The sequence below is a fragment of the Eutrigla gurnardus genome (genome assembly GCF_963514095.1).
Source record: "Eutrigla gurnardus genome assembly, chromosome: 2".
NCBI lineage: Eukaryota > Metazoa > Chordata > Actinopteri > Perciformes > Triglidae > Eutrigla > Eutrigla gurnardus.
This window is the reverse complement of record NC_139916.1, coordinates 24,055,821-24,127,909: the sequence shown is the minus strand read 5'-3', so window position 1 is coordinate 24,127,909 and position 72,089 is coordinate 24,055,821. Positions and strand designations below refer to the sequence as shown.

The 72,089-nt window shown below is 41.4% G+C and overlaps 3 protein-coding genes across 4 annotated transcripts in view; 1 reads left to right on the top strand and 2 right to left on the bottom strand.

Annotated features, from left to right (window-relative positions):
• Positions 1-3,491, top strand: part of elk4 (ETS transcription factor ELK4) — a 14,264-nt gene extending 10,773 nt beyond the window's left edge. For both annotated transcript variants that reach the window (XM_084037039.1, XM_084037038.1), the window contains exon 6: positions 873-3,491. In XM_084037039.1, the coding sequence (XP_083893165.1) occupies positions 873-971 (99 nt within the window). In that variant the 3' untranslated portion in view covers positions 972-3,491. The remainder of the gene's footprint in view (positions 1-872) is intronic.
• Positions 3,492-3,656: 165 nt separating this feature from the next.
• Positions 3,657-15,178, bottom strand: mfsd4aa (major facilitator superfamily domain containing 4Aa; the record flags this gene model as incomplete). The annotated part of the gene is made up of 10 exons (XM_084029816.1): positions 3,657-6,070; positions 7,024-7,138; positions 7,419-7,489; positions 8,343-8,490; positions 9,728-9,901; positions 10,270-10,385; positions 10,466-10,595; positions 11,389-11,646; positions 12,510-12,708; positions 14,946-15,178. The coding sequence occupies 10 exons, from the start codon at positions 15,176-15,178 to the stop codon at positions 6,021-6,023; spliced, it is 1,494 nt and encodes a 497-aa protein (XP_083885942.1). The 3' UTR covers positions 3,657-6,020.
• A 5,406-nt stretch (positions 15,179-20,584) lies between these two features.
• Positions 20,585-69,377, bottom strand: cdk18 (cyclin dependent kinase 18). Its single transcript, XM_084023854.1, has 16 exons — positions 69,099-69,377; positions 48,299-48,431; positions 34,872-35,011; positions 32,588-32,719; positions 32,077-32,133; positions 30,970-31,084; positions 29,886-29,980; positions 29,717-29,779; positions 28,422-28,545; positions 27,519-27,639; positions 26,254-26,351; positions 26,035-26,140; positions 24,829-24,871; positions 24,634-24,724; positions 23,040-23,117; positions 20,585-22,550 (listed from the first exon to the last, which is right to left on the bottom strand). Exons 2-16 carry the CDS (start codon positions 48,414-48,416, stop codon positions 22,516-22,518), a joined length of 1,416 nt encoding a protein of 471 aa, XP_083879980.1. The 5' UTR covers positions 48,417-48,431; positions 69,099-69,377; the 3' UTR covers positions 20,585-22,515.
• Between the last annotated feature and the right edge of the window lie 2,712 nt (positions 69,378-72,089).

Here is a 72,089-nt window from a genome sequence, read left to right as displayed (position 1 = left end):
ACTCTAAGACGCGCCGCCTGAAATACTGCCCGTAGATAGGCAATCGAACCGGGCCAAACTGTCGGTACTTATACCCCCAAGGCTGTCTGAAAAGCCCTTGGTCCTCACTCAAACACCGGGCAGCCCACGGCCACGCAAACCCACAATTACGCACCGCGAACCCGGACCACTGCTCCGTCCGGAGAACCGTAAACCCTCGGACGCATCGCGGGGATTCCCTCCTGGCACCACCAGTCTCCGTTTGTTCGGTCCCGGTTCTCAGCTCCAGCTATCTCGGTCTCCACAGACGCTACTCATCAGAGTCTTCAAAAGTTTCAGTATATTCTCCAAAAGTGTCCATTTCTGTGAGATTGAAGAAACTAGCACTGCAGGCTACTCTGCGTCTGTAGCAATGACAGCAGGTAAACAAACTATTATAGAACCGGTAACTTATAAGTGCTAGGTGATATCACTCCGCTGCTGCCATAGCCTACTAGGAAGTATGACACGCTGCTGCTGCTGCTGAGACATAAATCCTTAAAAATGCAAGGTTGGTTTTATTTCAAACATTCTATCAACACAGATATGTACATCGACAGTCTAGTGTTTTAATTGATTTGCCTCGGGTGCACTGTGGAGTGAGCAAGACTGTTTTTAATGCCTGTCTAGCTAAGAACGATTGACTTGCGCTAGCCATAGCATAAGCAAACTCGGCAACTAGAAGAACTGAATGAAATTGTTTGAAAACGTCTCCTTACGTCTCAAACACACCGGCTCACTTGGAAAATAGGTCTTATGTCCAAAATTCCGAACTATCCCTTTAACATCCAATTACTGTCTATTTGTGCCTTTTATTTGTCTAAACCGTCCGAACACATTCTGCTCTGTTCCAGTTTCCATCGGTCCTCACCCCTCAGTTCCAGATCCCCATACACAGCTTGGATGGGACCAACACGCCCGGCCCCATTTCCCCAGATCCCCAGAAGACATAGGATTAACCCCAGCGCAGCGTCACTTTGCATTTGAACCCAGGCAGCCGGACCCTTTCCCCATCTCCTGCTCCCGCATCCAGGACAATTATGTGGGAGCTCAGTCATTGCCATTCCTCATCACTCTTGGTGCTTTTATAGTTCACTGCCACAGAATTCACACTACAATCAGACGTGTGGAGGGAGGGTCTAAAGAGATGTTGGCACTCCAGGTTTGATGGATGACAGTCACACGCTGATTCATTTCAGAACATTTGCGCCGAGAGGATGCCATCCTGTTTCCACTGATTCCATCGTGCCCCGTGATTCATTTTGTCTGGCTTTATTGGGAATCCGCAATCACAACAGTTCAGAGGGAAGAATTTCCATGGCAACAGTCGGTGCATGTGGATTGGACCCTTGGCAGCAACAAGCTGCTTCATACTTTGACACACAATACAGTGTAATTGCAGATATCTGAATCTTTCCTTTTTATAGAATTTCCTTCTTGTGCAACAGTGTTAAACCGCCCGACACTTTTTATGTTTCTAACCTGCTTTCCCTTCTGCTGACGATGCTTCTGTTCCTTTTTGTGCTCTGTCCTAAACGTTCACTCTCGATGAAGGTCAGTGCTTTAACCTGATAATGTGCATGTTTACCTGCAACTCTTTTATCTTTTAGCCAGCTTTCAACCTTGACTCACCTGCCTGAGTGTGTGCTGCTGAAATGTTGGCTCACTATAGCCATATCCAACAGGACTTTGACCTCGACTTTCTTATTGTGACATGACGTGGCCATAATTAGAGCGTGAACCTTTAATAATGCCTCTATGTAAATGTTCTAATGTGTATGTATATACATGGTAGAGTTGCCGTGAACGCCAGCGTGGCCTGGTCTGCCTCCAGCCACTAAGCTTGTAGGTTGGAGTAAGTGAACGTGAAGCCATAAATAACTCTTTCCGTGCGTCGACTCTGCAAGCAACAGTGCACAGATCCTGTAATTGTCACTCGTGTGAGGTTGCCTTTTTAAATGAACTCTACGTCGGCGGCCTCCATGTCAGAGACACCGATTTCTAACAATTCTATTTCATTTAACAAACTATTTAAATTGATTCCTTTATGGGGGATTATGTGCTCAACTATCACTTGGCTGGGACCAGTGACTTCCTGTAGTGTCCACTGGTTGCCTGGCAACTACTCTAGGCCAAGAAATAGTTCCAGCACACACAAAATGTGCGTTAATCAATCAATCAACCAAACCCGACCCGCAAACCACTTACTTTATGCATTGTCATAGCACAATTGTTAGGATTCAGGCCTGAGAGAAGGACGGAGACAAGCGGACTCTGTGTTTGAGAGAAGGAGGGTAAGAGAAGGTGGACTAATGAGCACTATGTTTCTGCAAGTTATTAATAACTTGGGCTGCTCTATCACTTTTTGACCTGCCTGCTTGAACTCGTGCTATTTTCTTTTAGTAAGCTCGGCCCAAACCAGCAGGAAGTGCTCCGCGCATCATTACGCACACCCATCAAACCACAACTGGTGTTTACATCTTATCACAGAGCCACGCTAGCTATTTTCCCCGTGCTAAATTAAGCTAACCCGGCTGCTAGCTCAAGCTACGTATTTACTATACGTATGAGAGTGGTGTCAATCTTCCCGTCTAACCTTTGGTCAGTGTATTTCCCTTTAAACCCTGTTAATTGTCCACAAGTTGCGTCCGTTTTCTTCGTTGTAAATGGGCTCTGATTAATGTTGCTTGCCGTGTCAGTGCAGTTCATTTTTCTTCTTGTTTTTTAATCCTCCAAACCTTCGTGGTTAGACCCATTAGTCTAGCCTTAACCTTTGCAAAGCCTTAGCCATCTGAAACACATCAACCTTTAACCCTGAGGACTGTAGAAACCTTCTGCAGCATTGAAGCACTTTCCTTGCCCTCGAACCCCTCCTCTAGATAATCAGCCATGAAAGGTTTACACCTGTTTTGTAAATGACTTTGAAGCCATATGTCTGAGACACAGACTCAATAGGTAGATCCCACATTTCTTTGATATTAAATGTGGAAATTGTGCATCGCACTTGTTTACATGATACTTGGAAAGAACACGCCTAAGTGTCGTCTTTGCCCAAGTGTCCCTTTCTAACCCAGGGATGGATGACCAGCGAATCTTGTAGGTCTCATTTTTACTCAACCAACAGACATTTACCCCCTTTCAGCCTGCAGTCTGTCACGTCAATATACGGTGCCTTACTACAGCCAAGCCCAAGTTCAGCTCCCAAACGTGGATGGAGCGCCATGATTGGAAAATTAGTAGAGATCTTAAGAGTACACGACAGCGTTCCTGTTTGTTTTTATGCCATATCTTTGCGCAGACCAAACGAGAGCCCCAGGTGTTTGGGGACGTTGTGTATGGGAGGACGCTGCACGTTCAATGTGCTGCAGTGTTCTTTGGCTGCATAAATGTACATACTGACAGCAACAAGGTTTACATGCAGAACAAATCTAATCTGACCATGTTTTAGAGTGGGCATCCATGTCTCTTTCTAACCTGCTTATAAATATATATATATATATTCATATTTTATTTATATTATATATATATATATATATATATATATATATATATATATATATATATATATATATATATATATATATATATATATATATATATATATATATATATATATATATCTTATAACATCTTTATTATTTTGTGTAGTCTTTAAGTTCCCTGTAACACCAATAGTATTTTGAGATTAATTTCTATTTTTGTAACAACCAGATAGTTAGAGATGCCAGCTTTTTGGGGTTTAATGTTCTCTCTGTGCATGTGTTGTTTTCCTCGGGTGTATTTGCGAGGCGACTGCCCCATGGTGGCGTTGGCTATTTTTGGGAATCAAAGCCTTATGGGGAGAAATCTAAATCTGTGTTTTATATGTAAAGTGTTTTGATAGTGTTGATATTGTACATGCAAATGTTGTGATGGGACGTTTGCACTTAAAACTTTGGGGTTCCTCTAGTATTGGATTCTGTCGCTTTTCTATGACTCAGATTTCCTCTTTGATGAAATGCTAGCGACGTTCGCTTGCTGAGAAATGTACATTTTCCCAAAGGGAGGATAAATTTATGCACTTCGTATTTTATACAGTAAATCTAATCTTTTACAATACATGTCAAAACGATTTACAAGCATTTGTGATTAGGCACTACACAATATTTATTTATTTGAATTTATTGTAAAGCCCAATAGAATTGGTAGCTTATGTTGCATTTTTGCAGTAACTTTGCTGAAAAACTATGAAATAGCTGGATAATAACCCCAAAGCCTGTTTGAAACTTCCCTCCATTAAGTCTTGTGGGACTTCATATTTGCATATTTCTTCATTTGTGTCTTCTGACGATGTTTTCCCTCCAACTAACCGTGAAACTTAAAATCTCCTTTTGAAAAGAAATGACACAGCGTTCTTGCTTTGTTCTGTCCAGTTTTCTCTTTGTTTGATGCTTTTACAAATGTTTACAAGCTACTTGCCTTTAAGTGGCATATTGATGTTTGAGAGGCGTAGAGGAAGTGTCTATATTGGAAGGTAGATGAGACCAATAAAAGATCTCTAACTAGTCATGTGTCTTGTATTTTTGTATGTTGTCAAATCGTACATCATACTGAAAAGACAATACTTGATTATGAAGTGAATCAAGCTGCAGCAGAGTTATGATGTGCTGCAAATAAGGGCCAAAATACATTTCTGATCTTTTGCTTAGCTACCAACCATCCAGACCTCTCAGATGGTCTGGGACAGGTCAGTGGTCTGTGTCCCCAGAGTCGGAACCAGACATGGAGAGGCAGCCTTCAGTTTTTACGCACCACATATCTGGCATAAACCTCCAGAAAGCTGCAGGTCTGCTGCAAATCTCAGCTCTTTTAAATCAAGACTGAAGACTTTTCTGTTTGCTGCTGTCTTCCAGTAAACAATACTATGAATATCTATAAACTTATACTGCACTGTGATTAATTTTTTTTAAATGATTTATTTTATTTTATTGGCTTTAATGCTTTTTCTCCAATGCGTTTAATGTTTTATGTAAAGCACTTTGAATTGCCCTGTTGTTGAAAGGTGCTATACAAATAAAATTGCCTTTCCTTGCCTTGCAAGAGAAGATTGTGCCAAAAATTAAATGGACCCTTGTGCCTCACTTCTCAGAAAAAGAAAGAAGTTGCTCTGATGTCCTCAGAGCACAAACATGTCTGTGTCCAAAACTCAAAATATTATTTTCCACTTTCACCGAGTTAAGTCTCGTCACCAGCGTCTGCCCTGATCATCACTAACAAGTAAGCATTACTTTACAGAAGTGTAACCTTTAAATGCCAGTTTGTTTACATAATGCCACTTTTTAAATTATGAATAAACACCAACATGTTCCACTTACTAAATGCTAGGCGGTTATTATTCTACAGAGTTTTAACCCTTTAAATGTTCATTTGCCAATGCTTTTTCATATATATATATTTTTTTTAAATCCCGTATGCTAAATTCTATATGAGGACAATGATTAGCAACAGCATTCATTTGTATGCATTTTTGGGAAGGGGTGGGGTCAGCTGTCTGCAGGAAACCAGGAAAATAGCAATATTTGCCACTTGGGGTCTGGTGGGAAATAGTAAGAAAAATAGAATTTTGAAGGCAGTCTATTTTGAAAGCTAATAGAATGCATGATTTTTTTGCTGTAATGGCTGTGTGATCATACTGTGGTTTTAATGGGTTTCACAGTGTGAAACTTTGTAGACTCTTCATACGAGCTGAGGTTGAACTTCCAAAATAAAACAAAAAAACACAACAGTCTGCCATATACATTAACACAGCCAAAATGCCCAAACGTTTGAAAAAGCCCCAAATGTCTCCAGTGAGGCAGAAGAGTTCAATCAAGTACTGGCCACCCATTGAGCTGCTCATTGATCATCAGGCTTGAGAGTAGATTTCTTAAAATGAAAACTGTTCTGTTAGAGGAGGAAGACGAAGCTCAAAGTCATTTGTGTCCTGTCGTCTCCCCTTCAGTCCCCCAGGGACCCTCTGGTTGCTAACCTCCGGTCTTCGGCACCCCTTTCATGTCCATGGTTTCAGACGATTCTGAGAGATAAACAGTGCTAATTAGTTAATGACTCAGCAGAGAAGTGACATCAAGCAGGCTTTTAATGGATGCTGACACATCACTTTTACATCACAGCACCTCACCCACACGGTGTGCGTTCCTCCTCTCTCTCATCCAGAGTGTGTGACATCACCGCAAATGAGACCATACGTGTGTGTGTGTGTGTGTGTGTGTGCGTGAGTATGTGTTTGTGTGTTTAAAGTATATGTATATTGTATTTGTATATTCTTTGAACTGTAGCTTGCAAGTTACTTGTTGAAGAGCTACAAGTAAAGGTCGTTATGTTGTCTGTATGCACACACACCTGCTGGCCAATACAGCAGTACTAATAGAGGAAGCACTCGGAATGTCTGAGTTACTCAACTTCATTACTAGTTACCGTATGAAAATTGGTTTGGGGAGGGGACGGAACTTTATGCATCAAGTGCTCATGTGACTTTCTTGATGTGTAGAATTATCTTTGGAATTGACAAACATTGTATGTGTAATTCATGGCACAATTCAAACAGGAACAGAATATCTGCCTCTTACTCTTGACTACCTTGTATATTTTTCCTGAAGAAGGGTTCGCCTGTCTCAAAGTGCAGCCTTTTCTTAAAGGTACATTGTGAAGCATTGATGGGCATCTATTGGAATATGGAATATGATATTACACATGTTTCCTTTATTGTACCCTCAGCTGAAAATAAGAATCCTTTCTTTCTAAGGTAAGAGTGTTTAGAATGCTTAGAATTAGCCCTTTATATCTGCTCTTCACGGGGCCGGCTGCATTCGCCATTTCTCTGTTGGTTGCAATCTCCAACCTCACCGTTCGATGCCACCAAACCCTACACACTTGCTACACAACTACACAGTTGCAAATACTTTTTTTTCAAATCCCAAACAACGACTGCTATTGACATCCTGAAGTGTGTACCTGATGTGTGTTTACCTGTGTTGTGGTTCCTGTGCTGGACATAGAGGAGCAGCAAGAACAGGCAGACGCCAATAAATGATGATATTGTACAACACAACAGGAAACTGTAACTGCCCTGACTGTGGATCACCTGCAGAAGGACACACACACACACACACACACACACACACACACACACACACACACACACACACACACACACACACACACACACACACACACAGTAGGATTTTATTCTAAACGACTCTGCAATCAGTAATGCAAGCAGCTTATACAGTCCTGCATATTTAATATGATAGTAATGTATCAAAAGAAAGAAGCAATATGCAGTGATAATCTTGATAAATGTATGTAAAGCATTGTTTTAAACTGAATTATTATTGTAGTTAATGACATTCAACATGTCTTACCGATCCAATGAGCAGCTGCAGCATCATCTCTCCTGTGCTGGCACTGGTCACCAGGACGGTCGTGGCACAACCTTTAACACAAGGAATAAACAGAAATGATCTAGAGTTAAGGAGGAGTAAATACAACTTATTTATCAATTAATAATTAATAAATACTAGGACTGCCCCCCTTTAAGTCTGCTCTGATATAAAGTCAGCTAAACTACTTCTGAAGCAGACGCTGCTCTACTGCCACCCTGGACTGAATCTGCTCTAGGAGTTAGTCCCGCCCCTTCTGGTGGACCACCATGGGACCTTATTTTGAAAAAAAAAAAAAAGTACGCTAATCAGATAACAAATTATAATTTTATCCCGTTTGACACGGTCACGCAGTAGCCTACTTTGTATTTATTTATTCATTTGGGAAAATACACTTATTGCTTCCACATTGACAACTGCAGTATGCCACTCCTTTCATTTTTTACATTAAAAGCCCAAAACATATCCAGGACATCACTGCTTACCAGGGGGAACTTAAATTAAAATGTATCAGTCTGCAATATGTATTTATGAAAAAGAAAACATCTTGGTATTTACTATGGATGGTCCACCAGCTGCCATTGATCTGGCACATTTGATCACATAGAGAAGATGACCCTAGTGTCCGAAAGTGTTTTTATTATGACAATGAGCTCAAAACATATTCCTCTACATAGAACTCCCTGGTCATTGAAATGATGCATTCTAGTTTGTTTTATTTTTGTGAATTCTTGCACACATTTAGCTATAAAAACTCACCTTTTTAATTCAATCAAACTATTTGGCAGTACCTCTACAGCCCACTAGATGGCACTCTGGGACCCACAGTGGTTGAGAATGGTTGCTTTACATTGAGGTTAGTACCACCCTACCTAAATCATTTTCAGAATGTGTGTGTTAGTGTACCTTTGTAGTCTAGTATGGCCTCTGTAAAGGCCAGCATGGACGGGAACACACTGCTAATGCACAGTCCCAACACACAGGTACCGATGAAGAGAAACACACAGCTGGTGTAGAAAATCAACAACAGGCACTGCACCATGATGACCCCCACCTGAAAGAAAGAAACACAGACCGTCAAAGAGAGAGGATGACCGTAACTGAGCAGAAGTCTGTGTTTTGCATGAACATGCAACGGACCACAGTTAAAAAATGATCCAAAGTGGGCACATCTTGGCAACATTTCTACCTTATCAAACTGAAGAAACTACAGCGAATAGCCACAGCTGTGTTATACGGTGTTACACTGTGTTACACGGTGTTAGACAGTGTTAGACATTGTTTTTAAATGCCAATGTTTCTTTGGAAGTGTTGCACTTCTATCTTATTAACTAGTGTGCTCTGCATTTAAGGGCCACCATTCTTATTAAAAACTCAGTAGAGCACTTATATTTGAACATAAAAAAACGTATACAATGTCAAAGCAGAAAAATGACTGATGTTTAAGGGAACGTTGTATTGTAACATCTGTATTCATTTCATCATCTAAGGTGACAAATGTGCAATGCTAGGCATTATGTCCCTACATGGATATATGGAAGTACATGTAGTCCATCCTACATGTATTAATATCTCTACGTCCACTGGAGTAACAAGGACTGCCTTTAATGATCCTGTTGCCATGGTGATCTGTGGTACTTCAGCACCATGGATGGGGGCTTGTACCATTGTTTCATTGTTTTTTAGTGTTTTCCAGCTCAGGGTTAGTCGAGTCAGGGTTCAGCGTTAGGCTCAGAGATAATTAAATCGGCTTTTTAAAATGGTTACTCGCCCTCAGTCAATCTGATCCCAAAAGTAATGTTTTGAAACCTCAAAGCAAACAGTCGCAGCAAAACTGCCTTTGCTCATTTCATCATCCAAGTGTATAATTCACCTTGTAGACCACTAGAGAGCACAGCTCTGTAGCAGATGTTGGCAGTTTCAACTACATCTACTTGTTCATGTGTTGAAAAGACACAATTAAGTTGATGATAATAGACTTCTAGACTTAGATTCAAGTGTTGAATATGACACAGCGGTTTAGTTTGGCTTAAAGATCAAAGGTCCTGTTGTTTGTATAACTCCTTAATCATCCTGTGAACGAGTTCATGTGTGTCATGTGTCATGTGTGGTGCCACCCATTTCAAATATTTGGTTATAACTATCATACAACAGCTGTGCCTGAGGTATATTGCTTATATGAATCAATATTGGAAAAAGCTCACGCTCATCTGCTCTATTCTGTTTGCAGTGTCACATCAACTACTGCATTCACATTCGGGTGGATTTGTCCTTTAAATGCATGTTCGTACCAGACTGAAGGTGAGCAGCCTGGGTGCTGCGTATCTGGAGGACAGGTACATGAACGCCAGTCTTCCCACTGTGATGGAGGCCCAGAATATACTGTCCAGATAGCCAGCTGTCTTATGACCCATCAGCAGAGGAGGAGACACAGCGTAGGTGTAGAGAAAGCCTGCGTAGCAGCCCTGTGGTAAAACAAACACAGCAGGAGTTTGGAGGTTTTCTGACAATGTGACTTGAAGGTCAGATAAGGAGTGCAGTTTAGTTCCACATGGCAGCAATCGAGTGCTCAGGGGTTTTATGTAACCTAACTGTCTCCATGAGCTGGGTGCCCAAGCTACTACTGCAGGTCCAATTTCTGAGTGTATCTGTAAATGTGCTGAATCAGCAGCCAAACTAGAACGACTACCTTTCAACCATGCACCTGAGGATGTGGCCGCTGGAATGGGACACATTTAATTTCCCTCCCGTCACTTCCACAGCATGTCCCGGTATCGGCTGTCATTTTATATGATTATGTTTATATGTGTGCAGTGTCAGGAGGAACTCTCACTATAATCCCATCAGTGATGAAGAGGATGGCCCCGCCCAGAGCATGGAGAATGAAGAAAGTAGCTGGGCGACCCCGGAGTTTGTCAAGGTTACAGCAACCAAGAAAACTCCCATGACCTGGCGAGCGAGAGGGATACTGAGGTCTGTCATTTCTTTTAGATAATAGTTGGTCAAAAGGACACATCTACATGCATTACCTTGACCACTGTTCCCAGAGGGGCTCGTGCTGGACACAGAGTCTCTGTTAAGCAGACGTGGACTGTTGCTGGAGCAAGGCAGCAGTCTTTCATAGTACATCAAAGAGAGCACTGCTGCTGGCACTGGGAGCTGCCAGGACACACACAGAAACACAAAAAAGAGGCTAATCGTTAACCAAGTTAACAGTCAACACTTCCTGTCAGTTATGACCCTCATAAAGGTAGAATCCGGTCCAGTTCAAACAGAAAAAAGCCATATCACTTTATCTGAGAGGTAATATCGAGGCTTATAACAATCTGAAGAAATGCAAACAAGAATAACAAAACTGAAAACAAATACATCATTCGGAGTGGCTCTAAAGAGCAGCAATACTGTTTAGAAATTGTATGACATAATTTATTTCCATTATGGTAATTTTCTTGTGAAATTGTGCAGGGAAAATCTAGTCATGGGATGCCTTAATTGTATGATTATGTTGCTGAGTTCTGTTTTGTTTTTGTCGACCACCAAGTCACGCTAGGAATGTGGCATTGACGGATTGACGGTGTATTTATACACTATAGATATACACAATACACTATATTGCCAAAAGTATTCACTCACCCATCCACATAACTGAAATCAGTTCCAATCACTTCCATGGCCACATGTGTATAAAAGCAGCACCTAGGCATGCAGACTGTTTCTAGAAACATGTGTGAAAGAATGGGTCTCTCAGGAGCTCAGTGAATTCCAGCGTGGGACTGTGATAGGATGCCACCTGTGCAACAACTCACCAACCAGCAGCTACAAGAGTCACTGTCATTTATTCGTTCACAAGTAGTACTCATTTTAGCCAATAAATAGATCACTTTTACTTGCATATGTTGTATACATTTTTGAGTTATCTATCATATGACATGTACTATGGACTTGAACTCACATTGATAAGAGCCATGATCCAGAAAGCATATGACACCCTGGTGACAACTTCCCCCTCGGTGTGCAGAGGATAGTGGGAGATGTTGTGTATCGCTGCTCCGTGCCCGGCCAGGCTGTTGCGGAGGTGATTCAGGTCTGAGGAAGAGGACGAGTTGGCTTGTGTTGAGTTGGCACCGAGAACACAGCTGTCCTCTGCCAAAAAAGGATCAGCCACCAGGGGACTGACCAGCGCTCCCAGGCCTATGAAGAAATGTAAGGCCTAGGGCGAGACATGGATCCTCTTATTATCATATTGTCTGCCTTCTAAGTATTTGAACAGTGACACCATTTATGTTATTTTGGCTCTGTATACCACCACAACAGATTTGAAATAAATGAGTGTTTGCTTTCAGTGCAGACCTTCAGCTTTACTGGGTCTTTTCAGGAAATTACAATCATATATTTTGAGATATATATGCTGGGTTTCCTCCCTTGTGATGGTCTGACAGACCCCTGCGGCAGCTGTCTCTCTATTTCGGGGGCTTTCTGACATCAATTTTGCCTTCAGCCTGTGAAATGCATGCATGCTTGTTTGGGATTTTCCAGCCTCACGATGGCCTTCTTAACTGACATTGTCCCTCCTTTGGTTTAATATTTATCTCAGGAGTTGGTAGACCAGAAACAGAGAGTGACTATTGGACTTACATTTGCCAAGTGGCCAGAAACACAACTCCAAATAAAAGCCTATTTTGCTTAATATGTACCTGCTGGATGTGTAAATGAGAATGTTTGCTCAGATGTCAGCCATATTAATTTAAAGGGTGATAAGATATCAACAATACAAGCTAAAATAGGCTATACAAGTTATTACACATAGTCATGTGACCTATTGTTCATGTACAAATATTGATAAGTGAGGTATATTTACTTCATAATCAATTCAATCAACCAGAAGGAACTAAAATACAGTATGTTACTGCGCAGAACATGTTGTATTTGTCCACGTGCACATCCAACACACACACACACACACACACACACACACACACACACACACACACACACACACACACACACACACACACACACACACACACACACACACACACACACACACACACACACACACACTCCTATTCCGACCTGCAGGAAGACGGCGGAGTCCTTCTGGTACATCTTCACCAGCTGGAGGTTGGCGATGGTGTCAATCACCCCCATGGCGAAGCCGGCAATCGCCATGGCAACAGACAGCAGTGCCACGTGGTTACATAGCGGTATGATGGCAAACACCAGAGAGATGATGAGAGTGCAAGAGAAGAGGGCTGTCAGGGAGAACAGGAGTCTGGAGAAGACACCACCCACGGCATTAGACGGCATATTTAGACTGTTCTGACTGTCTGTCTGACTGTGAATGATTGTGTGTTTGACATATTTACTTACAAGCCCCATTCATATAAAATGTGTTGTCTGCGATTAAGCAAAAACAGGGAATTTCCCACTTGATGTTGTTGCAGTAAAGTCACCTTGATGGCCTGCTACTCTAGTTTAGTTAACACACCTTCACATTATCTTCACCATCTATCCTCCTTTCCTGCCAACTTTCCACTCTCCTGTTAAACTTTACTATAACCTTTACTTTGTACTTACTTTGGACACCCAGAGCCTGGACCAAATCAGTAGTGGTGGCTGTCATCATCAGAGCTCTATCGACTACTCCCTTGATTGCCATGACATTTCGTTACATACATTCATAATCCCCAGAGGATGAATCCTTAATAATTGGGCGATCCCCTGACCTTTCCACCAGCACCACCAGAAGGTCAAAACTTTTAGATTCGGTGAAATATCTACTGGGAGGATTGGCACAAAGTCTTGTACAGGCATTCATGGTCCCCCAATGATGAATCCTGACTTTCTACTTCTTCTTCTCTTCTAGCACCGCCATCCAGGTTGACAGTATTGATTTTGAGTCGTATGTCTCAACAGCTTTTGGATTGACTGCCATGAAATGTAATACACCCACTCAACAATACTATTTTTTCTGACCACATGCCTACAAATGGCATTCTCATCAGCTTACATACTCTATTAAAATGGCAAACAAAGCACAACCCCACAGTCCTCTGTCCTTTTTATTTAGGGCCCGGAAGTGAGACGATAAGTCAACAATAGGTGGCAGACTGAAAGTGAAATGGATCGATATTTATTTAACATCATGATGTGTGACAAATGTGGGATATTTTCTGTCCCAAGCTCAGATAATGTATAAAAACAAGCCCTAGCCTCACACATGCCTCTGTGGACTTCACACAATCGCATTCACACTTCTGGTCACGGTTCACTGGCTGCTAGATGTGTGAGGTAAGACACCGACATTTGAATGTTGTACATTTGCCAGTCAAATTTAGAGCACATCATAACTGTTGTAGTTGAAAGTTGAAGTGGTCATTGAATTACTTAAAATGCATACATTTAATCAATCTTATTATTCAACATCAAGGGCAGGGTTGTATTCTTGTGTCCAAATTCCACACCAACCAATACATTTTAAATCACTAAATTGTATGGTGTAAAGTATAATATAATATATTGTATTCTATTATAGTCCCTAAAGTACCCGAAAAGAATGGTGGCCTCCAGGCATCATGCTCTGGTATACACAGTTACAAAACAAATAGGAATATTTCTTACTGACTCAGAAACATATTCAGGAATATTGACACATTTGAGAATGACGGATTACCTATTCTTTAACCCTGTGTTTTGTTGACTTTGGCTTGACTTCCTCATTGTTTGGTGTCCCAGGGACCCCGCTGCTGTATGTGTACCAACCATACAAATAATTGCTCAATTGACCTTAATTTGCCCTTTAAGTGTGTTTTCATGCTTCTGACCTTAGTAAAACCAAAAAGGTAGTAAAGTGGTAAAGAGTGTCTTTGCCACGGACTGGGCGGACATAGTCATGTTATGTTATGCGTGCTGTGCATGGACACATACATTCCTCTTGTGTGCCAACAGTCATTCCCAGTCACAGAAATGTACCATATGCTCTCTTATGCAGCGTTACTCATGTTTGCAGACAGACAAGTTGAATTCCCTTAGAAACAAACTTAAAAACTCCAATAAGGGTTATTCAAGATAATATTTAAAAGTGCTCTCAACACCAATCCCAGATAGTGAGCATATGGAGAGCCGTAGCACTCGGTCTGCTGGCCTCTCTGAGACCACAAACAGAAAGCATGTCTCATTTTATGTAGCACTCTCCTCATGTCATAATGCTAAAATTAAAGTGAAGCAAGTAGTATCAAGGTGATGTGTTCTGAGCTGTTAAAAGTGGCCTGTATGACCCCAAAATCAAATATATGCTATATTTGTTAAACCTACCACGATATTTGTGAAATTATACTATTTAGGGACATTGATAGACTATATTGAGAAATACTATGGCGACTACTAAGTTCCTGATACACATGTAGTCTCAAAAGGAATATTGTAGGAGTAGTACATTCCTTTAGATGATTTCAGATTAATGGACTTACTGTTACTGCATCCCACTCAATGCTCACCACACACACTCACGTTTTCTTGAAGAGTCCCCCCAGGCTGCTGCCCACCAAAAGGCAGAACTGCTGGGAGAAGAAGACCCATTTGATCTGCTGCAGGGTGGACTGGGTCTGGCACCTCAGGTCCAGGATGGTGGGTCCCAGGAAGGCGATGCACAGGCCGAAGCTAAAGAACACGCTCCAGTAGGTGAGAGTTTGCTGGCAGTTGCGCTTGAACAGCGACCAGATGCGCTCGTCCAGCAGCTTCATGTCGGTCCTTCAGCTGCTCATCCACACCGACGCCGTGCAGCTCTGTCACACTGGAACCAACGCACACCGCCAGGGAAGGGAGGAAGTCTCACGAGGCATTCTGCCCGGGCACTTTCCAGTTAAGGGTCCCACGGACGGACGCAGCGCTGATTGGCTCATGTCCGAAGGTACCGCCCACTCTCTGACTGCGTTCAGATCAGTTGCTCAGATCGTTTTGGGAGAAGTAGCGATACAATATTGTACACTCACTCAAACACTGACAATTTGGCGCAGAAGCATCGTCAGCCTGTTTATAGTAACATAACTGTATTTATACAGGCAGACACAAACTGAGAGGAAAAACATATACTATAATAATACTAATAATATTATATAGGCTAATATATATATATATATATATATATATATATATATATATGTGTGTGTGTGTGTGTGTGTGTGTGTGTGTGTGTGTGTGTGTGTGTTTGTGTTCTTATTTTCAGTTATTTAAATACAAAAGGAATAGTAATAATATTTCCCTCTGATTTGTAGTTCCTAAAAATTGTGTTTAAAGGTGCTATTGACAACATTGATTTACTTCCAGCCACTAGATGTCGCATTCCCGCCTTCCATTGCATTCATGTCACAACTCAGCTGTTGCTCGAGCGCATGCGCCCTGGCAACTCATTTTTTTCCACACTAACTGGCAACCGCAAAGACTCTTGACACCTGACTAGCAGAGATACCACGTGATTCCAACGTCGTTTTCTATTGGCTCACAAGCCTGGCTAGAAGCCGCAGCCGTCACACATCTACACAGAGGTAAACAAAACATTAATTACGGACCAACAACATTTTTTTTAAATGATGAATTCACAGTCACGAGAAGTAATACTGTGATTCTGCACCTTTCTAAAAGGTCTGTGGATGTATTCTTTTTTTTTTTAAATGTATTATCATTAAGTACAGCACAGCTACAAAGTAAACAGCTGGGATTATTATCTCACCATTGATGCATCATGAAGACAATTATTCTTATTGTCTGATTTGCTCAAATCTTTTCTGATGTTAAATTTGAGCTGAACGGGACTTAACGTTGGGAGAAATTAGATTTGATCGTTCAAAAGATTAACTCACAACTTTCTCGAGCTCTGTGCAGACTGAGGATGGATGTTATGATGATATTGGTTGAAATTGTTTGATACCTGCTGATGTAAGCATGTCATATTTTGTTTTTCAGGAAGTGAAAGCTATTGGATTTGATATAAAAATATGAAGAAATTAAGTTCTAAGGTCACATTTACATGTCAGAAATATAGGACCCTATCACAGACAAGCCTTAAAGGTGATCGTTATATTCTTAAAATGTAAAACATACAGGAAATCATAGAAGTATTGCCTCTTTGTGCTGCATTGGTTCCAGTATCACCCAGTTGTGTTCACCAGTAAACATTCTCTGAGGTGGTTTAAGGTCAAATTCCCTCGAATGATGCAAGGCGAATATTAAAGATTATTTGGAGAAGATTTGATAATAATACAACTTGAAAGGATAAAAAATGAAAGCGGTTTCCCAAAACACAATTTCATACAAGCCTGATTCTATTCAAATATGAATGAATTAACAACAAAATGATGTTATGTGGTCGTATTTGTTGCCTTGTCTATGTATGTTCATGGCTGTTGTGATGTTAGGGAATTATTTTCCTTCACATATTTTAAGAGCTGCACACATTATTCTCGTAATCTTTTTTCCCCAATACAAATTAAAAGCAGCATTGGCGTTATTTATTTTGATGTCTGCGGTTTGAATGAGACATTCCTTTAATTTGAGCAACTTTAATATATGGTATGTTATTCACTACAAACAGTGTCTTTTTTGTTTTTGGCGGGGGGAAATATCCTTCAGCCATATTAAGAAGTCAGCTGGTTGATTATTCATGCCAGATATCAGATCCGTACGGCCGCATATTAGAGAGATTACACTCGCAATTTTACAATAAAAAAGTTGCAAAAATAAGAGAAAAAACTCACTAGATGCAGTTGATAACACACTCAGTCGTGAAGAGTTGTCTCTGAGCTGCAATTAAGACAAGGGTCAGGAGGCTAAACAATATATTGATGCTAGGCTGCCAGGGGTCGATCAGGTTGTGTTAGCTTGTTTGAAGCGGAGGGATACACTGTGGGGGCAAAAAAACTATAAAAGGCCTTTTCACAAAAATCGTTCCTCTTCCACCAGCCAGTTTTTCCACTCCTGCTGTGAAAATGGCTGCCAGCGTTCATACTGCTGAGGGGGATGTTGCGTTCTCATCGCTGCCTGCAGTGACAGCCAGACAGTCTTGAGGAGTAAGGGAACACCTGGAACGGCATTATGTTATCGGGATACAAAAAAAAGGTAACTATATTACACAGCAGTTACAGAAAAAAAGACATAATCAGATTACAGATACATTTACAAAAAATGGGGATTATAAGCACGATTACCATTTTAAAATAATGTAAAATAAAATGTTTGTGTTTTGAGTTTAATATTTAGTCAGTAAGTCAGTATGTTGTGTTTTCTGCACCACACATTACATGGCATGACTCAAAATAAAGAAAATAAATCACAAGACTTCAGTGGTCTGGAGTGAAATGTTTTCCAGTTCATTATCATGGCTTCATGATCAATGAATCCGTTCTTTGGTTGTAAATAGACAATATACCTCACTGTGCAGCTTCTGCCATTCGGTGCTGAAAATCCAGGCACTATACTTAGTATCACATATAAGGAAATATTTACAGTAAAACCAGATAAGTTTATTGCAGTTTCATTGAAGTTTGAGTGTGAATAGCATGTACTTAACAAAGTACATTTTAGTTAATGAGTACCACTATTGCTGCTATGATCGCTCATGAAAAAGGAAGGAATAGCTGGGGAAACAATAAACCTAAACCTACGCAAGTTACATTACGTTAATATTATGTATTATGTATTGTACTAGGTTAGTAAATAACCTCAGTTTGGTGAGTCAAGAGTTTGACCAGGGGGGAAAGAATACAAGTTCTTATCGAAGGCTCGTAAAGCGCTACACTGCGGTCATGCAGAACCTGAAGTCAACTTTTACGTGTCTGCAATGGGAGACACCAGCCTCAAACAGCCCTCATCACAAAATCAGCCAGTTATTGAGGAACCATATAAGAAAATGCTCAGCATAGTGTCATAGAATTATCTTATTCTGTGTGGGCCTCCCCGGTAATAAAACCCCATCTAAAAAACAATTATACCCCAAGGAAGGATGGGACACCCCATTCCTGTGTGGCCTGCAGGGGAGTTAATGTTAAAACACAGGACAATACTGATCCAATGCCACTGAAATCTTGGAGTCTTTGCAGGGTACTCAGTACTTTCTTACTCTCTGGATCTCCATCGTGGCTACAGGGTTCGCTGTAGTAAACCAGCCGGTGTGTGTTGTGAAATTAGAAGCAATAGAAAAGAAGTTACCAGAACTTTGGGTGTGTCATATTGTGTATAAATAAAATAGTGTCTGTGTGAAATTTCAGCTTCAGCTTGTTCAGGAAACAAAGTCGACCGATATCACCATCTGCTGTTCATCCATGTTATTGTACATCTTCCTTTGCACTGCGTTCCTCCAAGAACTGTCATCATAATTAACTACGTAAGTAGCTGGAAAATAAGACATTAACCTTGTTAGTGCGTGCCAGAATTGAGTTTATTTAATCAATTATTCAATCAATTATGAGCCTGTTGGCAGTCAGAGTACATTCATTTTCTCATTTCATAACAGTATAGACAGATCACACAAAATATCACATCTCATACAAAATTTAAACTTTTCTTTTATAAAACATTTAGACATCTGTAGTTTTTTTTTATTTATTTCATTTTAAATACAGCATTCTATTTTTTGAAATGGCATAAAACTCACTGAGAAAGATGAAAACATTTGTTAAAATGCACACATATACTGTATATATATAATTTATTTTTCATTAAAGTATTTAAAATAGCTTCATTTACCACGACTAAACGTACAGTAATACTTCTGCCACTGGGGGGGGGGGGGGGGGGGGGGGGGGGGTTGGAAGTGTAACATCCCTCTGAAGTCCCAGCAGGGTTGCATTGAATTTCTGTCCTCGTTGCCTTTACCTTTGCTTGCATTCGCTGACAGGTGAACAGAGGTATCAATGGTCGTAACACGATTTTTCCATCTGCTTCATTCAGTTTGAGAGGTAGAAAAAATATTTCCGTGGCCATTTAACCATTCATAACTCAAACATAACCTCCTCTCTGCGGAGTAGGGGTTCAGTGCTTTGCTTACGGCCCACCAGAACACACTCTGCTTTTTAGGGTGAAACCAACCACTCTGGTCACTCGGCCAGCCTGGTCTCACTCCCAGGATGACAAATACTGATGCTAGGACCTTCACCCAGGAGGCCGATGTTCGTGTCGTGTGTTAAGTTAATTTTACTGGCGATGTTATGCCACATAGTTACATAACTATAAAACCAAGTTGTTTTGTTGTCTAAACCTAACCTTCACATTTCACAACGTAAATGCCGTTGCTGACCACGCACAAACCATGTGCGTCAAGATACTGCCAAACATCTGCCGGGGCTTCTGCCCGAGCGGCTGACTATGATGTAGGGAGGAGGTCATATTTGATTTCTGGTCGGCATCTCTACCTCTGTCGTCCCTGACCTGAGTCTCGAAGCCTTAATCTTTCACTCTTACCTGATGACCTCTTCAATTTTATAGATTCAATCAATCAATCTAAAAGTAGGAAATCAGAGATTGCGGTGGATTTCTTCAAGATGTTTCACCTCTCATCCAAAAAGCTTGCTCACCTCTGACTGGCTGGTTTGGAGTGCTGGGCATTTAACCTCTGTAGGACCATTTGGCAACATGGCAATCATGTGAGTCCACTGACTGACACAGAGCTTAGCCAAAAGTCACCTTTGTCTCAGCAGATCATCTTATCTTCGAGGGCATACGGTATACATAACCTCTAGGCTCTGTCACAAGGGAACTGTGAAGCACATGATATGAAGAAGATTTGAGAGTTTCATTTCTACATGATGTATATACGTTCTAGTTGTTATACTGTCTGCATGTACTTTTATTGTGCAGCCAAAAGCTGCTCCCTTGCAAAAGGTGCAGTAGAGCTGTGCAAAATATAAGTGGTCATTGTAATTTGCTACTAGAAAGTATCTTTTGGACATAGTTTCCCAGTTTAGTGGTCTCAGGTTAAGGGGTTCTGGTCCAATAAAAGGGTTATAATGTGGGGGCTGGGGGGGGGGGGGGCAGGCTTCAGAGGACACTTCTGGTTTGTGCAAATAGGAGACTAAGAAATACGCACTCATGGTCAGTTATTTACACACACGAGGCAAATGCCTTCTAACACATTAGCTACACTAGATCAAATATAGATTCTTCACAAGCCAAAATATCATGCACAGTTTACTAAGGCAACTTCAAAAACTGGAGTGAATGTCAGCTCCTAACACTGTATGGAACAAAACCCCACACTGAGTTAAAATACGGGGGCACTGCAGCAAGGCAAATGTGTCGACGTGAAAGCAATTCACAATGTTTTATATTCATGATGGAATCAGATTTTATGGTAGGATCAACGTTTGTTTCATGTAAGTAGAATTACAGTAAATAAACAGTGTGTTGCTACTATTTCAGTGTAATGACTGCTCGTGTATGTACAACTTCAAAACTGCCGGGTGACACACCCATAGCTGCCATGTTCTCTGTTCTCTGTAACTCTTTTAACAGGGATCACATCGTTTCAGAGGCTGGCAGCCTTTTAATAACGTTTCACTGCTTAATTAGCCTGCTCGCTCATTTAGAGCTAACAAGCTCAAACTCTGTTATTTAGCAATTGCCTGTTAGCACACAAGGCCTTTGCCACCATTATCAATCTTTGAAGCAACTTGGAGGACTTGGGGCATTTTATAAACTGCTATTTTGGCCAAAATAATTATATATAAATTCATCTTCAGAATTTCTCCTCCAGAATTGTACTTGTCAGGAAATAAAATGTACATAAAGCACAACCTAACACCTTAATAAATAATAATAAAAACATCATATATAAATAAAAGAAAAGAAACCTTCACTTTGGTTTCTCATCATATTTTGCAGATCTTTGAGGAGTACATTTGGGGACTTTTTTTACCTCAGTCTTTCAAACATTTTGAAATCCGATCAAATTTGCAATTCAGGGACACACCTGGATACTATAACCAGATCAGAGAGGAGTGATGCTACGTTTTGGTGTAGTACAGCAGGAAAAAGTTTGAATCTGCAAACCACAGATCACGTTGAACGTGGACATTTTTGCATTTGGTCAGAACACGCAACAGCACAGTGAGCGACGTGCAGAGCAAGTGATGAAGTATATCGAGCGACCATTTTTTAAAGTTATGTTGTGCAATAATTAGTATAGCCAGCAAGAAAGTCCACTAAGGGCAGATGGGAGGGGTCAAACACAGGACTTTCACCCAGGGGACAGCAGTTTGTATGCTGTTTGAAACTAAAAGTAAGTAACACGTTTTTTAAGTAGCACTGTCCACTAAGGGTGGTTGTTATTTATTTATGGTTGTTAGGATATTATTTTTAACATAAACCATGAGGATTTTTCTAACCTTAACCAAGTAGCTTTGTTAAACTTTAGCAACCATTTTGTAACAATAACGTGATAATGTGCATTAACTTTTTTGCGTTCAAAAACATCAACATCAAATGTATCCAATGTTTGCAGAAAGCAACAGTTCCAACATGTTTTTTCTTCTGGTGACTAGGTGTGTAGAAACAAGCCTAAATTTAGTCGGGTAAACATTAAGCACATTTTTGCAAACAGGTGGACCTCATTAGACTTTACTGAACTGACCTATGATGGTTCTGACAGCTACATTAAATGGCTAAAGCCCTGGGTGTGCTCTGAATGGAAATGGCACAAGCCTGTGTGTAATGTGTACACTATAACAAAGCAGAGCAGCCTATTTAGGGGCCTAATGTTTGGCGTATTGGGCTGAAATGCACGTGTGTGTTGGCAGGATATGTATTTATAAATCTCTGGTGTGAAGTAACGGCAGCATGTTTAGTGTCGCTGGTTGTGCAAATGTGTGCAGATATGTACCGTGTGTGGAAGGGAGAGTGTATCTCAGCTCAGTCAATTCAAGTGCAGTACAAGTTTATTTCCAGGAAGCGCCTCGGAAACAAGCAAGTGCACATGAGTTTGTGTGCACACATGGTGAGTGTAGCTTGTCAATGTGCTGAGCTGCGTTGGCCTTCGAGGTTGCGGTCTGAAACGGCAGCTCCTCTTCTCCGTGTGTCTCCTCTGTGACCTCTAGAAGATGCTCTGCCTTCGGTTCTTTCCTCGACCTGACGGCAGACATTTGAGATTGACCACTTGTTTTAAAATGATGATTCTTCAGTGTTAACGGGAACCAATTGAAACTGACTACAGTATCATTTTGTGGAAGCAATGACTCACACTTTCACCTTAAAAATACTTTTCAGTTAGATCCTACTTGCTAGTTTTATAAAGTATTCAATGGAATTAAATGCAGTTAGGCCAAAGCTTTATATGAGCTTAACTAGGGGAGACTTATTAAGTAAATAAAGAGCTTATTAGAGTATGTAAATTAGTAATAGTCATCAGCATGGTTTATCTTTCTTTTTTCCCAGTTCCTCCGAGACTCTTCTCTGTGTATTATAAATTGAGTATCACGTTCTCAAGTGTAATGCTGCCCATGCATGTTGTGCAGATCATAGGCCTTGTACAGAGCTGTCATAGCTTTAGTGTAATATGTGAAGAAACTTGTAGTAGAGTCTTAGCATGCCGTGGGACTGTGTGGGGGGAAAACTCACCTAAAGGCTGAAACACGGAGCTGCGATGGCCTGGGTCCTTCTGGAGCTGGAGCTCTCTGAGGGAAAACACTGAAGCAGCTAAAAACAAAGAAGGGGGCAGAGAATGACTTAGAAAACAAAGTTGTCCGATCCAATCATGGAATATCACCAAAAGCAAAGTGTTTGTGTCACTCCCTGATCTGGAGAAGGTTGTTCACGCGCTTATCTCATGACGTGCCCATTATCAAAACTCCCTGTACACATCTCCCAAAATCTTCTCCATTGCCTCCAATGCAAAATGCTGCAACTCGGCCATCAACTGGTTCCTCAAAAAAAGCGACCATATTACACCTATTTTAGCTTCTTTACATTGGTCCATGTTGTGTGTATTAGACATGCCCGGCGGCGAGTATAAATATATTCTCGGCTGTTCTCACTGGTTGTGTGCGGTGACAGACAGCCAAGACTCTAGACATCCGCTGCTGTTTTGTCTTGTGTTGCCTCACTTTGTGCAATGCTGCATCGTTAGTCAGTCTTTGTTTTTGTTTCATATTTACTTGCCCTGATTTTATTTGCTGGCTGGTCTTTATTTTGTTTGCTGTAGTTCAGTTTTGCCTTTATTTGCCTTAGGTGGAACCAAAAACACTTCTTAAGAGATGTCAAAACCAGTAACCAATAACAAGTAACTTAATATGAACATTTCAACAGTATCCTTTGCCAGTAGTTCATTTTTTGGCTCATATCTGCAGTATTTTGATAAAAGTTTACAGGCTGTTTGCCTCACAATAACCCTGACTGAATTCAGCTGCTGCCTCTCACTTATTTAGTGATGTACATTTAAAAAAATAAATGTTGAATGATAAAACTATGTTTTTAAACTTTGCTGAACTAAATACAGTTGTCTTTATATTTGCCCATTCACCTGTATTCATTGATGGGCTTAGCTGTGTTTTAAACGGAAACCCACTTGTCGAGAGTTGGAGAAAATAGGTTGGAAAAGCTTTGGATACTTACTATATATTCTAGCTGTCGTATCAGCATTAGCATACAATGAAATCTGGTCAGTCCTATCACCCAGTTACAGTTAGTATTACAGTTAGGCCCAATTATCATTAAAACATGGTGAAAACGCTGTAAAATGGCACTTAAACATGCTCTTTACATTTTGTAAGAATCTTATTTTTTTTTATTGCATCACAAATAGGATACATTCTTTTTTAGTGCACATCCTTTCTAGTGAAAAACTTAAATAGGTTAATCATAAATCGTAGGTTGTCCCTGTATAAATATATTTAAAAAATGGCAACATTGTGTGAGTCTTATTGTATTTTTTAATTACGATGCATTTTTCACTTCTCTACCATAATAGTGAGCTAGACACAATTTTCAAGTAAATTGTGACAATATTGATATATTATATTATATATGATTAACCTTTATTGACCTTTTTGTGTGTGCACTTTATGTGCAATTATTTGGTCAGCATGTGCAAACTGACCAACAACACATTCAGCTATGATTTTTAGAAAGGCCACAGCTGGTATGTCAAAGTAACACATTTACAATGAGTGTGTGAGTGTGTGTGTATGTGTGTGTGTGTGTGTTTATGTCTTACTGTCTGCCAAATTGTGTATGTTATTCCCCAGACTCAGAAAGTAGGAGTGTCGTAAAGCGGCCTCAGCGGAGGTTCTGCTTCTGGTGTCATACTGCAATCACAAACAAAAGCAGCTTCTTAGACCGTCTCTGAAATCACAGTTCAGTTCGGCGTCATATCCAGGTGAGTGAAGGTCACTGTGGTATTGTCTCATACCAGCAGCAGAGCAGATAGCAGGTCGATCCCCTCCGTGTCCAACCTGATGGAGACAAAGAAAATGTTTTGTTTGTATTATGACTACTCAGGCAACAATTACATGCTCATTTTTATAATGACAGTAAATACAGAGCGAGCTGAGACTTATTTACAGCTTAAAAGGCAGTTAAATAAAATTTGATGATGATCAATGGTTTTTGTGGTAATGTAAAAGACAAAACATACTCAGCTGACCAGACAGTAATCAGGGCTCTCAAGTCTCACACATTGGGCGTGAGAAACATGCATTTCAACCTGTTCACACGCTAAATGCCACACCTCGTATTTCTCACATAGAGAAATTTCCAGGAAAATGCCACCAAGTTGGGCCACCAATTCTTTCTAACTGTGACAGCGTCTTGCTTTGAGTGACAAGGTGGACGACCTCGTTTGTTGATATATGGATGTTTGTGGGCTCTACGGTGACTCTGAGTGGTCAAAAAACCCTCTAAACACATTTTGACTGATGCTAAAAAAAATTATTAATTATTTTTTAACAAAAAAAGAAAAAAAAACAGACTCAGTGTGCAAAGGCCTCTAAAGTCATCTCATCATTTCATTTCATTTCACACGGAAACAGACAGTCACACACACACACACACACACACACACACACACACACACACACACACACACACACACACACACACACACACACACACACACACACACACACACACACACACACACACACACACACACTAGGGAGGGCAGATAAGCACCTCAGCACTAAGAAATGTTGAATTCAATAAATAGTTTTATTTGTACAAATGTATGTCTTTTATCAGATTCACAAGTTTTTATCCGCTTTACCGGTCCCTCAAGAGAGTGGAGACAGACTGGAGAGCCCTGCCAGTAAATAGACGATCAGTTAAGATACAAAGCATCAATACGTTCAGAGGGGCTTTTTCTGTACTGCTGCTTTTGTGTTACAGTCGCCATGGTGGTGTGGTGTTCAGGACTTAATTAAGGCAATGGACTACACTCATTGTACTAAATAATATATTCAAATTATTTTTTTTCCATTTAGAACAGCCAGCACATTCATTTAGGATGGTTAACAGAACAGTATAATTGGAAACACTTAGTAGGTGTTCGTTATCAGGAATTAATAAAGGACATAATTAACCTGCACCCAAACTATGGTTTGAAATCTGTTTGTGTTACCTGGGCACATGATTGATGAGACCTTGAGGTCTGTATTGAGGAAAGAGGTAGGATCTAAACTCCTCATTACTACTGATACCAGGCCAAGTCTCTTCTGTTGGAGTTCCTGGAAGACAACGAAATACAGACATATACGGTTGTCATGACCATCACTTGTTTTGATATAATATGATTTTAGGCTGGCCTGTAGGATATTATCATAATGTTCTGCTTCCTTACCCACAAGCCTAAAAACTAAATGTAGCTCCTCCTTCACTGTGGCACCAGGAAACATGGGGCGACCTGTTGCCATCTCAAACAGGATACAGCCCACACCCCTGGAAGAGGACGAAGGACAGAAACATACAGGGAAGAGGAGCAAATAACAAGCGTCCTCCAACGCTTGTGTCCAACAAACAATGCAAAGAGCGCTGATCATAAATGCAAACATGTGTGGTGTGAGTGGGAACATCTTCGCCTTCTGTTCCATCCAGGACGGTGTGTTGAAGAGGCCCCCTATGGTCTGATAAGAGGACATGTAGCTAGGTGAGCTCATAAAAGGCTTTTGTGTAACTAAAGAGCCACAACCAATCCTCAGTGCTCTACCAGGGCTGTGCAGCTTTTCACACTATGGCAGACTGCTAATGAGCAAAAATATATGAGGAAGATTCACATAAATTAAGTTCAAAGTAAGCCCCCTTCAAGAGCCGGTGAGGGTAAAATGAATCGTGAGATGGACAGATAGTCCGATGTGGTGTCAGCAATGATGCGTTGTACCAGACGGCTGTGGTGAAGAGGGAGCTGAGTCAGAAGGCAAACTTTTATCAGTCAACCTATGTTCCAACCCTCACCTATGGCCATGAGCTTTGAGTATTGACCAATAGAAAGCGATCTCAGATACAAGCAAACCAAATGAGCTTCCTCTGTAGGGTGACTGAGCTCAGCCTTAGAGATAAGGTTAGGAGCTCAGACATCAAGAAGGAACTAGAATCACTGATGAGCCACTTATCATTCGCGGAGAGTTGAGGTTATTGGAGAGTTGAGGTTATTGGGGTCTCTGACCAGGACGTCTCCTGCACACCTCCCTTAAGAGGTGTTCCAGGCATGGCCAACTGGGGAGCAGCCCGTGGTAGACACTGGAGGGATCACATCTAGCCTGGGAACGCACCTGGGTCTCCCAGGAGGAGCTGGTAAGCGTTTCTGTGACGAGGGATGTCTGGAATGCCCTCCTAAGCCTGCTGCCCTGTGACCAGCCCCGCATAAGCAGACACAAATGGATGGATGGATGGATGGATGGATGGATTGAAGATTGGATTGTAACACTATTGGATGCCTTTTCTTTCTACAACCGATGATGATGATAATTTCACCAGCTGCAATGCTCCACAGCTGATTGCAGCCAACCACAAGTGTAAATAAATGACCCCAGATGTTTATTGTGATGTTAATGTTTTGGGATACAAGTTAGAATACAGATAGTCAATAAGCAATATTGTACTACTCACCACATGTCGATGGGTGTGGAGTATTCTGTAGAGCCCAGCAACACGTCAGGAGGTCGATACCATAAAGTTACTACCTCATTGGAGTAGGTCTTAGTGGGGACAGACTTGGCCCTCGCCAGACCTGGACAACACAACATGATTAGGTTTTAAAGTTGAGCTGAAGTGAAAAATGCCCTTTTAAACCTTTTAGATCACATCCTCAGTCATATTGTGCACTTATTAACAATAAATGCTGAAAAAATGAAAAACAAAATATGACGCATGCTTACGTCAGATAGTACTGACCAATTTCAACCAATGTTATCATGACACTCATCCATCAATCAATCTGCCCCAGAGCTAGAGAAGTTCATGAGCTAATCTTCTCAAACATCAAATTAAATTCTGTTATGTTCCGCTTGTCTATCCTGTGTAACGTGTAAGATATGGCCAGAGTTTTAGCTACATTTTTTTAGTTACAACATTTAAAAAATGGTAGAATTTCTCCAAAGTGTGACCAAGCTTGCAGAGCCATTCTGGATAACTGACTGGTGGAGATGTTCTGGATAGCAGATCCTTAAATAATCAGAGCCGCTACATGTACCCATTGTGATAATCAGCAAAATGCTGGAATAGTCCCTCTATCAGCTCAAATGCTGTGTTTAGTTAAAACAATTAAACAAAAGTCAGGGAATACTGGTGGGGTTATCAACGCACTTCCAGCACAATATTGACAAAACTCAGAGAGAGGGGCACAGTTGCTAGGATACAGCAAGTAGAGGTGTTAAAGTAAACGGGACAGACAATGTCAAAGTGGCAGAAAATATAATAGAAAAGTGATTGTGGCATCTTATTTCTTGTCTTTACTACCACATTTGTATTTGTTGATGTTCATGTAGGCTGTAAGCGAATTTGCTGTTTTACCGAAGTCGGCCAGTTTGAGCTCGCCCTTGTCATTGATGAGCAGGTTTTGAGGCTTTAGGTCTCTGTGGAGGATTTTCCTCTTGTGACAGTAGGACAGACCTCGCATCAGCTGGAACATGAAGATCTGTTGATGCAAATATTTAAATGATGAGGATCAAAAATTAGACATCAAATTAGACATCTGTATGATTACAATGGTACCTGGATTGTATATATACTGTAGGTATCTTAGTTGGGCATGAACCCCTAACCTATGACCTTTATGAACCTTTATCAAGGAATCAACAGAATGCATCTGCATTGCATAGAAAAACCTCTGTTCTCTTTTCTTCTTTCGTTTTTTCTCTCTCCGTTTGATTATTTGCATTTTGGTCCTCGAGTTCAATTACAAGGTAGCCATGCCCTAAAGCATACCCTGCTTTATTGTTTATTTTACTCTAAATTAGACTAATATTTAGTAAATGAACATCATGCTGTATTTGAGAAAACTAGCAATTGAGACCAACAACTACAATGTTTACTGAGATAATAAACCGGTGAGAAGGATGGTAATTTTCTCATAGCCTTCTATATAATCTGACTTCTTTTTGGAAGGAGTCCAAGTATAAGGCATTTCTGCATTAGCTTCACTTTTCAGAACCGGAGGTTGCTGCCTGGTTAACACCTGCTGTCTTCCCCCAAAAAGTAGCCGTATAGGTTGTCTGTGCAGGCAGCATATTACGACACCATATTAACATTTATTGTTAGACGACAACTTCTAGCTGACAAAGTCCATGTAGGGAAAAGGTCGTAATAAATAATTCAAATACAGGACTTTCACAAAGGAGACCACTGTTTATGTCCTGTCTAAAACCAAAAGTCAATACATCATGCATCCTGTCTGAACAGCTCAACGGGTTAACGTATAGATGTAAATTAACCTATGGATCTAGTCAAAAATCTTGATGGTTAACCAATTAACAGTTAACTGTTGACATCCCTACTTAGTACGTAACTATGTCAGTACTTAATCACATCACTACTGTGTATCATACTAATTTCAAACCAAACCATAATCTTTTCCTAAACATAAGTAGTTCCCTTTGAAAACCACGTGTTTAAACAGCCTCATAACGTTAAATAGAACGATCATATAGAGTTTTAGGAGTAATTTGAACAACCTGTTGCGTCGTTGAGGTATGAGGACGTGTTGGATTGATTTTAGGCATTTGCACAGAACCAATACAAGTCCATCTCTCTGGTATACAGCTAGAAGTGGTTGACACCTGATTCATGTATTCATGTGTGTAGCTCACCTTGACGTTATGCATGCTCATGAGATTCCCACAGTTGTCCAAGTACTGTTTAAGGTCACTGTCCTGGAAGACACAACAGCCACAGTGTCCACATTCAAAATCTACCCATGGTCCACCCAGAGGTCAACACCTTTTGAACACCTGCGTGCTGAACTGCAGATATACTCACAAGATACTCAAACACCAGAGTGAGGCAGCGGTCTGTGTGGATGATGTCGTGCAGTGTGACGATGTTGGCGTGTTTCAGGTTCTTCAGTAGAGACACTGGGTGGACACAAGAGGAAGAGTTGAGTTGTACTCTTTTCTCCAGGCGCCTAAAATGTGTCTCGAGCTCAATAAGAGAAACAGTGGAAACTATATAAACCAACAGCCTGGAGCTCTGACAACAGCTTAGCTGCAGTACAAACTGCATCTGTGGTTTAGTCTAAAGTTAGCTGCTCTGTCCTAGAGAAATCATGTAAATGTTAATTAGTCTCAATGACATACAACACATTAATCCTATATAGTATACTCACCTTTATCGCACATTATTTTTTCAGTTATTATCATAATTATATGTAATACTTACAGGGTCATTTAGGTGTTTTTCAACATGGATCCTAGTTTCCCATGTTTTTGTGTGACTAATGTGGAAAACACTTTTTTAAATTCCAGTATTGAGTGAGAACACTGCAGCCAACAGCTGGCTGAAATGTAATGATATCGGGCACTTTAAATCAACTAAAAGTGCACATTTTTGCCATGCAATGACTTCTTCATAGTTGACAATTTAACTGATTTCCATAAGATGCAGGCTGTCTGCAACATTCTCGCTCAATACCGAACCAGTTTCAAAATTGTGATCCCATTGGTCACTTGGACACAAAAACAGGGGAAATATGGTTCATGTTTACAATACCAGAAAAAACCCTTCAACCTCTTATGCAAAGAGACAATGATGCTTGCACAGCTGGACGTTTTTTTTTTTTTTTTTTTAATTGAATAGCTGTTTGTAGTTTGCCGAGGTGTTCCTGGAGCCACCATCATTTTCCATTTCATTTGCAGGTTGCATTATTGCACAGGTGTCAACAGCACACAACATTTGTTTTATTTTGAAATTCTATTGCCACTTTTCAAGTGTGTATGTGGCAACATGGATTTTCAATATTTTGGTTTAAGGAACTAGGTCAGAATAAAGATGACTTTGACAACCATGTGCAGCTACAACAAAGCTATATTCAAGTGATTGTGTGTTTGTTGTTGTGCGTGTATACCCTCTCTGATAGCGGTGCAAGGTGCTCCCTCCTCGTGCTCCAGCCGAATCTCCTTTAACGCCACCAGGTTCTCTGTCAGTTTGCTTCGACCTTTGAACACTGTGGCATACGTCCCCTATGAACACACACACACACACACATGCATGTGACATTCTGATAATAATATATTTTAAGGAGCTGTTACCGGCAGGTCTTTTTTTATTATTATTAATTAAGTTAAATTGACTGAAGTCTCATCATCATCCATAGCACATAAACAGCCTCAGATAATTTAATTCCAACTGCCTGAATGAGGTTAGATGGTGGAGGTTAGATTTTCCTTCACATATATTCAAACTCCTGACAATTCTTCTGTCATTACGTGGTTGATCATAGATGTTCTTATGACCAACTACTGAAAGCTGAAAAGAGAGCAAAACTTTATGGATACTGAGAAATCAAACCATGACAAATGAGGTACTTTTATAATGGCTGAATGTGTAACACACTGTCATCCACAGCAAATAAACCAAAGCCATGCCTTCGCGAACCACTTGTGATTGCTGACTACAAAAGCCGCACTTTTCGAATCCCTCGTAAACCGCTGTGATCTGCTGCTGAGCCTTGTGACTGGGATGAAGTCACACAGCTTCTGTCACGAATGATTCCTAACTCCTTAAGGCAACAACTGCTCCCTGATACATGGTGAGAGCTTTTAGGTGCACCGGCTGTGTCGTGCAATCTTTAAAGCCCTCCTCATCCTCAGTGTGAGCTTGCATTATCATCCTACACAGGACAACGTGTCTCAGGATGTGTTTTATTCTTCCTAAGCTGTGGCAGCCAAGCCCAACCAATGCAAGAACATGGACATGTGGGTATAGTGTTTGTGTTTGTCTTGTTTTGGCATTTAAACAAACCTGAATGTGTGGTATCTGTTTTGAAAGGCTCACTTCTCCCCTGAGGGGCTTGACTCACAACAAGTCTGGGAAGTATAATGAAGACTCTTGTGGTCAGCACGGTCGAATTATACATCAGAGAGATCATTTGCCCGTGTCTGATAACGCTCCCTCCAGCATTGCTGTCTGAAAAGTGTTAAAAGGTGAATGTTTGAGTAATCAGCAGACGTACCTCACCCAGTTTGCCAAGCTTTACGTACGTCTCCAGTTTCCCAAAGCCAATGTCAGACTGGAGGCATAAGGAAAAAGCCATATTAATCTGTTATGAGTCACTCTTCTGATTAAAGAACAGTCAAAGGATCACATTTGCAAACATTACTGAATGTTTTCTTTCTATCTAATTAGGTCTGTCAACCCACCAGGAAAAAAATGCCTCTTTATGGAATTAATACAGAAGGTCAAATAAATATAATAATAGCAGGAAAGCAAGATAAGAGGATTAGCCATTTGCAGACAGGAAATATGCTGTGTAATATGAGCTGGGATATGGATTGTAAAATAAACAAGAAGCCAAACATGTTTGCTAATATGATATTTATAGCTAGTTAGATTAGATAAACAAACAGACTTACAGCAGTCACTTCAATATGTAATATAATATACAACACTAACATACAGGGCATTGTATATGATAATATATTATAGACATATACTGTACGTATGTAGTCATACAAATCACTAACCAGTGATGCACGTCGCGACATGCGACTGAGGGGTTTACTGAGCGGCGAGTTTTCACTCTCCATCTGCAGTTTCTTGAGAAACTCTGGAGGCAGGCGGATGTCCATGGGCAAAGACATGCGCTTACTGACGTCCTGCAGGATTGTGGGTGAAGGGTTAAACATTATTGGTTTGTCAAACTGACTCACACCTCATACGGCCATGAGCTATCCTTCCCTTCTCATCACGTTTGCTGACCTTCCATTATCATTATCAACACCCTGGATACACTTTCATTTCTGTACATGCCAGATTCTAATTTGGCATGTTTTATGATGGGTCTTTAAATGGTAAATTATGGTTTTGTTTATGATACAAACATTATTGATGGTGTGTCTTGTTCCCATCCTGCCATTCTCCATTCCTCCTCTTTCCTCCGCTGTCACCAGACATCCTCTTTGTGCTACCCATCTCCAGCAACCGGAGGCCTAATCATTACAATAAATCTTCATCTGCATCCTGGTCTTCATCCTGCATTTTGGTCCCCTGACAAACATACTGCCATGATGAATATATAAAAAATGGCATTCTGGGTGGAGCAACTGGCAGAGTATAAAGTGTGACATAGTCCGCAAAAGGTGGTGGGAGTTGAGGTGGATGGATCAAACAAACACAGAACTTTCGTTCATGACATTGCCGTCCATGACATCGCTGTTCATGACATCACCATCCATGACATCGCTGTTCATGACATCACCGTCCATGACATTACCATTCATATCCTGTGCAAAACTAAAAATTTTGCACCTTTGTCACCTCAGTCGTAAGTCAGACGTTGGTGTCATTAGCCACATGACTCACATGAGTCGCCATTCATGTGAATAATTTCTCACTCGCTCGTCACGTGAGTCGCTAGTCAGTGAAGTTAGCTTCAACCGCACTGTTTTCTTAAACCTAACTAAATGTCTTTGTTGTCTAAACCTAACTTCCTGGGATATTTTGATATTTTGAAAAGACAAAATGCAACAAGGCTGATGCTCAAGTGCTACAATATGTGTCATAGTTTGAAGTTTAGGGACAATGAGCAAGCTACATTGATTGACACATTAGTGTGAGTCTCCATTGAATCTTTAAATTAGTATAAATTTAAGACTTAATAATGACATTCATCGAGTTATTTGCTCTACTTGTGTCTTCCTACAAATGCATACATGATGGCGTTTTAGATATTGATGAAGTGCCTTGACATTTGTGAGCTATTAAAGGCCCAGAAGACCCAAATGGATGCTTTCCATTGTTTGAATGATTGGACCTTTGCTTAGGTTGAAGGTGAGCAGAGCTACACTGGGAATTACATGTCCCAGTCAGTTTACACCACACACGGTCCTGAGGAAAGGCTAATCTCTTTCTGTGCCAGAAGTCATTAGTTAATAAAGTCAAGTCTGGGCTTGCAAATGTTAATGTGTTAACAAATCAATTTTGCTCTGTTGAACTGTCCATTGTAAAGGTCGTCCTGATGAATTAGTGAAACTAATTCACTAAAAGCTAAAAGACATGGTTATATATCAGCTAAAGAGATTTTTCACATCCTGCTTACCATGAAATTACCCTTATTAATGACTCTAGAAAGCATACATTAATCACAGCTATTAGTCACAACTTGTCAACCCTTTGATTAGAAAGTGGTTCATACTGCACTTTTCCTACACTTATTGAATGAAGCGATCCAGATTATCTAAGCTCCCCAGCCCTCTCACTGTTGCAACATTATTTCTGTCTTCACAGCAGCAAATCCTTCCAGAGCACCCGCCCCCCTCTGGCATCACTTCGATTGACTGTCTACTACAAGTTGCGTGGAGCATGAGAGACAGATACAGAGTGAATCACACTCGTTCCACTGGGAATTTATTCTGAAAAGGTGGAACTGTGAACGCGTTCACATTTCCAATAAAAGAGTCTGGTGCTCTGGGGAGGGATGAAATCTTCCGAGGTGACTCATCTCATTGAGCTGGCAGAGGTGGAAATGTAGAAATGAGATGGGAACAGGAGAAGCAAGTACTACGGGCCACTGGTGATATCTATGTCAGACTGATTTTTCATGCTTTTTACGTGCACTTGAACTCTGACGCTTTCCAATCAGCGCTCAATCAGCAGCACATAAATCATAAATTACTGTGGTGGAAAAGCTTGACGGCATGTGACTACTGCATGACAGGAAACAAAAATGAACACTTCACCTGTTAACCCCTCATCTGCCGTAATAACCTGCATTCTCCTACAGGTGCTCTTGGAGCCTCTGCTGCTTACCTCCATGGAGAAACGTCTGTGCTGGGCCTTGGTGGCATGGAAGTGGAGGTGCGACGGAGACTCAGCTCCTGGTGTTGTTGTGTCAGGGCTCGAAGGACTGGCATCATGAGATGGCGGACCCAGTCTGTCCGGAGTCAGGCCTGATGAAGGAGAAACATAATCGCAGGTCAGTGACAATGGAAAGAGAAACAATGTTGTGCCAGGCCACCGAAAGCTTTCAGAACAGCTTCAACGATAATTGGTAAATTATTCAAGTCTCTGGAACGCAACATGTAGTTCATCTGCATTTATAATCAGTTAAATGTTAAGGTCATTGCATATGATTTTGAAAATGTAGTTATCAAACAAAAAGTCATTCCATTCTGGCTATGTTGGGGTGCTGAATTTCTGACTAAGGTAAGGTAAAGTGCTTTTATTGTCATACATTGTACAATGAAATTGCGATGGTCAGATGGAGGGTTAGTCCTGAGTGCGCCGCCACTATAGGCCAACCTGACCCGATTCCGAACACGTTTTTCATAATGGGAGGGAATCGGAGAACCTGGAGGAAACCCTAACAAGTACAGAGAGAACGTGCAAACTCAACACAGAAAGGACCTGGGACGGACCAGGTTCAAACACGTGACCTTCCTGCTGTGAGGCAACAGCGCTAACCACTGTGCCACTGTGCCCCCGAAGTCGAGAAATCCAAAATTATTGCACGTTAAAAATAATTACGACCTCACATTAGGTCAATCATGTTTGCACACCGACTCCGAAACTTTTCTCAGTCAGAAAAGTTTTTGGAACAGGTTCAATTTTCTGCATATTTCACAGCTCAAAAAGCGTTTTGAGAGTTGTTTGACCACTCAGAGCCACCGTAGAGCTGCAAACATCTAAATATCAACAGACAAGCTCATCCACCTTGTAACTCAACAGTCTGAAGGCTATAAAGATACAGAGATAAAGGACAGATCTTGGCACAAGCAGCAGAGCAAAGCTAACATAATTCAAGGTCAACTTTACAGCTAAGTGTTAAAGTCATCTCAGAAGCTCAATGCAATGCATGGTATTGACGCCATGGTATATATAGTGACCTGTCAGCTACAAGGTAGCCACACCCTAAAGCATACCCTGCTTTACCAACTATTTTACTCCAAATGGACCATAATTTACTAAATGAACATCATGCTGTATTGAAGAAGACTTGAAACTAGAGATTGAGACCATAAACTCATGTTTACAATGTTTACTGAGATATTAAATCCAGAGAGAAGTAAGGTCATTTTCTCATAGACTTTCATGCAATCAGACTTCTTTTTGCAACCAGAGGAGTTGCCCCCTGATGGTCAGTAGAGAGAATGCAAGGTTATGGCACTTCTGATTTGGCTTCACTTTACAGAACTGGAGGTTGACTAGAACCACTGATGACGCTGAACACGTATCTCTGGTCCATGCAAACCATTTAATCCAGCCAGCTCCTGACATCCAAGTGAATATCAACCCCAACCCTAATGCCCACATTTTTTCAATAAAATCACCTCTCATCTTTTTTTTTTAGTAACTTCAATATTTTATGACATAAAATTGTTAGTAAGTTAATAATCAGTTAGCTTTAGAGAGGCTGGTTGTGTTTGTACAAAGCCAGCTGTTTCCAGTATTTATGCTAAACTAACCAAAACTGACTGGCTAGAGTGTCAGTCTTCTTATCTTATCTTATGTCTCAATATGTGCATTGTGAAAGCGGCCCCATTTAGTGACTAATCCGGAGAGTATTTAAACCTTTTTTCCATCTTCTCTCATCACATTACTGCTTTGCTTCGGTTTTTCTGCACAAAGGACTGTGACCATGAGAGAGACAGTTAAAAAAATACATTTGTCAGTCAAATCTGCAATGGTGTCCCCGTCTCTAATTGAGCTCAAACATAGTTCTGCGTTAAGCCTCTGTACATATGTTAACGTCGTAGCTTCTTAAGAATGCAGCAGTGAAACCAGATGGAGACTGCTCGATCTCAGACTGGTCAGCTTTGGCTGCACGCTTTGTGTGTCTGCCAATGGGAAATGGACTCTCCAAGACGATGAACATGTAGGAGATTCAAGCAAAAAGCAAATGTGTCAGACAACTGAACGGTGTCCTCTCCAGCATTGCATTGTGACAGCTATCCAGGCCACTGTGGTGGGAAGAACTGCCTTTGATCCTGATCATACAACATATGGCTCACTCACTGATGTGTGTTTGATGCGTTGTTGCTCTCTTTTGAACGTTACCCGCTGTGAGGTTCCCGCTGCAGTTTGATCTCCTGTTTCAATAGTGAGTGCTGGTCGCCTCACCGGTGTGGCAAGTGTGGGCTGCGACGGGGACATCTCCATTTCATCAGCAGGCTCTAAGCGTGCGTACGTCTGTGTTACAACCATTTCCTAGAAAGGAAATCCTTCTTTCCATGCAGATAATGACTAACAAGGAAAGCAGGTCCTGATTTAAAGGAGGAAGTCTCACATGGCTCCTTTAAGCCTCCCCCTCACTCAACACATGGACACACGACCTACGGCGTCTCTCATACTACAGGAAATTAAACAGTGTTCAATTAAACACCAAACATCTTATATATCAAGCTGCTGGTGTATCAGCAACAATGTGAAAGAAGGTGTTTGTCACAGCAAAACAGAGACTTTTAACAGGCTACTTCTTTATCAGAATGACTGACAGTCTAAATGAGCCAGGGGGATGAAATGACAACCTGCTCCTTATTCATTTGAATATCACAGCGACAGCGATCCTTTGATCTGATGCTAATTAGAGTCGGTGAAGACAACACTGATATGAGCGCACACACACGCACACACTGTGTCTGATTGCTGTGATATACTGTAGTTAGATGCCTGCTAGATGTTGTGGGAAAACCCAAAGATGGTACACTGCTGTAGCATTACCATGTACAAATTGTGGTTGCAATGAGTGGGAAACAGAGGACTCAGGAAAGAAATAACCCTGGAAGTGTGTTGATGAATAAGCTTCATTAACAATGGCAGAATTAATCCCCTGCTCATGTTTGAAACACATTTTCATATTGACAGGTTTAAGGCCTTTACACACATGGAAATGCAAAATGCTGCTTGTGCGAAAGTGTACAACATGAGGCTTTAAAGGAGAACTAGTCAGCATGATGAGGTCTCATTTAACAACTTGTTAACCACCTTTTTAAGACAGGTAGAACTTCAAAACAAATTCACAAGAGGGGTATGTATTGACCTATTTTATATCTGGGAACAAAACCTTTAAATCTCTTAAGCTTGTGTTGTGCTTGTGCAGAGAGTTTATTTCAGGCATGTAACCAAAATCCAATTAAAAAACCCATTGACTTCAAAACAAGGGAACAATTTAAAGATGTACTCATTTGTGGGTTTTAGGACTCAAAGTACATTATATTTTTTTTCCTGCTCCTTCCATCCAAAGTAAGCTATAGCTAGTGAACAACATGGCGAATGTAACTGTTAAAAAGCTTTTTTGGGAGATAGTGAAGATAAAATAAAAAAAAATAAAAAAAATACTATATACAGGGCTTTCTACCACAAGAACAAGACCAGGGGCCCGTTTCACAAAGCAGGTTCAACAAACTCTGAACTTAACCCTGAACTCTGAGTTGACCAACTCTGAGATGGGCAACTCTGAGTTTTCGGTTTCAGAACAGTGGTTTTGAATTAGTTCAGTCAACTCTGAGGGCCCTAGTTTCGTAGACCAGCGCAGGGTGGCGCAGCCGGCGCAGTGCAAGTTTCGACCCGCGCAGCCTTGCGCACCGTCAGTTTGGCAGTTTGGTAGATCGCCTGCGCCAAGATGGGTGTGGCGGCGCAGCAGGGAGAGGCGTCACAGATTCAGCTTGGCGTAGCGGAAGTTTCGTGGCAAAAAGCCTCGCCGAGACTGCGCTGAAAGCTCGCCAGCTCCAACCTGGTCTACTTTCGGCGCAAGGCGTAAATAAAGTCCATTGATTCAATGCGAATCACAGCTGGCGGATCGGAAGTTTGGCGGACCGGCGCGCAGTGCGCACACGTCACCGAGACCTCACAGGCAGGTTTCCACAGTTCCAGGCACATTTAACCTTTCTGTCGTGTTCGGGTCAAATCTGACCGATTTCCTACTTTCATCAATCATAAATATTGTGTTTTACATTTTATTGTCTCAAGGCCTTATGATATCCTCCACACTAGGCATTTGAACATATACAGTTGATGATCACCACTTTCGTTGAATTTTGAGTGGTTAAATCAACTTTGTAACACCTGTGGTGTTCCCGGTCAAAAATGACCGCCATAGGAAATGAATGGGTGACCCTAGTTTGTGTTCATCCATCAGATAGTATACAACCACAAATCCACCACCGCCACTACACACACACACACACACACACACACACACACGCACACACACACACAGACACACACACACACACACACACACACACACACACACACACTACACCCCACGTGAACCCCTTTCAGACTGAATAATTAGGTGTCTCCTCTTCTCACCTCTTTCCTGCACTTATGTGCCTCTCCCCAATGTGAACCACACTTTTTGATACAAAATGTATCATATCTTCACACAGACCACCTACTGTATATAAAGCTTTATTTGTGTATTGCTGTCATTTTACTCTGAACACAATGAGTAGGTGCCTGATCAGACGATTTTCTGCCAGAGAGGCTCTTGACCTTTTTTTTTCAAACTGATGAAGAAGGGATTGAAGTCGAACCGGAAATAGAGGAGGATGTCTCAGAAATAGAAGACAACATCGATCCTGATTTTGACCCAGACCATCGTGAGACCGACCAGTCAACAGATGGTGAGGAAGAGGCACCTGAGGAAGAGGCACCTGAGATGACATTCCAGTCCAAGGATGGCAACATGATCTGGTATTCATCCACACAGGACAGAGGAGGCAGAGCAAGAGTTTAGGATATTGTTAGGATGACGCCAGGGCCAACACGGAACACAACATCTCATGTGGATGACATCAAGTCCAGCTTCCAACTCTTTTTACCAGAGTCCATTATGGAAATGATGCTGATGACAAACCTGGAGGGGAGGCGTGTGTTTGCAGACACATGGAAAGCATTGAACCAGGTAGACCTCCAAGCCTACATGGGTCTGTTGATTTTAGCAGGAGTATATCGGTCCAACAATGAGGCTACAAAAAGTCTGTGGGATGCGGAGTCAGGGAGACCTTCTGGTCAACTATGTCCCTGCAACAGTTTCATGTCCGCTCACAAGTTATCCGATTAGATGACAGAACTTCACAACCTTTCCGACCTTGCCTACGTTTGCAAGGCACACTCAGACCTGATTGCAAAATGCCAATCCTGTGTGTGAAGACACGCACACACACACCCACACACACACCCCATATACACACACACACACACACACACACACACACACACACCCCACACACACATTCACACATGGATAATGTGTTCATGCTGATATTCTGATGTTTTGTGAATTTGGTCTCTGTTTTGATTTTTTTTTTTACAATACACGCAAATTTTGGAATAAAGTGTACAATTTCAATATTCACTGCAGTTATTCATGTAAACCAGTAGTCTGAGACATTGTTAACAGCTTAGAGGGGAGTAAAATAAAATTTGGTGATGATCAGTGTTTCTTGTGTTAATGTAAGAGCAGTTAAAACAGGCCGGTCAAATTTGACCGGGAACACTAAAGTAAGGGGGGAGAAACGAACACGACACAAAGGTTAAATGCAATAAATAATCACAACAAACACTATTTAATGCAACTCATTGAATCAACACGTGAATTTATATCTATATAGATTGTCCCGTCACATCTGACGTCAGATCAAAGGCGGATGGCACGCGTAACGGAAACTCAGCCTCTCGGACCAAAACATCTCCCTCTCTCTCTCCTGTTTTTTATAATATGGGCATCGTTATTATTATGATACGCGCGCACAGCGCGTGATGCGCGTGGTGGGAGCGGCGGCGCTGCTTCTGTCATCGGGTTGTCAAGTGACGGAACTTGCACTGAACCTCCCCTAACGCATTAAAGGAGAGGAGAGGAGCTCATTTGATTGGTGAAGATCTGAATCGGCTGTGTTAATCCCAGTCCACGCCTCGTCTCCTCCTCGTCTCCCACTCACGCCTTCTTCTCCTCCCTCTTTCCCACTTGGGCCGGTGGGCGAGACGGGAGGTGTGCCTGCGCGAGCCTGCGCGGTGCACGAAACTTGCAAAGTCCAGGCGGACACACCCCGTCGGCGCGGCGCAGGTGCGCTGAAAGCTGACTGCGCCTGGTCTACGAAACTAGGGCCCAGAGTATGTAAACTCTGAGTTATGCGCATGCCTGCCGACTCTACAAAGCCATCATCAATGGAGCTCCGATACTACGATTCACCATGGCAATGGGGAGAGCGTTATTAGATATTACTGAGTGTTTATGTAGAAAACAAGCTCATCCTGAGAAAGCGGAGCAACGTAACTGCAGCAAAGTAGCGATAGTTGGCGTGGCAGACAATTACTGCCCGATCTAATGTGTATAACTGAATGAAACAGTCTATTGATCTAAAGGTAATAAGTCTTTATTTTCGGCCTTGCAGAGCAACGCTGTTGTGTAATGGTTAGCAATGCTGCCTTACTGAGTGTTTATGTAGAAAACAAGCTCATCCTGAGAAAGCGGAGCAACGTAACTGCAGCAAAGTAGCGATAGTTGGCGTGGCAGACAATTACTGCCCGATCTAATGTGTATAACTGAATGAAACAGTCTACTGATCTAAAGGTAATAAGTCTTTATTTTCGGCCTTGCAGAGCAACGCTGTTGTGTAATGGTTAGCAACGCCGCCCACGGTGCAGGCGACAGGGGTTTAACTCCCGTAGTTCACAAAGTAGTGCAATGAATAAATGATCATTTTCATATAGGTTTAATCCCCCCAGGCACAGAAAGAAAGTGGCTTCAGTTGAAAATTAAGCATAAGAATATTGCGCAAATACGTTGACTAAGGCATATGATTTTAATCATATTTCACATATTAAACAGTAAATATAAGCAGGCATTTCAACACAGAAATGTACTTAAACATTTCATAAATCTCCCATTCGCAAAAACGCTAGTTCCGCAAAGAATCTGGTTGCGGATTATGTCCGCGATATGAAATGTTGAAAATGTCGGAGAATATTGTTTAGATAATATCTAATGTGATTGGAAGGAAAGGTAATCAAAATCCTCTCCCGACGCAAATTTGCTAGAATCACTTTTATTTCCATATCGATTAGGTTGACGATGAAAGGACGGCACAATTTTCAGAGTTGGTTCAGATTCCGGAAAAAGGCGGAGACATGTAGGAGAAACTCAGGGTTTGTTGAAGAAAACCTGCCAGCGAGCAGGTTAGGTTCACAGAGTATGTTACCCGGGTAACTGACTCAGATTTATGCTGAACTGGCTTTGTGAAACCGAAAAACCAGAGTTTCCCTCATCTCAGGGTTAACTAACTCAAGGTTTTCACTAAACCTGCTTTGTGAAACAGACCCCACGTGTCCCACAGTAAACCTGATGTTCATTTTAGTTGCCAAAAATAATTGTTGGATTTGTTGTTCGTTAATTGAAGCCTAATCATAAAAAAACTAAAAAAATAAACAGACACCTAACTAAGTGGTTTTCTTGTCTTATCCCTAATTAAGTCTTTCTTGCCTAAACCTTACTAAGTGCTTTTCTTGCCTAAATCTAAGTTGTTGCAAGCATGAGCAAAAGTATGATTTTCATAGTCATAGCCATTTTATGACTATTTCACAAACAACACTTTGACCGTAACAGTCTTATAGCGCTAACTGAGGCATGACTAAATATTTCCCGTGGCCAAGCAGGTTAGATTGCTGGGAATAGTGGCTCATGGTGCTTTTCCTGTAAAAGCATATGGCAGTGTGTTTTGGACAACAGCCAGTCAACATAACCAAGATAAGAAATTTTCAGCTCCTTAGTAATACAGTCTCTGTGACATTGTGCAACTGTATGCCAAAGAGTTTGGTTATTTCAAGGCTCAACTAACTCACTGTAACATACAGCTGAACCCTTTCACCGACAGGGTTCATTACAGTGGGGAGCCATTCAAAAGCATTTTTTTCATGCAGTTTTCATGGAGTTTTTGGTATAGTTGCACCTCCGCCACTATAGACGCTAGTGCATCATCCCATACACTGTCATCCATCAGCCAGCTGTTGTAAATGCAACTAAAATTTATCAAAACCAACATGAAACGCTGGAAATATCTAGCCAATCATTTTTGGAGATCCTTGCAGATAAGATTTCTTTTTGTTGAGAGAACTTACTTCCTTACTTTTACTTTTTCTTGAAAGTATTTCGTCCACAGTAACTTTTTAGTCTGTAAATCAATTGGTTTATGTTATTAGAATGAACGTTTTCGTAACAAAAAATATAGTCTGACAATATTTTCAGTTATTTTGGTCAAAAATATGTATTAATTAATTAATTAGGTAGGGTAGGGAGGGGCTAACGAGTAAAAGGTTAGGAGCAGAGTGGGGGGGGGGGGTGCTAAATTAAATTTTATACTTTCACCATAATATAGTGTTTTATTCATTCATCATCCCAAGTGGACATGAAAGACTCAAGTTCACTGAGGTTGCCATAATTGAGACATGAAAGGGATTTATTAAATCAACTGACTTGAATAAGTGATTGGTTCCTCCTTTAATCAGGATTTGTTTCTTGCAGCACATCCTCTGCAGAGACAACTGTGTTGAGGAAGAAGCACCGATGTGTCACGCCGGCTTATGTGATTACTGTCACATTTGTATGGGAGCTCAGCAAAACAGCCTTTAATGGACTAATATATGAAGAGTGAACAAGGGGATTCTGCCTAATGTGAACTATTAGTGGATTATCAGGCACTAAGTCCTGCCTGCCCCAAATGACAATGACTCAAAGAGAGACACATGTACTTTTTCTTAGCTTCAACATAAGTTCAGTTCAGTTCAGTTTATTTCTTTGTCCCAAATGGGCAATTTGGTTGCAGACAGGATCACATACCACACAACAATAGACATAACATACTTGGCTACATACTAGTACATACAGACAGATATGCACAAGTAGAACAAATAAGTTAGTTGCATTATACTTTTGAAGCTGGAATGAAATTGTATGCATTTTGTGTATCTTACGTGTGTATTTGTATTTTTTGTGTGGCCTGAGGGGATGCTAATTAGTTCATCGTGCTCAGTGATCTGAGACTGATTGACTTTCTTTGTTCCAGTTTGATCCAGCTGCTCTTGTTTTTAAATGGTAAGACTGATCATGCTTTATCAAAGGAATGTCTGTTTTGGTCTTGTGAATAAAATACCTGACATAAAATTGACATTTAATTGGTATGCAATACTGCCAAATATTGACTATTGACCAACAGCCTAATAAGGACGGCAAGAGATATTACATGGAGAGATACTGTAGTATAAAACTGTGACAAAAGGTATATTCATAATATAATAATAGTATATTAGCATGCAATATTAATGTTCGTTTTAAATAATATTAGTATTAAATATTATGGTGTGAAAATACATTTGTGTCCTTTTGTGATTACATTGTACATAATAGCTTTGCTTCTTTTTTTTTTCCAACAATGAGATGAGAAGATTGCCACACTCATGTCTGTGCCTTCATTGTGAAGCTATAAGAGCTGGAGACAAAAACAGGGATACAGTGAGTCTGGTTCCCTCTAAAGCTCCAAATCCACCTACCTGCACGCCCACTCATTAACATGTTGGTTTGTTTCATCCGTACAAACAGAAATGTGAAAACTGATTATCAACTCTGCTAATTAGCACATTTATATATATATCAAACATCGAATAACACGAGGAAAGACGAGACTAGCTTTGCATCTCCAGAACGTAAACTCATACACACACACTTGAAGAGCATGCTGTTGTGTCAGCATCACATGGTAAGCAGGACAATCTTAGAGAGGTGTGAAACATCTGATCTGATTTGGATCAAACCATTGACTGTATATAAGAAGTGGACCTAGTCACTGTGGACTAGGGCTTGGACCAGACCATCATCTTAAAATGTTTGCATCCACTGGGTGGATCTGACGAACACAAGTGGCAGAGCAACATCTCGAGCGGCAACCTGACTGCATCTGGCTCAATCTGGCTTCTGGTGCGAAACTTTTAATGAGGTTAGATTCATAATTTCAGGTGAACTTTACAGCTAAGTGTTAAAGTTATCTTAATAGCTAATTGCATGGTAGCATAGTAGCATCGTAGTGATGGTATTGGGCGGTAGCAATGGTAGCAAAAGTTAGCCATGTCATAATTTACAAAATAAACATCGTTCTGGATTGAAGAAGACTTGCAACTCGTGATTGAGACCATAAACTCACGTTTAGAACGTTTACTGAGACAATAAATCAAGTGAGAAAGGACAAGACTTCCATGCAATCTGATTTCTTTTTTGCAACCAGAGGAGTCGCCCCCTGATGGTCATTAGAGAGAATGGAAGTTTAAGGCGCTTCCTCCTTGGCTTCACTTTTCAGAACCGGAGGTATGCCATCTGGATCAAATGCTCAGTCTTTCTTTGTGTCTCCTTTCTTCTTTACCCAGTTGTTTATCTCTTTGTCCTCTGCCTCTCTCTCTCTCTCTCTCTCTCTCTCTGTCTGTCGCTGTCTAGTTACCTCCTCCCTGACCTTCAGGAGCAGACAGTGATGCAGACAGACAGACTCTGGGGGGTTAAACTACACATCCAGCTGCTTCTAGGTCGCGCAGCTGAATAACAGCCTCATTTCACACAGGATGAATTTGTCACCTGATTTAGATGAGTTGAGTGGTAATGCACAAACAGGGGTGACGAAACCACTTTGTTACAGAACATCATGCTTACATTGCAATGCTGATGCACTTGACTCAAGTCATTTCAATACACTTAGAGCAGGGCTCACCACCATTTCTTCAACTGAAAATGCGTAGGGATACTTTTTTTCATATCATCTTCCCGAATATCCATCCATCCATTGTCTACCGCTTATTTGTTTTATTTATTTGTATAGCACATTTCATACACAAGGATCCTGTATTCAGGGTCGCGGGGGGGCTGGAGCCGATCCCAGCTGTATCTTCCCGAATAACTAACTTTAAATAATGAATACCATGCATTTCATAGGCAAAATGTATCCATACTGAATATTAAACAAGCATGTTTATTGACTTCTCTGTTAATATCAACAATTAAGCTTTTTCAACATTTGAAAGGGATATAATATAACATTTGTCACATTTTTTTGTAAAGTTGTGTGTCCATCAAAGCGTTTTTTTTCCCACCAGAAATGAGCAGTCGCTATTCTGTAAACGCCCACATTTTATTATGAAAGCTTTGGTTGTTTGCTATGATATGTAAAAATATCCCCACAAGGTAGAGTACTTGACCTGGATGAAGGGGAGGCTGAAGCACCTATAGAGTGGGAGGACGGACCCACAGGTATGATTTTGTGCGCATGGACATACAGGGCCCTAGTTTCGTGGTGCAGCGCAGGGTGGCGCAGGGTGGCGGACCCGGCGCAATGCAAGTTTCGACCCGCGCAGCCTTGCGCACCGTCAGTTTGGCAGTTTGGTGGTTCCGCATGCCATCCGCCTTTGATCTGACGTCAGATGTGACGGGACAATCTATATAGATATAAATTCCAAGTTGATTCAATTAGTTGCATTAAATAGTGTTTGTTGTGATTATTTATTGCATTTAAATGTGCCTGGAACTGTGGAACCCTGCCTGTGAGGTCTCGGTGACGTGTGCGCACTGCGCTCCGTCAGCCAAACTTCCACTCCGCCAGCTGTGATTCCCCTTGAATGAATGGACTTTATTTGTGCCTTGCGCCGAGAGTAGACTAGGTTGGAGCTGGCGGGCTTTCGGCGAAGTCTCAACGAGGCTTTTTGCCACAAAACTTCCGCTGCACCAAGCTGAATCTGTGACGCCTCCCTCCTCCGCCGCCACACCCATCTTGGTGCAGGCGATCCACCAAACTGCCAAACTGACCGTGCGCAAGGCTGCGCGGGTCGAAACTTGCATTACGCCGGCTCCGCCACCCTGCGCCACCCTGCGCTGCTCCACCCTGCGCTGCGCCACGAAACTAGGGCCCACAGTATCTCAGCGAGTACGATCGCTTGGTTCTCAGGCATAATAGACACTCAGTGCCTCGTCACCCTGCTGGCACTCCTATTATAAAGAATTTAAAAAATAGCTGGACTCAGGAAAAAAATGCTATGACCGAACAGCTACCAATGACAGGCAAGCAGGCGTGTTGCCAACCCCATGACCTAGAGTGACCTTGCATCCTGCATGATCCGCTTCTCTCCTGTTCACTTTTTTGCATCAAATATAAACATGAAGCATCAAATCAAAGTTTTGTTTCCCAACTCATACAATAATGCACACTGATGACATAGTGAAGATTAAGTGTACCGTCCTGGTAGCTGTGAAATCTAAAAGATGCATTTGTATTCACACAATTCATTGTTATTCCATCTCTCTGTCTCTTTCTCTTCACAGTCAAACTGCACATCATAAGGCACTCGAAAACCTAATTGTGAATGCATTCACTTCCTTTGATTATCTACCCCTACTTATCCCACCATAACCCTCATTTCCCTTTGAAGCCTGCTGATCCTCTGTGGCTAAGCTTCGGTGGTGGTACCAGTTGTATAGCAGGAAAAGAAAAAAATCCAGTTAATCTGCGAGGGTCTGCTACAGACACGGGAGGAAGAAGGCTTTTGTATTTGGTATTAAAAACCAGAATGAGATTGCAGTTTGTGCTCTATTATTAGACATGAGCTGTTCATTCACCCAGGGTCCTAAAGACACAAGGAAGTAGAGCAGCTCAGGGTTCAGGACTTTGAACGTGCTTAATCAACCAATAGTTTATTGTTAGCCATTGTGGCCACAGACAGGTTAAGTAAGTTACAAAAAACTTGTTGTTGTAAGGTTAAACTGCTGCTAAAATTTGCTGAATCTTTTGTCATGCCAACCCTCAGTGTCAATGCAAGAAGCAATGGAAAGGGAAAACACAGGTGTTGAAGTGATTTTTTGGGTGGGTGAGATTATATTACACTATTATTACTCAATCAAGTTCAAATATTTACATATCCAGCTGACATGGAGCAACATTATCATTTGTGTGTCATGTGGCAACCTGGTGAACGTCTCAGGTTTTACTTTCGTCAACTTTTGTCTGTGAGCTGTTTGGTGCTGGACAGGAACTGCAACATGGTTTTATCAGAACATTTAACCCAAAGCAGCTGCAGCACATTTTGTAGGAATATTCTCATCTTAAAAACAAAACATTGTTCAAAACAACCCTGTTTCCTTGAGATGAATAAACCCATTAGTAACATAAGAATCACAATGTCAGGTATGTCCTGGAGGGAGTGATACTTACCTTCAGTGTGGCATATGTTGAGCTGGTTTATCTGCTCAGTGAACTCGTTCTCCTCAATAGTCTCAGTGCGAGGAACAGAAAGAGAGAAACGCCTCTTAAAGTTCTTCATCTTGTTCATGGTGCTGAACCGACTCTGGGAGAAGAGAGAGAGAGAGAGAGAGAGAGAGAGAGAGAGAGAGAGAGAGACATCAATTAATTCAATCAAGACTCTACTTCATCAGTGCATGCACTAGATGCATGGTCTCGTGGTTGGAAGTAGTGCTGCCATTGCATAGCGACCTGGATGCATTTCATTTGTGTGTCCACCATAAAAAAAGTGTTTTTTGTCTCTGTACATGAAACCAAACGATTGAATTTTCACAACTATTTCCTGATCTGCTGTGACGAGGCTGATATTGATTTCCTACATGTAACAGACACTGCAGACAGAAAAGAAGATATTCTGAATGCAAAGCATTTAGAAAAACCGATTGGAGCTATTTATGTACAGAACATTTAGTCGACTGTAAATCAAAGAAACCAAAGTTCAACACTCAGCAGTACACTGCCTCCGCGATGACACAGGGCATGTTGTGCAGCCATGAATGATCTTCAAATATGGCTTGACCAAAGACTGTATCATCTGATAATGAGGCAGAATACAGCAGGGAAGCAGCTGATCAATATACTCTCTCTGTCAGTGGGTTACACAACCACAGCCAACCCCACTTTTAAGTTATCACTCTCCTGCACTTTTTTTTCTCCCATCTTTTCGTTCTCTCATTCTTCTCTGTGTGCTGCAGAGATTGGTGTCATGGGGTCTCCACGACTTCTTTACTGACACAAACTTGTGCATACGTGTGTGCGTGTTTGTGCTCATTACTGTGAAAGGCTACCATATTCCTATGGGGGTGGGGGTGGGGCTTCAATTACAGCTAGACTCCACGTTCATCGCTGTTATTTTTGGCCTCAATTACCCATCAGGATATTACTATGTCTGAGCGATCCCTGCGTCTTGTAAGATAACACATCCTGCTGCGTTACCTGCACAGAGCAGTGGCTGCCACACACAAATACGCCCACAGAAATTAAAACACGTAAAAGAAATACACCCAATAATTCCTTGGTGCATCCAGGTCTAAGTTAAAATAATCCATCCCACCTATTTAAGCACAATATAGCTGCCAATACATTTACATTTACATTACACAATAGAAGCAGTATCCTTCTAATCTACGCCATTAATACAACTAATACACAAGTCAAAACCAGTTTAAAGGAGAGCAAATGTGTTTTTTTGTGTCTTCAACTGCATGGAAGATGTTGCTGAAATAAACCTTCTAAAAAGTAGCTGTATTTGAATCTTTCGACATCCATTTGTTTCAAATTAAATTGAGCAAGCCTGATTACACAACAATTGTGATTATGCCTTAAATTAAACTAATAGTCAGACTTCAGATAGCTGTCAAAATCAATCCTTTGTACTTCTAGTTTAATGAGGACTTGGTCATTTTTTTTAAACTACAAAAAAGCAAATAGCAAACATGTGAAACCACTCAGCTTCTGGCCTTCAAGATTTAACAGGGACTAGAATATGTATAATTAACAAGGCAACATTAGGGAATAGTACTAGAGACCATCTTGTGATGGGAAAGCACCAGCCACAAGGCCAAATCAGGCCGTGTGTAACGTAGCAGGGGGACGGTGGCCCCTTCCCAACTTCCTGTCCTCCAACTTCCAAGCCCTGGGTGGAACCACGTCCATCATCGCATTCAGAAGTTTCATGGCTGTTTCTTTATCAGATACGTCGTTATCTGTCCACAATCATGAGATCATAGTCATAATTGAAAGACTGATTTGTTCTCTTGGAGCTATACTAATCATACAAATTAGAGCTATATCTGTGTTTTTTCTTTCTTTCACAGTTGTCATACAGTTATTATCTTGAACAAAAACAGTATTTGTGTATTGGTAGAAAAATACAAGCAGTATGAAGAAAACATGTATGCTTTCACCACAGGTTCCAATTACAGCAGCTTTAAAACTGGACCCAGTGAAGTCATGATAGAACATGTCACGGCTAATGTTTTACTGAGAGGCTAAGATAAATCATGTGTTATTCGTGACACAATTCATACAGGATCAAAAATTTTTTCCTCTTGCCACTGACTGCCATACATATTTTTTCCTAAATAAGAGGTCCACCAGAAGGGGCATTACTTTCCCTCTCTATATAGGCTATAACACCACAGACAGACAGAGAGAAATATAAACACTTGGCAAAGCACTCTAAACCTTGTGTGTGGTAGTTCCTACTACAGTCTGCAGAACCACATTTTGTCATGTTGAATCACGCACAGACTCACAAGGTGAACGCAATACCAGCCACAAGCTGTCGTGGCTGGTAATTAATCCCACAGTCAACACCAGCGGCAGGCTAAGACAGTTTCCTTGGGCAAACAAAACTGATTGACGTGTGTGTCCTCGTGGTTACTGTGCTCTCAAAAAGTCTTCCTATTTCTCCCTTCAAAACATCAAGCCACACATTATGAGCCGTAGCTTCCTTTATGTCATCTGGTGCCCCAGCAGGTGTCACTGATTGTTACCATGGAAACAAGGTTCTTAGTACAGAGTTAGCCCTGGGATAGGGTAGTTAACTTTTGTTTGGCTTTTCTTTGTTTTAGTTTAAGCGTATAACTTTTTGATTCAATTAGTCAAATGAAGGTTGGCATTAACACTGCAGCCCAGTCTAAAATATATCTTTTAAAACTGGCCCCTGCTCAGAGTCGTGTGAAGTCATGCAAACAAGATTTGGAAAAAGTTAGCATTAGTGCCACATACTGAATTCCCTCTAAACAGTTATATTACTGGTTTATAACAAGCTGCTTTATTTCTAAATACTGAAATGAAAATGTTTAAATTCCAGTTTTAATGGCATTGTGGCTGCAAGCACATCCACATTCTTTGTAAATGTGAAACCTGTCGAGGCAACTCATTAAATAAAGTCTGATTCAATACTGGAAAAAAACAAAATCTTCTCCCTCTCATTATTTCTTAATTGCATGCTACAGCATCTGGCGTCCCATCCGATCGCACAGAAGAAGTGAATGATTAACATGGGCAGCAGTCAAGGAGAGAGTCTAACATGGGCACAAAATCTGGAGGAAAAACGGGAAGGTTGACTGCTTTCATGGTTCTTAAACCAGAATTAAAATAATATTTTAGTTTGCATTATCTTCAGCACTGATCAGCTCTGGTTTAATGTTGTGAGTAATTTTTACACACAAAAAACATGCAGGTTATGACAGCACTTTGAAGTTTCCCTTCAGGATTTTGAGAATCTAGTAATGTAGCTGTTTTTCTATGAGTTGTTCCCGATTTTGTTTGTTCATCTCGCACACAAGTGGCTGACACGATACACCATCCTACCAGTGGTATCACACTATTCCACTGGCAACAGGAAATCAACACGTCCTCATACATAAATATAGAATAGAAACATAATAGTTTGTGGCAATGACTCCTAATACAACATATATGAGGGGGTTCTATTTAACATGAAATGGTTTTAAACAGTCGTTGCTTATTTACGCTAGTTACGTTATTACATATTATTTTAACACAAACCATGATCTTTTTTCTAACCATAACCAAGTAGTGTTGTTGTCCAATCATTTCACAATGTTAACCCTGTGGCTTGATACAAGGTTTATATGGAATGCATTTTCATTCAGAAAAGTGGACATACAACGTATCCTGTCATTTGCAAAAACGTAAATTGCCAACAAATTCAGCTCATGTGACTCTTTAATGGATGGAAAACACGCTCTTGGTAAAGCAAAAGAGCAGAGCAACTGTCACAGTTCTGCTAAAAGCAAGAATGTCAACCTTTTTATGCCGTTAATGACACACAATCATGTTCAAAGAACAGCTGCAGAAGCAACAGATACCTCAGCTTCATATTTCTAGAGTCGAATATTACTTATGGAACAGTAACGCAATTTCTCACTGTGGATATTCTAGAGATATGACGGACTAAAATGAACATAAAAACCTGACGATCAGGTAGCTGTCAGACAATATCAGAGAAGCCTATAACTTTAGGAAACTGGTGCAATAAAAAGCGATCAGATAAATCTGATTAAGGGGTTAAGAATGGAGGAGGAAAGAGGCTTAGTGTGCAGACAGAAATCAATACCACTAGGCTGGCTAAATTGTGTTGCAGCTGTTGTTTTTCCCTTTGCGAGTTCGTCAGGCAGCCTGTATGATCACTACCCCGGTGTCTCAGCAGGGTAGAGCTATATACTGTAGGGGGCTACCTCACACATATAAGAGTTGAATGAACAAAAGTACACTGTGGTTAGCAGTAGCACAATAGCCAAAACAGAAATGTAATCTACTCAAGCAAATTGGCATCTGCATTGAAAAACAAAACTACAAAGACCTCTTTGTGTAACAAACCAAGGGTAACAGTGCTGGTTCCTTTTGCTCATGTGGTTTGTTGTGATCTTAGGGGGATGATGGCAACTGTGTTTATTGTTATGACCTGGATGAAAAATGACTTTTACTCTTCTGTTCCAGCATAATTTTACTGATGCTGTATTAGCTCTTCAGTGCTGTCTTTGTGTTATTGTGTCTGGATTTTTCATTTCATAAGACACTTGTAGATGTGTTTAATGATTTGATCTTTCTTACCTGGAAAAGAATATCACATAATGTAGAAAAAATACAGTTTGATCTTTCATTCAACTATGGCACTTTGCTATCTCCTCTAGCTCATAAGCAAGGTTTTCATTCATATGTATTAAACATTTTAACCAAATTTTAAGAAAATTGGGGAAAATGAAATGGGAATTAATATTTGTTTCTGAGTGGCAGAGCGGCAACCTTACTGAAGCTGGCTCCATCTGGCTTGTGGTGCAAAGTTGTTCACAAAGTTTGTTTCCATAATTCAACGTAAACTTTACAGCCAGGTGTTAAAGTAACCTTAGTTTCTAATTGCATTGGTAGCGTGGAAGCATCAGACACAAGGTAGCACCACCCTAAAGCATACCCTGTTTTATTGTCTAAATGGACCATCATTTACGAAGCGAACATCATGATGTATTGAAGAAGACTTGAAACCAGCGATTCAGACCATAATGTCATATTTACAATCTTCCATGAAATTGAACTTCTTTTTGCAAACAGAGGAGTCGCCCCCTGATGGCATTGTCTTCACCTTTTAGAATCCGAGGTTGCCCCCTTGTGCTTGTTCATCAAGATAAAACAGTCCTCCTTTCCCCTGCCGAGTGGCCATGAAAAATTTCCTCATTCATGTCTGTCACGTCCCGTCAATCCCACCATTTGCGCTGTGAATTTGCGCTGTGAAGTCATGTCTTTGCATTGACTTTTTATGTAATTTGGTTGGGTGAATAATTTGCTTTGCGTTTGGTGTGAACTAGCCTGATATCCATCTCTGGAGCTGCAACCGCTCTCTTCCTGCTGAGCTGCCACAGCCTTTTCTGGCCATACTGATGTGTGTTGTCACCATAGCAACTAACAACAACTGCCATCACCTTTTACACTCGTCAAATGACCACTGGAAGTAGTTCAATGTCTGTTCTACTCCTATTCTATTTCTATTGTCTGCACAAACAATTTTCCAGCACTGCAGCCCATGATTTAAGTTAAAACGAGGTGGAATAATTACTTTTGCTTTTGCAACAAATATGTTATGTCCTTATGTGGCTCCATGGTGGATGTTTCAACCAGTACAGTAGTACTATAGAGTAGTAATATAAAAGGTCTTCATAAGAAATCATAAGGAATAGCACACATGTACTTTAAACCCAAGTATATGATGTTAAGATATATTTAAAGAAAAAAAAGTACATTTAATTAAAATAAGATTAACTGCTTGGGTACTTCCTATAGTTGTTTTATCAACAAATCAATAGACTAATATATAGATTAAAAACTAGTGTGTGAGCAGCACCATACTGCCTCTAAAATAAAAAAGACATCTGGAGTAGGACAAAATAAGAAAAATAAATAAATAAATAAAAATAAAATATATAATAATAATACTAACACTAACACTAACACTAATAATAATAATAATAACAATAATAATAATAATAATAATAATAATAATAATAATAATAATAATAATAATAATTCAAAAACATGCAAGCTGGGCCCCCAAATATAGGAAAATAACCAATACAGCTTTCCTTGCAGCCTTGCAGATAAGTGCAGTAAAAAGCCAGGGCCTGCATGCGTATCTAAAATAACTTGTTTCCCAAATACTTGTCAGGCATCACTGAAAAATGATTCAAAATGCCACGTCTTTCAGTGCACAAACATTCCTTCCTGTTTACAGTTCAAGGCCAAGAAAGTAATGCGCACAGAATCTTTGAAATCTATTTATTATTCTTTTCATACATCAGCTCACATGCCCTTGGACAAAAACAGCATGTTTGTGTTCAAACAAGTAGGCATGGCACATGTTTACAGTTTGCAGTGTTTCACCCAGGAGAGACTGCAATCTCTTTTTTTTCTTTACAGTGACTATGTCCTCACTCGCTTCCTCAACCTTCATCTGTTGATATGCTGTGGTGTTAGAAATAGAAGTGTGTATTTTCTAAACAGGATACAGAGAAATGCAACAGCCTCCCACTCTGATTAGGAGCCTCTGTTCATTCACTTCGTTCTCTCTACAAACTTAATTGCATGGCGTTGTGACTGAGAAAATTCCTGACTGCAATGGACAGAGTGTAACACTGGCGGTGCGCCTCATTTATCTTGTAGACAACAGACTCCTCTGTTTGGAGAAGGGTGCAATTTTAGAATCTGGATGCTCGGAACCAATCGGAAGCATTTGGCATCATTCTCAGAGCGACTCTGTCAAAGGGAGGAAGTTGGTCTGACTCCCTGTCATCTCTGATCTCCGTTCATTTTTCTCAGCTGCTGTCACAAACTCATGCATCATCATGGTAGTTTATATCTATTCTGTTTGTGGTTTCAGAAAGGCTGTTGGGGTCTAACTTCCGTTCTTTTTCTTTCATTCAAGTCGACAGTGGAGGACAAGATCTTGTGACAAGATAGTCAATAAATAATCTTAAATAACAGGAACACTATGCACTAATACACTAAGACTATCCTCACGACAAAAATGACAGTATTTGTTTTTGTTAAAAGGCCTAAAGTAACTATGTTTCCCTGACGAGGGCCTCGATTGGACAATGGACACAGACAGAAGCAGCTTTTCCTGTATTCATAGAAGTGGACATAGTCACCGTGACATCTGTAGACTACAGTTTTGCAGTTGGTCATCACCACCTTGGAAGTTTTGCACCCAGCAAACAGAAGTGACCATAAAGCTAAATCCTGTTTTCAGGTCTTTGGAGATATCTAGCTGGTAAAGTTAAGCCCCCCTAATGCTCTACCCTAATGATGGAAAGCGTGTGTCTAATTTACGATGTTAAGGGAATCATATTAGTGCAGAAACCTGACAGTAAGCCAGTTTCTTAAGTACATGTAAACACACTGATTAACTTATGTTAAGATCTCCAGTGGTTGTTGCCTCTTGGGGGGGTCAGGAGGAGTGTATTTGATTCAGCCATATGTCAGTGGTCCAAAGACCCATCGGCCCTGTTTAAATGAATATACTCAACTCCCCTCATGTGTACTCATTTAAAATGGGGCCAGCTGATGGAGAAGATGTGGGATTGTTTAGATGGGCTTCATTGTTTTATACAGGTCAGTGGGCATTGTCATCTGAATATATGACACACATGCAACAATCTATCTACATATAAGGCATACAACAATGTGACGCAAGCTGGGCGATCAGATATAAGAAACCTCACACAAATGGTTTTCTGACTCTCTCTCTCTCTCTCTCTCTCTCTCTTTTAAGTTTTTCCCTCCATCCAGGTTGTTGAAAATGAATGAATGAGCATGCGGCAGTTAAAAAAGAAACTTTGGCGCAGGGTCAGGGTCAGACCATTAGCCCTGCTAACAATGATACAACAGCTTCATTCGACTGCTGCATTTCCCCAGTGAAACCTGGCACGATAGCTTCCTGTTCTTAGTTCTTGATGGGCTGCCAACACAAACTGAGATCTCTGGGAGGGTCAAGAGAGAGAGAGCGACTACATAAAACAAAGAAAGAGAGAAAAAATAGATGACTTGCAGAGTGCATGCAGCCTGCTATAGAGAGGCTAAGTCATGCCCCTTCCAATGGACCACTATGCAACCTCATTTTGGAAGAAAATATCTAGGCATAATGGCATTACACAGATAATGTTTCGATCCTGAATGTGGTATGAATTGCACATAATTTAGCATGTTGAGAAAAGTTGCATTTTGTAGTATAAAAGTTGAAGTATAAGATGGTGAATATATGGATGATGCTTGTGTGTTTACATTTACATTTAGGTCATTTAGCAGACGCTTTTGTCCAAAGCGACTTACAATAAGTACATTTGTCAAAAGAAGGAAACAAAGAAACCACAACTTATCATTGCCGATAAAGTAAGAGCTAAAAATAGAACAAGTGTTAGGTCCTCATCTGAGTAAAGTAGTAAGTGTTCGGTGCCAGGATGTTACATTACTCACACTAACAACAGTTCTTTCTCTTCCCGGCTGATAAAAAGAGTCGCTGGATTAAACGCATCACGCAAGAGAATGTTACATTTGTTCATGGAACATAGCTAAGTAAGCTAGCTAGCTAGTGAGCAGGCCAAGGCAATGCCGTGTTGGTGACGTACATAGAGTTAGGCGAGGGATGTAGCTCACTGAGCGGTTTCACAAAACACTAAATAATACTCTGTTACTTTCTAGCAGGGTTGAAATTTCGTCATTTTAGGGGCAAGGCCATTTGGCCTTCCCTTTCCATTTTTTTTAGGGGCACCAAGGCCACATAACAGGGCACAAAGGCCATCGAGTAAAATGAGATGGTTTTACCTTTTAGATTAATACCATAACATCCTAATTCATAACAAAACATGAATTATGTATTAAAACATTTTTAATACCAATATCAAGTTAATGTTACATTGGATTTTTTTAATAACATCTTACAAAGGAATTACTAAGTGCAATAAAACATATTCTGTATGAAATCTTTACATATATAACGATGCACAAGCACATACACGGGTAGGCAATGTGGACATGATGTAGACTTTAATAGGCAGTCCCTCTCATTATCGCTCAGTGTTCAACGCGGATCTCCCCCCGCTATCGAGCCGTTTTATGACTGAAAATACTGTTGATGACTGTGTAGGACACAGCGGGGTTCTGGGTCGGGACTTCAGACTCTGGTGTGAGCGGGGCAGGAGCGGTAATTTTATAATAAAAATGCCTCTCTCTGAAAAATCCGCTGCATGGCCACTTGAAATATGTGTTGACTAGAAATATGTGCGCACACCGGAGCGGAACTGGACGGGAACCGGACCGCTACTTTTATAATAAAAATGCTGCTGTGTGCTTTCACTGCCCGCTCGCTCAGCTCGGCTCGGGTGGCTGTAATTAAGCTGACGAACGGTTGACCTTCTTCTTGCATGTGATGTTGATACTTCACCTGTGCGGCTCGCAAAGCTCACCACGTGTCACTAGCGTTATTTACACTGGAACTTCGACAGGGGCACAAAGGCCACCTTGGCCGTAAATTGAAAATTTTTTCAGGGCATCAAGGCCAAAGTGCAGGGCGCCGTGGCCGTCGCGAAATTCCCACCCTGCTTTCTAGAGTTGCAAAATTTTAAATTGACAAACATCATGTATATTTCATGGCACAATTAAACGGGATCAAAAAATGTGTCTCGTTGTTGACTACGTACATATTTTTTCCAGAAATATGTTTCACCGGAAGGGCTGTGACATAGTTTCCAGATCCAACATGCACTTAATGCAATGAAGATGCACTCAGACTTTATTTGTGGAATTCTTACACGGTTACTTTTTCAATTAATCTTCTGATATCTTGTTTCCAAAGTCCTATTGATAGCATGTCTTCGAAGGTTCTCAGTCAACCAGGTCATGAAAATCTTTGTAAGCTTTATCGTAGGTAACTGTACTTGCTTTCGGTTTTCAAGATGTTTCACCTCTCAACCTTCCTCTTGATAGCAGTCATGTTGGTGATAAAATAGCATTTTCCCCAACATTGCACAGTGTGTATGTGTAAGAGAGAGATACAGAGCACACATCTGCTTGTGTCATCTGTGTGATGGGTCACTTGCGCTAAAACTGACCTTGGGCCTGAGGTTACATTACTGTGTGCTCCAGTAGTTTATGTGGACTCAAAATACAGTTTTGCTTGTACAACTGTGTTGTAAGCACACACACACACACACACACACACACACACACACACACATTGAGGGGATGGTGGCAACAGCGCTGTTTCACAAAAACCACAGTGAGATGAGAGAATAAACAGCTGGTGTTAAGTCAGGAATGCAACTAATCTAATTATTGCTGCCATTATCCAGCCAACCAACAATAATACACAGGTATAATTGTGATAATACATGCTTTTACACCAAGGATGCATTTGGTGAAATCCACCACATGATAGGAACTTATGTTAACAAGGCCTGAATTCATAAAGTATTTTTTTACCATAGACTGGACGCAGTCATCGTGATGTCACTTTTCAGAACCAGTGGTTGCCACCTGCATATAAAATATGTTTCGGAAAGTATTTTAGGCAATACAGTCACAGAATCTTGATTTGTATTTAAATATTTAGTTTGACCGGAGTTCACAAAATTTACATCGCTGATTGACTTTGTGCTGCACGCCCCGTGTATGAAAAGTGCTTTATAAATAAAATTTGATATGTATATATATATATATCTTATAATTTTTTTAGCATATATTGTGACATTTCTGACAAACAGACTAAGCGGTTGACCACAAGAGTGGGCCAGCTGACTTTTGGGAAAAGAGCGTTTCAGAGAGAGGATGTTTTTTGAGCATTAAAGCATGCAAACACACTCTAGTAGTAACCTCAAACACAAGCATGCAGCATAATAGGACCACAATAGATCATCTTTAAACAGCATAGTCCGACTAAATAGGTAGGTGGGATAGACTAAAAGCCAGTGTTGAATTCCCCCTTGTTACTACTATACTTACAGGATGCTATTGATGCCTATTTTTAAAAGGGCATGTTACAGAGATTTGGCTTCAGTCCTGTCTGCGACAAGTGCGATGGTTAAGAGATAAAATAAACCGAGCGGGTTTTCTCCCTGTTGTCCTACAGTTATAGTCAATACCGGCAGACATCCCTCTGTGGAAAAACTTTAAGCCTAAATTTTGAGCTTGAGTCCAGTTAACTAATCAATTATGAAAAATCCATCATACTCTTCCTGGATCAACAAAGATTGTACTCAGACATATGATGTCACATTCTCCTCTTGTTCTCTTTGTGTACGGGCTGTCACTGTAATAAAAATGACCTTTTGTTTCCTTCAATGCCATCTTTTCTTGGAGTTGGGCCTGATTAGACAACAATCATTGCCTTATTGGCTCCACTATATCGCTATACAACATACTCCTCTATGTCTGACATTGTTCCCTTTTTCTTCACTTGTTTATCTTTAGTTGTTCCTGGCCCCTCATCCAGTTCACTCTGGGTTTTCTTGGAATAATTAGATAGTAATAAGAGAGATGCTCATAATGAAGAATTTACAACAGTGTTGCCAGCAACAATAAAGCCCTCTGTTGACCTCTCTACGTCCATCTACTTGTCCCTGCCGCTATGTGAACAGTAGGCCTACTGTGTCCACTGGCTGTGAGTGAGTAAGTGCTGGGGTCAACATCAAATTGGCCTATTGTGTTACAGGCCACCATAGTTTGTGCAACAGGCCACACATGTTATGGTGGTTCTTTTGTTTAAAGACTCAAAAGGTATGCGCTGACAGCAGAGTAGAATTGGAACGAAACACAGATGGATGGATAGGAGGAAGCAGAAAATGTTAAATCATTTATCAAGGAAATAACTTACAGGCTATGGGCCCTAGTTTCGTGGCGCAGCGCAGGGCGGAGCCGGCGCAATGCAAGTTTCGACCCGCGCAGCCTTGCGCACCGTCAGTTTGGCAGTTTGGTGGATCGCCTGCGCCAAGATGGGTGTGGCGGCGCAGCAGGGGGAGGCGTCACAGATTCGGCTTGGCGTAGCGGAAGTTTCGTGGCAAAAAGCCTCGCAGAGACTGCGCTGAAAGCTCGCCAGCTCCAACCTGGTGGAGACTATGCAGAGAAGTCTATCTCAGTTCCTTTCATTGACAAGATTGTACAGTTGTATGGCCCTGGGGATGAATGATTTACTCAGTCGATCAGTTCTGCATTGCAGTGAGCGTAGTCTCCAGCTGATCAGGCTCTTCTGTTGGGTGATGGTGCAGTGGAGTGGATGGCTCTCATTGTCCATGATGCTAGCAGTTTGGCCAGGGTCCTTTTGTCGGCTACCGAACTCCAGTTCAGCACCTACCAAAGAGCCAGCTTCTCTCACTAGCCAATCCAGTCGCCTGGCATCCCTCTTCTTCTCCTCCCCAGCACACCACTGCATAGAAGAGGATGCTGGCGACCACAGACTGGTAAAACATCTCAAGGAGTTTTCTGCAGACATTGAATGACTGCAGCCTCCTGAGGAAGTACAGCCGGCTCTGTCCCTTCCTGTAAATATATATAAAAAATAAAAAATAGATAGGACGGCCATTCACGCCGACAGAAACAGCTCCTGGGGAGGGGTAGGACATTGCCGTTGGACAGTCAAATCTGTTATAAAACTGATTTAACTGCCCAGTCCAGGCATCCCTCCACACTGTTCCTGCTTTTCTTCATACCAGTCATTGTCTTCATCCCCTCCCACACTTCTCGCACATTGTTCTGTTGTAGCTTCCGCTCTACCTTCCTTCTGTAATCCTCCCTTGAGTTCCCCTTGCACGTGCTTCAGCTTTGCCTGATCCCCCTCCTTGAACGCCCTTTTTTTCCTATTGAGGAGGGCCTTGACATTGCTGGTTATCCAAGGCTTGTTATTAGGAAAGCAACGCACAGTTTTGGTATCACCAAAATATCCTCACAGAAGTTCAGGTAGTCAGAGTAACAATGTGCAAGCCCATCAACGTCCTCACCAAATGATTGTTAGAAAACATTCCAGGCTGTTGTGCCTATGCAGTCTCACACGGTTTCATCCGCCTCGGAGGAGGACTTTTTGACTGTACGTGTTGCGGTTGGTTCTCTCCGGACACATGGAATGTACAGTGGTTGTAGGGAGACCAGGTTGTGATCTGATATCCCCAGTGGTGGTAGTGGCTTGGCTGTGTAGGCATCCTTAATATTGGCATAGAGGAGATCACTTGTTCTGTTCAGTTGTGTGGGGCAGTTGACAAACTGATGAAAAGCAGGCAGTGTTGAGTCCAGTGTGGCGTGGTTAAAGTCGCCTGATATTGCAATGAATGCCTCTGGGTGTTGGGTTTGCAGCCTCGCGATAGCAGAGTGAATGACGTCACACGCGACTTCCGCCAGACCTCTTGGCGGAACGTAAACAATGAGAATGATAACATGTGAGAACTCCCTGGGTGTGTAGTATGGTCTGAGGCTAACCGCTAGCAGCTCAATGTCTGGGCAGCACGTTACCTCTTTCACAGTCACATGTCCTGGGATACACCCTTTGTTGTCAATGTACAACGCCAAGCCCCCTCCTTTATTCTTACCGCTGCGCTTCATGTCCCGGTCCGCTCGGACAATGGTGAACCCTGCTAGCTCCACGTTAGCATCCGGAAAGTGTCCATTCAGCCACGTCTCCGTGAAACACATAAGGCTGCATTCCTTGTACAACCTCACGTTCTTCACAAGCACAGCTAACTCGTCCATTTTGTTGGTCAGCGAGTTAACATTCCCTATCACGCACAAAGGAATAGACGGTTTAAACCTCCACCGCTTCTTCAGTTGCCCAGCCCTTCTGCTAGTTCCGGCTCTTACTCCACGGTAGGGTCGCGTGATTTCCTCCGGGATTGAGTAAATCTATCCAACTCGACCCATTGTCCGAAGTTCCAATAGTTGATCCCTCGAATTAACAAGGTTTTTCTTGCCGTAATCCACCCCGATAGTAGCTATATCCATAGGATAGAATAATAATAAACTTGGGCGTGAAATAAATAAGAAAGTAAGGTTGTAGAAAAAAGTTTATAACACCAAATACAGACATGGTGGTATCAGTTTGTGTCATAGCATGAAGAGCACTAGTCATTAAGACAATTATGCTAAGTGTAGTAAAACAACACTACTGTAAACACACAGGTCAATCTAACCAACACAACCAACAAAAGCAAGTCGTACTACCAAATCAGAGGCAGATAAGGGAAGGTCAGGCCTTCACCATAGCAGGAAACAAAATGATTTCACATCATTCTACATACCAATTATCCACATGTTCGGTTGAGGCATAGGGTGTATTTTCAGAGCAATGGGTGTTTGTGTTCAGTGTATCGGATTGCTCGACAAATGGCCTTTCTGTCCAATGGGATATTTTTTGGACTACTGGGGTGCCAGAATAATGGGCAGTCTGAACAATGGGCAGTCTCCAAGCCCCTGCCGTGCACAACCTGTTGTTCAGGCAATAATCTGCTTGATTTGATTTTGGAAAATATAATATTTTGGGTTCAAATAATTAGGTGTGTTACCTAAATTACAGAGATGGCATTAAGTGTGTAAGTAGTTTTGGTTTAAACCAGAATACGACCAGCAGTCTGCTGGGTTAAAGTCCAGTGATTGTTTAACCCTTCCATCCACCCAACCTCCTCCATATGCTGGCTTTGTCACTCTTCTACTATGTCATCTGAGCAAGTCCAGTTTCCTACGGTAAAGCTTTCAAAGTTTACCATGACCAGGATGACTGCAGAACCTTCACAGATATATCACCTGACTTGCTTAGCGACAACCCTGTACGTCCTGGCTCACGATTATGTGGGTGGTAATATTAGTCTTTGCATAGGAATGACTATGAACTGTGGATGAGAATAGCCTGTATATGTACTTAGCACCAAATATGAAGTATACTTATACTTTTAAGTATAAGTAAAATCGAATGTGCTGCTTCTACACACATTAAGGTACTTATGTTCATATAGTAGGAGTTTTGTGTGTAGTTCCTTGTTTGTACCATATGCATTAAAAAAAAAGGTTGCAAACTGCTGACAACTACATGTAGGTAGTGACATTATCAACAGGATAAGTGGTTAAATAATTTTACAAATAAAGAAGATTCAATCTTTTCACTGTTAGATGAGGCTTTGGTTTACACACCAGGCTGTCAACACCTTAACCCAACCTCCAAAATATGCATGATTTTACATGTGAGAGTGACATCAGAGGCGAGACGGAATGCAGACAGTGAGCTATGTTACCACACAATGTGAGGCATGTCTCAAATTTAAAATGTCTCTGTAGATGTTTCAGCAGCCAAAGGAAAAAAAAAAATAGAAACAAAAACAGCAAATTGTGCTTGTGGGAATAAAGGCAGCGGGGGGTGGAGGAGGAAAAATGGTGAGAGAGAGTGAGAATCAAAAAGGGAGAGTCACGAGATTAAAAGATGAACGTAGTGGGAGGGATTTTATTTTTATTTTGGAGGAGATAGCAACAACACAGACAGTTATCATACACAGACAGACTCAGTCAAATACACGTCTGTTGAAAGCATGAAATCACTTTAGCGAGGCCAAAGAGCACACTGTAAAATCAGATTAGGGAACTTCCTGCTGACCGAAAGAATTATTCAATTCAAGCAGAGCTTTATGAAATAGCTCCACAGCTTTTTCAACAGAAGTATTCACATTTTCCCTCGTAACCACAGAATGCTCGAAGCACCTGTGTTCGTTGACGTAATTAGGGCTTAGCTGTCAGACTATGTGTATATAACTCTTGATATCTGTGAATGTTCTCAGTCATCCAGGTCATGGTAATCCTTGAAAGCTTTATTGCTGGTAAGAAGGACTTGCTTTCATCCAAGACGCTGTTTCAGTTCTGGTAGAAGCATTCCGAACTGAAGAAGCCACTTGGATGAGAGGCTTCAAAAATCCATAACATATAGGTTACTTATTTTACATAATAAACCATAATCTCTTCCAACACGCTACCAAATACTGCCTACAAGGTGTTTTTTTTGCCAGTTCCATTGGGTTTTTACTACATAGTTAACCACTTTAAAAATCAAACTTTTAGAATGACTTGCTAATTATGTGATTAAGCAGACAAAACAACCAATGACAAATAAATTGGTAACTTGTGACTTAATAGTGCATGTAAAAATCTATTTTAGTTTAATGTCAGAAAAACGTGCATCAGAGTTTTAGACCTTTCTATCTGTCAGATTGCGTTACGTCACATTACGTGCGTGTGATTATTCAGATGTGTCGGTTGTTGGGACTTTTCCCTCAGGTTTTGGCTTAGGGTCCTGCTTCTGACGGGAGCAGCTCTGTGACTCACAGCTTCCCTCCCAACACTTGCAAACAACACATTATTTATATTTCCCAAGGTGGCTTCTGCCTCTGTTGGTATGTGAGCCTCCCTCTAATAAGCCATCACAGCTGCAGCACTAGAATGGCAACTTGGGAGAAACAGGGCTGCAATTATGTAAAGCACCTAAACACACCACAGAGCACAACAAGAACACACTGGCTATACTCCTGCACCGAGATGCAAATCCTGGCTTCAGAATGCCCAATCTTCACTCTCCACCAGATACAACATTTTTTGTCCAGAGTTCCCCATACCAACATAATTAATTCTAAAGCATTAGCAGCCACAGATAGGGTGGACATTTAAAAATGAGCTTCATAGCTTGGCTAGGAATGCACCATCCACCTGTGAAGCACTTTTGAAGTGTATTGGGTGTGAGGACAGGATGTCCAGCAATACTTTAGGTACTTTAGATCTTTTTTTAGTTATTCAATGCGACCCTGGTGGCAGCACTGCCACTGGATGGATGATGTGGCTGCTGTTCATGCACACAAAGACAAAATCCATGTTCTGGTGTATATATTACAGTATATGTATGGTGATTTTTCATATTTTCTTGTTATGTATAAAGAAGAACGGCAATATGCCAACAAAGACATGCAAGAGGCCTGCAGGGTAGGTAACATGTATCTAATGTCAAAGTAAGTACTTCTGTATGTGCACGTCGTCTGCATATCTCATTCCATCTACTTCACACAGGGTGAACATGTCAGACTTTCAATATTAATAAACTTTGAATAAACGTGTGCTAAAAGTGTGCTCATTGACTGCACTTCACTTCTGCTGCTGGATGCTGGATAACATTACAAACAACTTCTTCTTCGCTTCTCTGGAGTCAACCAACGATAAGTGGTTCTCGAGAATTCCACAGGCAGCACTCCTCAGGGCCATGTAATCGGCCCACTCTGAACTGGCATTGCACCATTGTTAACAATGCACCATAAAGCTTGGCTTTGCAAATGTTTTCTGAGTAAGGAACTGCATTCACGCATTGAGTTTTAGCGAGTGACACTAAGGGCACTAGTTCCGTAGACCAGGCGCAGTCAGCACTCAGCGCACCTGCGCCATGCCGACGGGGTGTGTCCGCCTGGACTTTGCAAGTTTCGTGCAGGCACGCCTCCCGTCTCGCCCACCCGCGCAAGTGGGAAAGAGGGAGGAGAAGAAGGCGTGAGTGGGAGACGAGGCGTGGACTGGGATTAATACAGCCGCTTCAGATCTTCACCAATCAAATGAGCGAGGAGCTCTGATTAAAGCTCTCCTTTAATGCGTTAGGGGAGGTTCAGTGCAAGTTTCGTCACTTGACAACCCAATGACAGAAGCAGCGCCGCCGCTCCCACCACGCGCATCACGCGTTGTGCGTGCGTATCATAATAATAACAATGCCAATATTATGAAAAACAGGAGAGAGCGAGGGAGATGTTTTGGTCCGAGAGGCTGAGTTTCCCTTACGCGTGCCATCCGCCTTTGATCTGACATCAGATGTGACGGGACAATCTATATAGATATAAATTCATGTGTTTATTCAATTAGTTGCATTAAATAGTGTTTGTTGTGATTATTAATTGCATTTAAATGTGCCTGGAACTGTGGAAACCTGCCTGTGAGGTCTTGGTGACGTGTGCGCACTGCGCGCCGTCAGCCAAACTTCCACTCCGCCAGCTGTAATTCGCCTTGAATGAATGGACTTTATTTGCGCTTTGCGCCTTGTGCCGAGAGTATACCAGGTTGGAGCTGGCGAGCTTTCGGTGAAGTCTCGGCGAGGCTTTTTGCTACGAAACTTCCGCTACGCCAAGCTGAATCTGTGACGCCTCTCCCTGCTGCGCCGCCACACCCATCTTGGCGCAGGCGATCCACCAAACTGCCAAACTGACCATGCGCAATGCTGCGCGGGTCGAAACTTGCATTACGCCGGCTCTGCCACCCTCCACCGCCCTGCGCTGCGCCACGAAACTAGGGCCCTAAATGTTAATATAGCTTTTGGATATTTTCAAGAAAACTCAGCAGGGCCTGCTGTAAGACTGAGGAGTGTGTGCCAGTATTGTTTTGGGCGAGTTATGTGCACACATCAGTAAGTGCTGTAGCTCTCACTTTACTGTGGGTTTATTCAGCTGTACACCAACCTATGGAGAACTACTGTCCAATGAAAATAGAGCAATGATCTGATGATATAGTGTGCATTTCTTGCAGTGGAAAAGTTACAAGAACACATTGGAACACAATGTTCCTTGGTGCGAATTTTGCAAGCTGGCATTTGAAATGGCAACAATTACAGAAGAATGACTTTACCTGATTCTCTAGCATCAGTAGCAGACTGCCCATACACTAAAATCTTAGTGCTCTTTGTGTTTTTTGGGGAACCACCACTGGACTACAGCCATCGCAGTATAATTTACAGACATGGTAAGGACGCATGGAGTATTGTGGAGATTTCCACAATGGATTCTTGCTTGTTAGAGCATTTAACCTTCCAGTATTTCTTCACAGTACCTGAAGCCGTGTGAAATGCAAACTGCTTTCCATTTGCTGTGTTTGACTAAATGTTTGCATGCGTTTGTTCATCTGTGAGAGGGGTTCAGCACTGGTGCCAGGGCTATTGTTAAATATGGTAGGGTCTATCTTCACATTATCATGGCTGAGTGGGCCGAGGGCTGTGCAATGAATCAGGCACTCTGTAATAATCTGCTTATGTAAACATTACTATTGTGCACAAACTGCAGCATGGTAAGGCAACAGTTACAGTCCATACAGTCCATATTACAGTAACAACCATTCTCTGTGGCAAAAGTCTAAAATGTGATATGCTATTATTATGCAAGGCAGGTATACATGAGCTCCGCTAGTGTAATGAGGATGACTGGATTTAAGATTAGGATCAGTTTGAAAAAGGAAAATAAAGGCAAAGCCTGACAGAATACTAAATATTATACACTGTCAAGGCAGGTAGATTGCATTTAAAACAGAGTTCAAAAACAAGCAGGCAAAAAAAAAGACTCCATCCATGAAAGACAAACAACCGAAAGTGAAAATACTAATAGATCATAGGAGAGGTAGAGAAAAAAGGAGTTAGCACTGCAAAGACCATAAGTTAGAGAAACACAGCAGAGAATAGGGAACTTCCTTCCTGAAATCTACGACATTTGAAATAAACTCAACACTGCTGCTAGGCCCAGTCACCCCTTAACTTTTGAAACTACAAAATTCCCTAATTTAATTTGATATACATACAAATTTGCCTCTCTACATTTACATCTAAGATGTATTCAAATGTCACTTCACTTGTCAAGCTATGCATTTAAAAAATACTAATAATATATAATAATATATATATATATATATATGTATATATATATATATATATATATATGCTGAAAGTGGCCATTTTTAGCAGGTTATCTGTGTACAAAACTGTAGAAAACTGGGTAGAGCAAATGTTCGGGTCCTTTTTTGTTGGTTTTAACATCACCCTGTATTGATATTTATGTTACAATAAGCAACATTTTACACATACGCACACACACACACACACACACACACACACACACACACTAGACGGCCAATAAGACCTGCAGGTTCTTAGGTAAACAGTGTTGTGTCTACAATGCTTATGGACAGACCTCTGTGTACTTGAGTGCCTCTTCCTGCATTACTACTGTTCCAATGTCAGTTTACATGTGTGTACTAATGCATGAGGTTCATCTTAGAGGAGAGATGTGGATTCTTGGGTGGTGAGTGTGTTGGTTTCAGTTAAACCCGAAGATGCTCTTATAGCAGTGGTGGACACAAAACAGTAGCAACAGTTAGATACATTTTGAGCTTGTCAAATTAAGACGCAATATATATTTTTTTATGGAACAGTATGTACTTCCAGGGAATGTTTAGGGCAATTGTGTTTACATATATATTTTTGGATTAATACATTTGTTTTTTATTTTATTCATAGTTGAAATGTTTTTCTTTCTTAGTTATTTCTTTTTCTGTAGACTGACCAATCATACGATCACAAAAATCAGGCAATTGTGTTTACAGTTTATATCAGTGTGATATTTTTTTCTGCACTGCTCAGAATTTCATTATATACTGAGCACCATTTGCGTTTAACTCAAGATAAAGCTTCAGACAAAAAATTATTATGGTAAAGTAAGCAATTAATGGAACCAAGTAAAGAATTCTATTAAAAATAATGAGCAAAAATGGCTAAGTTCAGCCTCAAATCAGCCCAATGCACTCTAACCCCCTTGCTGACCCCTGACCCATGGCGTAAGGTTGATACATCTTAATGAAAAACGTGGGTATATGTGGCTGCAGCAGATCTACTTACAGAAGAGTACAGGTCATCCAAACAACCAGGGGGGCGGAGGGTTGGGCTGGGGAGCAGACTCCTGTCTCTCCACTCAGGTTTCCCTCGCCGTCCCAGGTGTCACTCACACTGAGATAAATCCACAAGATGCAGGCAGCTCTGTAACTGTGATGATCAGGAAATACAGGGGAAAATGGACAGGCCCGTCCACGAGACCCTCCGACAGCTTGCCCTTCCACTCTCCCTCCGTCCTCCAAGCAGAAGCTGTCTCCCCCCCCCCCCCAGCCAGATAACAGGGCAGAGTAATTACACAGAGATACAGTGGAGACAGCTCAGGAGAGGAGAAACTGCTGCTCACAAGGCTTATATAATCACACCATGGCTCCTCCCCCACCAGTCTTTGATCAGGCCCTCCCCCGTTGGTATAGCAACGGCCAATCACCACTTGGCATTGCACAAGCCTCCTCCTCTCTGTCCTCCTCCTCTTCAGCCAGCCTCTGGTGTTGACAGGATCGTCACACCAGCCAGAAAGGCATATGTGTACGTTTGCGTATTAGAAAGAGCGTATTTAAAAGTGTTGTGTGTGTGTATATATATATAAGTACCGTGTATATGCATGTATGTAAAGTGTTTGTATGCGTGCATGTACTGTATGTGTGCGTTTGTGCATGAATGTGTGATGCACGTGTCACTGCAAGTGGATGCATGTATATCTTTGTGTGAGCACGAAAACATCTCTGCACATGTGTGGTACTAATTGTATGTATGAGTTTGTGTGTGTGTGTGTGTGTGTGTGTGTGTCCTTAACTCACAATTCAGCATTTCCCCATCTGCTTTATATCTCTACCTGGTGTGGTACAAGTTTTGCCGTCGGCCATTCCATTAGCACCAGTACCTGAAGTGGAACAGTGTGACAGTTAGAAAGCAAAGAGAGCAGCTGCTGATAGCACGAACTACACAGAGATAAGTTTGAGTCACAGTGTTGGACACAGCAGCCAATACACGTCTGGCTGAATAGTATGTTACACAAAAGACCCTGGAATTCAAATGCACTTAGAGGTGTTTTATCACAAATAGTTCGAGGTGTGAGAATAACTGTGGCCTAGCTGTCTTCATTAGTCACACTTCTGGTGAAGAATTGTGAGGTTGACCTTATTCTTTGTCCAGACACTGTGTGATCTCCACCTCTGCAGAAGGTGATGTCTGCAGCACAGCAACAGGAAGCTATTTTGCAACGCAAATCACACTTGAGAGCCATTTCTACTTTGATTCATTGCTGTCTGATGACAGCGAAGGCTCTTATGAAGGCTCTTTGAGCGCCATGGCTAAGACGTGAGAGGTGACACGTTATGTATGGGTAATTGGCATAAACAAAGGAACAGGACAGAACTGTTTCATAAAGCAGGGCTCTCAGTTATGCTTTACCAACACGTTCTCATACCAGTGCCTCAAATAATTCAGCTTTGTCCATGCTACAAAGCTTCAAAACAAACGTGTTAGATGATCGACACTAACGCGATTCACGTTAGTAACCACCAATATGACAAGATGTCAAAGTTTACTTTTAGTTTCACCTAGGTCACAAACAGCAATTTCGTGTACGAAAGCCTTTTGGTCACATGTAACACAATATACAGTAATTGTCTTTTCTGCGAATTTTTTTTTTATCTTAGGAATGGACCACCAGAGGAAAATGGGGGGGGGGGGGGGGGGGGGGTTATGTCTTAATATTCTTTGTTGAGGGGTGGGGTCACCCACCAATTTTTAGTCGGGGGGGGGGGGGGGTTCTCAGCAAACACATTCTTTTTTTTAAATTACATTTTTGGCTTTTTGGCTTTTTATTGCGGGAAGACAGCGTGAGAGTGAAAGTGGTGAGAGAGAGGAATGATTCGAACCCAGCACCGCTGCAAGGAGCCTCAGTACATGGGGCGGTAACTCGACCACTGAGCTATCAGCACACTTATCATGTTCATTTAATCAATCAGATCTAGTAGTGCTCTTATGATGGGGCAGTCATATTATAGGACTATTCACTAACGCATTCACACAGTCGGCGAGTTTCTGTGACTGGAGCAGATGTTCGTCTCATGATGTTATTGATGTGAAATGTTAATTTCGGAGTTATGCATAAATTGATCAGAGGTCCGAAAATCCCTCCGGTGGGTCTTAAAACAAATAACGAACAGTGCCTTATAGCATTAGCCATCACAAGTTGATTAGAGTAGACCACAGGTGGAAACGAGTGGCAATTAGCAAGACATCCCTATAAAGGAATGGTTCTGCAGGTGGTGACCACAGACCATTTATCTTTTCTCTGCCTTTCTGGCAGATTTTTTTTGTTTTTGAATTTTAGCAGTGTGGCACCACTAGAAGAAGCATGAGGCGGTTTCTCCAACCCACAGAAGTTGCCCAGTTAGTGCAACTCATCCAGGATGGCACATCAATGCACACTGTGGCAAGAAGGTTTGCTGTGTCCCCCAGGCCCCAGCACAGTGTCAAGAGCATGGAGGAGATTTCAGGAGACAGGCCAGGGGCCTGTTTCAGGTAGCTGGTTTAACATACTCTGAGTTTAATCCTGCGCTCTGAGTTGGTTGACTCAGAGTTCAGGGTTCAAAAGCAACTCTGGGTTTTCGGTTTGAGAACAGGTGATCAGCGTTGGTTTAATCAACTCTGAGTGTGTTCACGCTGGGTTGGGGGCGTGCCTGTTGACTTTAAAGAGCCATCATCAATGGATCTCTGATAACATGATCAAACATGGACCAAAACCGTAGATCCGCATACTTTTCCCCCACGGAATTAGAAATTCTAATGCACGCACATGCCGAGCAGTTACCAATTTTAACCAAAAAAAGCAATACCGCCGCGGCAGCGAGAGCGCGAGAGAGAGCTTGGCAGGAAATAGCTGAGCAAGTCAATGCGTGAGTAAAATAAAATGAGAGGAAAGTTTAATATCTTCCACTTATTGAATATGTAAATTGTGTGTGTCAATATACGCAGGAACAACCCCAGTTG

Excerpts from the sequence above, each read along its gene's own strand:
- cdk18 (XM_084023854.1), bottom strand. The coding sequence starts at position 48,416 with ATGAACAAGATGAAGAACTTTAAGAGGCGTTTCTCTCTTTCTGTTCCT. Across the intron at positions 35,012-48,298 it reads CAACATATGCCACACTGAAG|GCCTGACTCCGGACAGACTG; the intron begins GTAAGTATCACT and ends CTCCTTCATCAG. Across the intron at positions 31,085-32,076 it reads AGCTTGGCAAACTGGGTGAG|GGGACGTATGCCACAGTGTT; the intron begins GTACGTCTGCTG and ends GTGTGTTCATAG.